Source organism: Pelophylax lessonae (assembly GCF_965119305.1).
Source record: "Pelophylax lessonae genome assembly, chromosome: 4".
NCBI classification, from domain to species: Eukaryota; Metazoa; Chordata; class Amphibia; order Anura; family Ranidae; genus Pelophylax; species Pelophylax lessonae.
Window position 1 is genome coordinate 590,702,844 of NC_138771.1, and position 72,089 is coordinate 590,774,932.

Below are 72,089 nucleotides of genomic sequence, written 5' to 3' on the forward strand. Positions count from 1 at the left end.
TCCCCCGGGGAGTGGCCTGAGCACCAATACACTCCCCCTCATGTCATCATTAGTAATAGTCCTCCAATGGGATGATATACAATGGCATATATCGATCATGCAGTTAGAGTATAGTACAAGAATGTGGAGGCATATGATTAAAACCATATACATAAAAAATATATATATACATATAAAAACCAATATAGGACCAATGAAGGACTAATAAAAATCAATACAATGCAATGTTCAAGGCTGATAAAACTGCTTCATCAATCCACACTAGGGCATAGTATGTTCTTCTCAGACTAGCAGTGGAGGGCAGCTGGTATATTACCTGGTCTATGGTCTCCCCTGGTCTTCTATATGCTGAGGTCTCAAGTGTGATCCGGGCCATATCCCTGTCCCTGTATGGTAGTTGTCATACCCATAGTAAGCATAGTAAACTCTTCCACTGGCTGATATTATGTTCCGGAGGGAGAGGGGGGGGCGGGATCTATAATCAAAGCGGGGGAGACACGGAGGAAGTAGGGAGACGATCGGTACTGTATACCGATCGCCGGCCCCGTGGAACGCACGCCGCTCGACAACTTCCGGGTTGTCGCGTCATGCGTTCCATCCGACGTCACTTCCGCTGACGTCACTGCCTCTCACGAGAGATATTATGTACAGGGAGACGGTCTATCCCCAAGGTAACTCAGCCTAGCCCTCCATTGGGTCCGACCAGAACCGACCACGCCCCTTCAGCACAACGTCATAGCTGGTACAGATGGGCGTAGCCATGTGATTAAACAGTTTATTAATTGTGGCACGAGCTACCTCGTCTACGCTCTTATTTGCCCATGCGGCCTACTATACATCGGATGCACCATACGACCCCTGAGAGTACGATTCGGGGAGCATAAGTGCAGCATACTCAGCAAAAAGACGAAAGAAGGACCGAGAGACCGCAATAACTACTCAGTACCCCGCCATTTCTGTCAGTTCCATGATGGAGACCCCACAGGGTTAAGGGTGTTTGGGATTGAAGCCATCAGCAAAGATCAGGATGACGGGGTGAGGTTCCAAAAACTTTGTAAGAGGGAATCATACTGGATATTTACTCTAGGGTCCCTATCACCAGGGGGCATCAATGAGGATCTTGAGATGCATGGGGTCATGTAGGGCCAAGGAGTACATATGATTTGGTTAGCTCCTAGGACCAGAGGCCCTCTGGTTCTCTACCTGTCAAATACCCTTTATTCGATCCGTTCATTTCTCTGCTTTCTGATGATAATAATAATAATAAAAAAATTCTTATGAGAACTTTAATAATAATTTTTAAAACTAATTTGGATAACAATATTTATAATTTTATCTGGCGTTTCTAGAACAATATGTATTGATGTTGCCTGGAATTCCAGAATTACACTTTAGACTATGGTCCCAATTAGTTGCAATTAGCCGTGCAGTCACGGGTCTGAATTAAACCTGTGACTGTCAGTGAACGAGGTTATCGGTTCACCCAGTCTGGAGGACGGGTTTTCCCCTGGAGGGACAGATTGGTCCACCCTCGGGTCAACCCCCAAAAGTAGATGTACATACAGTGGGTACGGAAAGTATTCAGACCCCCTTAGATTTTTCACTCTTTGTTATATTGCAGCCATTTGCTAAAATCATTTAAGTTCATTCTTCTTCCTCATGAATGTACACATAGCACCCCATACTGACAGAAAAACACAGAATTGTTGACATTGTTGCAGATTTATTAAAAAAGAAAAACTGAAATATCACATGGTCCTAAGTATTCAGACCCTTTGCTGTAACACTCATATATTTAACTCAGGTGCTTTCCATTTCTTCTGATCATCCTTGAGATGGTTCTACACCTTCATTTGAGTCCAGCTGTGTTTGATTATACTGATTGGACTTGATTAGGAAAGCCACACACCTGTCTATATAAGACCTTCCAGATCACAATGCATGTCAGAGCAAATGAGAATCATGAGGTCAAAGGAACTGCCTGAAGAGCTCAGAGACAGAATTGTGGCAAGGCACAGATCTGGCCAAGGTTACAAAAAGATTTCTGCTGCACTTAAGGTTCCTAAGAGCACAGTGGCCTCCATAATCCTCAAATGGAAGACGTTTGGGATGACCAGAACCCTTCCTAGAGCTGGCCGTCCGGCCAAACTGAGCTATCGGGGGAGAAGAGCCTTGGTGAGAGAGGTAAAGAAGAACCCAAAGATCACTGTGGCTGAGCTCCAGAGATGCAGTCAGGAGATGGGAGAAAGTTGTAGAAAGTCAACCATCACTGCAGCCCTCCACCAGTCGGGGCTTTATGGCAGAGTGGCCCGACGGAAGCCTCTCCTCAGTGTAAGACACATGAAAGCCTGCATGGAGTTTGCTAAAAAAACACCTGAAGGACTCCAAGATGGTGAGAAATAAGATTCTCTGGTCTGATGAGACCAAAATAGAACTTTTTGGCCTTAATTCTAAGCGGTATGTGTGGAGAAAACCAGGCACTGCTCATCACCTGTCCAATACAGTCCCAACAGTGAAGCATGGTGGTGGCAGCATCATGCTGTGGGGGTGTTTTTCAGCTGCAGGGACAGGACGACTGGTTGCAATCGAGGGAAAGATGAATGCGGCCAAGTACAGGGATATCCTGGACAAAAGCCTTCTCCAGAGTGCTCTGGACCTCAGACTGGGCCGAAGGTTTACCTTCCAACAAGACAATGACCCTAAGCACACAGCTAAAATAACGAAGGAGTGGCTTCACAACAACTCCGTGACTGTTCTTGAATGGCCCAGCCAGAGCCCTGACTTAAACCCAATTGAGCATCTCTGGAGAGATCTAAAAATGGCTGTCCACCAACGTTTACCATCCAACCTGACAGAACTGGAGAGGATCTGCAAGGAGGAATGGCAGAGGATCCCCAAATCCAGGTGTGAAAGACTTGTTGCATCTTTCCCAAAAAGGCTCCTGGCTGTATTAGATCAAAAGGGGGCTTCTACTAAATACTGAGCAAAGGGTCTGAATACTTAGGACCATGTGATATTTCAGTTTTTCTTTTTTAATAAATCTGCAACAATGTCAACAATTCTGTGTTTTTCTGTCAGTATGAGGTGCTATGTGTACATTCATGAGGAAGAAGAATGAATTTAAATGATTTTAGCAAATGGCTGCAATATAACAAAGAGTGAAAAATTTAAGGGGGTCTGAATACTTTCCGTACCCACTGTATATCCCCATGCATTCTCCTCGGTTATAACTTTTTATCTATATTGGTATATATCGATTTTTATTGTAATTTTAATTGTTTCCCTATTCTGTGACCATACTGAGTTTGTATTGTACAAATCTAGATATGTATATGTCTGTTTTTATTTACATATATACACATATTTTTGTGGATATTTGATTATGTTTAACGAGGGCTCCACCCACTCCATTTACATATTGGTTAAACATGGTTCTGCGTGCACGGGTGTGTGCATTTGTGTATATGCCTGCATGCCCCTTGGGGTTATTTGCAGGTGTATGCTAGCATGTGCGCCCATACGTGTATGCAGGGCAATGGCTATATACCCCTATGTATATGTATTGTTTTAGCTTATACGAGATATACATATGTATATATATTTGTCCGACGTCCCAAATAAGAGGGTGCCTAATTTTATTTAGGGAGGGTGAGAGCCATGCACCAAGGGGCAGAACTACGATAGAGGTGTACATGCAGGACTGCAAGAAGAAAAAAACCCCGAGGTGAAGTTAGGCTGTAATATGACGTCGTGCTGAAGGGGCGTGGTCGGTTCTAGTCGGACCCAATGGAGGGCTAGGATGAGTTACCTTGGGGATAGACCGTCCCCCTGTACATAATATCTCTCGTGAGAGGAAGTGACGTCAGCGGAAGTGACGTCGGATGGAACGCATGACGCGACAACCCGGAAGTTGTCGAGCGGCGTGCGTTCCACGGGGCCGGCAATCGGTATACAGTACAGATCGTCTTCCTACTTCCTCCGTGTCTCCCCCGCTTTGATTATAGATCCCGCCCCCCCCTCCCCTCCGGAACATAATATCAGCCAGTGGAAGAGTTTACTATGCTTACTATGGGTATGACAACTACCATACAGGGACAGGGATATGGCCCGGATCACACTGGAGACCTCAGCATATAGAAGATCAGGGGAGACCATAGACCAGGTAATATACCAGCTGCCCTCCACTGCTAGTCTGAGAAGAACATACTATGCCCTAGTGTGGATTGATGAAGCAGTTTTATCAGCCTTGAACATTGCATTGTATTGATTTTTATTAGTCCTTCATTGGTGCTATATTGTTTTTTATATGTATATATATATTTTTTTATGTATATGGTTTTAATCATATGCCTCCACATTCTTGTACTATACTCTAACTGCATGATCAATATATGCCATTGTATATCATCCCATTGGAGGACTATTACTAATGATGACATGAGGGGGAGTGTATTGGTGCTCAGGCCACTCCCCAGGGGAGGGGATACTCCCACCTGGGGGTGGGAACTGGACCACTGCCTTATTATTTAAACCAAGGAGATAGCCATGACACAGTGGCTCTGAGGAAGAGGCTGGGCCTCGAAACGCATCAGCCATCATCTCATCGGTCATGGACAATTATATGGACTGACCCAGACATTTGAGCAGTTTAGCTCGATATGCTTTACTTTCATCTACGTCTGTGAGTAGTCATTTTTAATGTTACACAATAAAGCCTGTTATTGAGGATAATGCGCTAGGTCGTGCGCCCTCTTTTTGTTTTCTTTGCTTCTAGTATCGGTGGACTACCCCAGTCCGTTTGGGGCAGCAAGACCATAGCCATCTGAGAAGCCAGGTGTGAGTCCCGTGAGGAGTGTGGTAGAGGGGCTGGGATACCAAGCGCAGGAGAAAGGTGGTCACACCTTATGGTCTTTTGGAGCAATCACTGCTGAGAGGGCTGACATCTTCCCCGGGCCTTTCTCCCGGGTCACAACCTCACTCCTACACATGCGTAGGAGCCCTCGGTTCCGGCACGAAGATCTGAATTCTGACAAGGTATGTCGGACCTTCAGAGCGCATGTGCCCGCGAGGTCTCCGGCTGCATCCAGGGTGAATATGTCCCAAACAGTGCACGTTTAGGAGAAATTCATTTTACCTACAGGTAAGGTCTATTATAGGCTTACCTGTAAGTAAAAATCACAAAGCGAGCTTTATTACCACTCACCTGAACTAGACAGAGACCCAGGATTGTGGGATATGTAGTTTCTTCACAGGAAATGTTAGATCTCAGACTACAGACAGAGACCATGCTGTGCAAAGCCATGCTACAAGCCTCATATTTCAAACAACCAAAAACTTCTGACAAAGGAATGTTTCGATTTACTCTACTATATAAGCTGTGTGTACAATGCAGCTGACAGTGAAACATGATTAACACACATCTTATGCAGGTGAAGAATACAAGGTGCTGGTAAGGAAGATTTATAAATGTAATAAGGGGTGTAGGGGATTTCTTTAAAAAAGTCAACTTGAGCTCCAAGGCTGTTTTACCACTTGTGTTTCCATTAAAATTAATGTATATGCATGTCAACACATGTAATAACACACATTTACATGTTTTTAGGCACATTGGTGCAAGTTTTAATGCATTTCCATTGCTTTTAATGAAAAACACATTGACTAAAAACTGACAATCCTAAATACAGCACAATCTTCTTTTTTTTTTTTTTCTTTTTTTCCCCTGACAGACTTGACATTTGGGGTGATCATTCTCTTTCAGCGGATAGAAGTTAAAAAAAATACATACAATGTTTACTTGTACACACATCACGCTTTTATTTTGATTCAGGTCATCGCAACAAAACCAATTAAAAAAGCAAAAAAAAAAAAGTTTTAACCCACAGATGAACAAGACCCAATCACCATGGTGGATTCAATAAATATGTTGTATAGGATATATATGGAAGAACTTTACAAATGTTTGCATTTACCCCGGCATGTACATCTACTAAGTGTAGCCATGGAAGCACAGCCAATTGAAGAGACCACCAAAGAGATGGAGGCAGAGACATGCAAGCAGCAGGTAAAAGGCCTAAAATAATCATCCTTGGCTCAAGAGTTCCATTTATTGAGCAATTTAGTTAATAAACTCCTAGCTAAGCTTTCTCATTCTCAATTACATTATAAAAGGAGAACTAAAAAAAACGGAGAACTTAGTTGTGTGGTAGGTAATATCTTTGAGCTTTCTCATTAAAGAATTCAAAACAAAAGGAAATGTGCAATAACCCATTACAACCAATTTCACTTTCCTTGGGTCAGATTCAAAAAAAAAGTTGGATCGGTTGCTTCTGGCAACAGCACAAGGCTCTTCTTTTTAATGAATTAACCTTTGGGACAGTATCCATATATCATAAGTTCCACCTCAGCTGAAGTCAGGATCACCAACTGCCATTTTCAGAAGGTCAGCAAGAATGGCCACCATTATTTCACTTAGAACAGATTTCCTTTCAAACAGAACTCCAGTCAAAGCTTTAGATTTAGATATAATGGGAGAGAAATTAAAAGCTCTGTCTGGTTTATGTTGCTGTCTAAATCCCTGTTATGAAGATTCACCCTCATTTCCAGAGGTCATTGGGAGAGAAAGTAAAGAGAACTAATTACAGCACATAAGTCTGAAGGTTCTCATTTATCCAGGTCATGGTATATCTAGTCGTAGTTGGGCCACATTCAGCTGGACTTGTTCTGTAATGGTGAAGACGTTTCGCAGCTTATTTAAGGCTCCATTCACACCTGGGCGTTGAGTGTTTTTCAGCTCCAAAAACGCTCAAAAAAAAAAAAAAAAGTTCCAAAACACCCAACAAGTAAAACCCCATTCATTTAAATGGCCCCTGTTCACATCTGAGTGTTTTGCAAAATGTCTGTAGCTGAAAAAAAGTACATGAGCTTTTTGGGCTGATTACCAGCGTTTTTGATAGATGTCAATGCCTGCCTCCAAAAACGCCTGAAAATAGCGGTAAAAAGCTACGCTCAAGTGTGAATGCAGCCTAACTCACTTCTTAATTTCCAATGACATCTGCCTTACACTCCTCTTAGCTGAAGAAGTGGCTATGAATATTCTTCCACATTACAGAACAAGTCTAGCTGATTGTGACTACTACTAGCTAAAGTACATTTTCATAAGCAGGAAGGAAAATTAATTTATTTTCTGTACCTCCGTTTAGGATTCCTTAAAACAGGAATGCAGGCAGTAATAAAAACATAACGGGGGTTTGAAGCCTTCCCTAGACTATCCAAAATGTGAAGAAAAAAAAAAATCTGTTTTGGCAGAGCAGAAGATCACTTTAAATAATGTCTCAATAGGAATACAAGCTTCATTAAACTTCTCCTTTGTCAAAAGAAATGCTAAAAAGGGAAGGAAAAAAAAAAAAAAAACAACAACTTTGCTATAATTGCCTTCAAACTCCTACCCTACATGAAGCTCAATTTGTGGGTGTTCCTATTGTGAAGCTCAATTGCTCCCCTTCTGCTGTCAATGCACCTGAGCTCACTATGGTTTAGGTTTTAGAGTCATGCTGACAGACACCCTTCCCCATGCCTGAGCTCAATAAGGTTTATGTTTTACAGAAAATTGTGGCCACATGCAGCTTCCCCCACAGCTTGATTATTGATGGGGTTGGTCTCAGGCAAGTGCCTGGAGCAGGAGGTGAGCACTGTCAATCACAAATAACTAAGTATTTGTCTCCTACTGAAAACTGTAGTCAAACAGTGGGGAAGGAGGGATACTACATACACCATCTCCTGGGGGACTGGAGGAATAGAATAGGTTTCTGGTGAGCCTTCTTTAAAGGATAAGTTCACCTTTAAGTTATACGTTACATCCGTATTTAGGATGCAACAGGTTACTAATGCAGCAGCTCCACTCACCGTTTCATTTACCACTGTGAAAGCTGGAGGGGGATCCTCTCCCCGCACCTGCTCTCAAATTAAAAAATCAGCTCTGCCCACATATTCATACAGATTGGTAAAAAATGGATTACAATTCTTTGCAGGCTCCTAAGAAAAAAAAAAAAAATAGATGCACATTTTTTAACTGCAAAAAAAATGCATTTTTAAAGTGAACTTAGATTTTAACTTTACAGCCAAAAAGAAGTTGCAACACAGCGAAGTTCCTCCATCAGTCTCTTCACCCTGCCAACTTTGGCATTTCTACAGTATGGAAAGTCTCTTCCCATGAAGTAATTTGGATGATAATGCGTTTATTGTAATGGAAAAGGCACAATCAAAGAAAGGAGGAAACAGATGGAGTCTTCATAGAAGAACTTTATAGATGAGGTGACAAATTTTAATTCCAGACGATGGCATAATACACAGTTGGTAACCATTTTACCAACCAGAGAAATTGTAATTCTGTTTAGCCACTTGTGATTCAAACGCACCTCTGCTACTCTGCATAGTCAATCTGCCAACACTACAGTTTTCCTATTGCAACTTCTTGTGTCACCTGTAAAGTGGGCCATGAATCCAAATTACCACACCACCGATTCACTGTCCAAACCAAAAAGGAGACAGGACAATGCAAAGCTGAATCAGGCAATGGTGGTGGCAGTCAAAATTAGCTCTGAGCAAGTTCTCAGTTAATTTCTAGAAAGAAAGAAAGAAAATGTATTATAAAGACCACACTAGTCTCTATTCTTTATGTGCACACAACCCTAAGCACTAGCAGTGATTTTAGCTGCACCAAACCTAGTATGGTGCTTGACAAATTCAATCCAGTCTAGTGCAGAAACATACTGAATAGCAAAAGCATTTTTTTTTCTATTTTTATTTAATTTAAAAGTGCATTTATTGAATGGCTCTGAACTCAAGTTAGTCCTGCTCTCAGTCTCCCACTGAAAACACTTGTGTGTTCCGTTCCCCCCCAAAGACTTTTATGGGACAAACATTTACTGCAGCAGCACTGGGAGTGTTCAGTGTTGGACTTCAGAACAGCAAAATGAAGATTCAAGGCCTTACCTTCCATACCTGCTGAACCTGATCCACCTTCAAAATGACCCTCTAAGTATTTGTTTATCATTAAAGCACAACTTCAGAACACTTTTTAAAATTTACAGTGGGGAAAGATCAGATTGGCCATTATTGGCCAAAGATAACTCACTTTCTGAGCTAGGACACCAGACAACATACGAGATCAATGAGTGTCCCTCTCCACACTTAGAACAATGATGTTGCTGTCTCTGTCCTCATTAAAGACATCACCCATTTCGTTCTGTCCATGTAACCAGAACAGGGAGCAAGGAGAACCGTCTCAGTGATGACCAGCATGCATTCCTCAAAGAATTAAACACTGTTCGCCTTACTTTTTCATGCATTTAAAGTGATTAAATAGGTTTTTCACAACAGATCTGTGCTGGGTGAGAGTCCTTTCTCATAGCTTTCTGATCAGATCCCAATGTCATGTGGACCTGATCAGTAACTCCATGTAGTTCTATGGCCAGGCAGATGTATATCTATTTATATCAACTTACCTCTGAGTCCATTCTTTTTGTTTTTCCAGGACCTAAAAGTGAAGGATTAGAGGTAGCCTGATGTAAACAGATGCAAGTCTATTTACGTCTGCCCCCCCATACACTGAACGCTCATGACTGTCACAAAAAGTGACATAAGTTTTGCCCAGTTTCGTGAACAGATTCCCTGCTGAACGGACCGGACGGCACTCGCCTGAAAGGACCATTAAACATTCAATTATGTAAGATCGTTACAGGAAACGAGCACAGTAGTAACAAAGCAAGGGCATTTGAACATTTGGAAGATATTTTTTCCTAAAAATCCCATTTATGATCCAAGCATCAGATTTTTGTGTATTGTTAAACACTTGCCTGTACGGTTTAAAGTAGACCTAATGGCAAAAAGTGTTTTTTTTTTTTTTTTTTTTTAGCATTTTGAATAGAAGAAGGGAGGGTTATAACCTATTACCCCTGTAAGGTTGATTTTTGTCATTTGTGTCCCACTGGGGAATATTTCCTTCACTTCCTGTCCCACATCCGAAACAGGAAGTGAGGAAATCTCTCCAAAGTTGACTCCAGGGTCTTGCGACCTACTGTCCTCATGAGAACATTTCCTTTCTATTCATGTTTTGGAGACAAACCAAAGTTTAGGATTTTCTTTCACTTTCCCTCAGTGATCACGTTAAACAGGACAAATAGCGAGGGTGAATCCCCCTATAACAAGGACACAGACTACAATAAAAACCTGACAGTGGTTCTAAACCCTCTCCACTCCATCTAAACCGTTTTGCCTTTAGCTATATTTTAATTTACATTTTTTGATGCAGATGTAGAAGATAATTGCCATAATTTAGGAATTATCAAGACAAACAATAGTCATTTTAGAAGTTCCCCAACAAGCTGATACCTTTGAAGGGAAATGATCTGGGACCTTATTGTTCTTAAAATGATCAAGCATTGCATTCATAAATATTTTACTCTATACTCCACGCAGTATCATACTTTCGTAGATTCCAGATGGGCTGCTTCAGAAGAGATGTGCTAGCTACGTCCTAATTTTTGTCAATGAATAAATCCCTTTTTTCCTCTCCCTTACCAATCTAGAAAACTACATTAAAGTCTCATTTTGGCCACCTCCCTGATCACTGTGCAAGACTAGGGTCTGACCAACACGCTGTAATAACACACCCCCACCCCACAATGTGGAATACAAGTTAGAAGGTCATGGTAGGGTTGTTTTAAAGGAGTGATCATGGTGTTCTCCGTTTACAGTTGTGATTCCAATTCTAAAAGGTAAGGTATACTCCAAAAGCAGTAACAGACATCAAATCAAAGGTTTTCATTTTCTGTGAACTTTACAATGACAACTTGAAAATATTCTACTTCTGCTGAGTATACATACAAACAACCAATATGAAATAAATCTAGCAAACCTTCAGCCATAATAAAAAAAAAATACACACTTACATTGTACAATAGTAACTTCCAGGTGCCTATGCGTTTCATCAATTTTCCTATATATAACCCTGGGCCCCTAAAATTCCAAGGAGTTCTAAACAGATTTCCCAGTCAAGAACATAGCTCCTCCTTTCCTCAGGTCTATCAGCCCATCACTAGCACATGCAGCCTCAGCAGCTTGCGAGGTATGGGAGGAGAAGCAATGTCAACAATCGCATAGAAGACAATGGGTGCGATTCCAGGAAGCCGAGGTACAATTGGCCTTACTACGTGTATGAATGTGAGTTAGGGACCTTAGATTTTACGCTCCTTGAGGGCAGGGACTGATGTAAATGTGCAATGTATATGTAAAGCGCTGCGTAAATTGACAGCGCTATATAAGTACCTGAAATAATAAATATTACACAGACCATCCTTTTTCAACCAGTGTGCCTTGTAGGTTATTTAGAGGCTCCTTGGCAAATTGCCCAAAAACTGCTGGCAGATGACTCAAGCCTGCATTTTCTGTTAGACAAAGCCACAGGTGTTATTTGTGCAGCGTTATAACCTTGGGCACAATGCGGGCCAGCTTCTGGCATCCTAACAACTCATGAGGTCATAGGTTAATAAGGACATCAGGCACCTGGGGATGTTCTTGTTTGCCACTCTTAATCAGCACTGGGATCACATTAGGTGAATGTGGCAGAGAAACAGTTTGGAGAAGATAAACAACTGAAATACTAGTCAGTACCAGCATGAAAAAGTATTTGCTTTGTAATAATAAATTGCCTTCATTGTTGGGAGTCCTACATATGTGTATGCCACTGCATTATGTAAAAAACAAAACTTTTTTTTTTACATTTTAGCATTGGGTTGTCTCAAGATTAAAAATGATGCACAAAGTGTGCCTTGCCCGAAAAACGTTTAAGAAACAAAAATCTGGCATGTAGGAGACTGGAAGTGGACAATATACAATGTACGTATGTGCTTACTATATTCATTTTGGCAAAAAGTTTTCTTTTAGAGTGCTTGGAAAATAAACATAACAAAATGTGCAAACCATTTAGCAAATCAAGTAAATCTGCACATTTTTGGATTCACCTAAATATACAGCAACAGATTTGTCCAGTCTTAAAAAGAATCCTATAATTGAGGAGTTCCTGAATTATGCGATTCTCTACAAAACAGACAGACCTACAAGCAATATTCAGGCAAGAAACAAAACATTGCAGAGTATATTCAGCCCAATTTGATCACCAACATACACTGCCCCAATGGTTTCTGTTTGGAATGAATGGCCTTTGCCCTTTAAAGCAATTGGTTCAACAAGAAGATGAGAGTTCTGCTGTTACCAGTGGAGTAGAGTACAGTTGTATGCAGTGGGACCTCTCTATGCCATTAAACTGAGGATCTAAAGTGGCAGCTGTCTAGATAGAAATGGAAAAACTTTATATAAAAGGTTGTCCAAAAGCTTACATACTGAGCCTGGTTTATGAACATCACAGCATGCATAAATAGAGATTCTGCCCACAGTAACCAAATTCACATTGTGTGCTTGACATTTCTAATGCAGATTTTTCCCCACTCGGAATGTTATTGGTGACTATGAGTAAGACGGTTAATATTTAGCACAAGTTCATTAATTAGGGCTTATAAAATACAACCACCATCCAACTAAGAATTAAGCCAACTGCCAATGTTTTTATACAGATCACTTTAGCCCACACTATGGCAGAACACATGCCGACAATCTGCACATTTTATTTTAAAATGAAGCCTATAAAAGACAGAAGGCCCATCTGTCATCAATGTGTAAAATGGAAAGTCTTATTTTGCAGGCTGAAGCAACGAGTGCGAAAGCAATTGATCGATTCATTCCAATGCGGTATCTCATAAATATTAGAAGAGGTGCCAGCTACTCCTTAATGGAATCTGAAAAAAAGCTCAGTGGGGAAATTCAAAACTGTATAGCGATGACTAAATAGGATCATTCCTAGGAGTGCACACAGGCCGATGGAATGACTGATACGGAACCCATTAACATGCACTGTTAAAAGATGCAGCTCGATGCCAAAACCTTGCAACTAGCCACTAATAGCCCAAATCAAGTAGATCCTGGAACTGACGCATAATACATTATGGTAGAAGCAGAAACCACAACTGGCATTCAGGATAATAAGCTAAGCCATTTCTATTGGAAGAGGTATAAACAACAGGATAAATGGTAACAACATATTCCTACTATTTTAGGGTCTATACTCAAAGGTTCCTCACTGTTCGTGGCCCCATCAAAAAGCTATGACTTCTACTGGGGGTACTGGGCACCTCTTGTGGTCCCTACTAAAGTAGAACCAGTTTATAGTTCCTGGCATGTCTAGTTTGAGTGCTTGTTATAAAGTGAGAAATATTTTTTGAATGCCAAATGTCTCACATGCATGCAAGGACATAGCAATTATTGACCAATTATAAGCTGCAGCTATCGCATACAGTAAGCACCTGATCAACTTGATCAACTCTGCCCTAGATTCACTAAAAACAAAAAAGACTGTTAATCCATGTTAATCAGGAAGACCTGGAAGAATCCAGCTGATAAGCCAATACCTGCTGGAAAGCATGCTCACTTTAGAGAGCAAAAGTCTTAGATGGATGCTTTCCTGCATTGCACCAAGGCTTACTAAATGCAGAAGCCCTCAAATGGGGGGGGTTGGGGGGGGGGGGGCAGGTCACAATGAGGAACGTTTGTGAGTACCAGCCCTTAGTCAGCTTTCACATATGGGGGAATGTACATGTACCCCTTAGATTACGGAATAACCCCATCCATTCAAGCGGATGCCTTGCTGTAAATGTTCAACATTAATACACAGCTGATGTAACCTGCTACACATTACATCAGTATATAGACTCTCTCATACCTGCAATGCTGAACAAGAAACCCCAGGTATTTTAAAGCCTAATCTATCCCTTCCCAGCTGCCCTAATGCTCCTTCCGCACATATTGTTCTTTATCTCCAAAAAGGGCAAGGAACCCTGTGAGAGAGGATTCACTCTGTGCGGAGGATAATGTGGATGCCAGAATCTGTGAACACTGGACCGCTCATTTCTCCTGGTCGCAGAGCAAAGGAAGCGTCTTCAAATGGTTTCTGCATGGCCCCTGTAGGACACAAATACAGTTACAGGCATTTTAGAGAAAACAGCATAAAGAAACAAAACAATCATTTTACAATGCCTTGAAAAGTCACACAAGTTGAAAGCAAAGTTGTATGACCGTGATAGCATTAAAGTGGTTGTAAACCCTTACATATACCGAGAAGAGACTGGCCTTAGGTGATACAGGGAATAAATCCTCCTACATAAGTTGTACTTGTCCATCTGCAGTCTTCTCTTTGCAGCCTTTCAAAGTGCAGAATTTATACAGCTTGTGTGAGATTTCAGAAAGCAGGGAGTTGAAGTTACACTCCCTCTGCTGAGCTAAGTGAGGGGAGCCAATTGTAGGGAATGTAACACACCCCCTTCACACAGCACATAGGAACAGAGCTGAGGCCGTCAATCACAGGCTGCGTGCTGGAAATCGCTCCCCGTCACCTATTTTTCTCTTGACGTTAGGAAAACTTGTCAGAAATGACTCAAATAGCACAGGAACAAGCCAGCAGAAAGAAATGACACAAGTACACACTATAGAGGGATATGCTTTACTTATATTTCATGTCTGAGGTTTAAAACCAATTTAAATAGGAAAAGTCCACTTTTATTAAAAATGGAATATGTTGTATAAAACTTCTAAGAAAACAATTTGAAGTAAAGTAACAGCCACACTATTGATCAGAGACGTGGCACATCGTAGCGACAGAGCAGCCATTTAAATAAAGTAAAGGGGGGGGGGGTGGCATCATGTTTCATTCTAGAATTTAAGTTGGTATCTGTTAAAATTTTACCTTTGGTGTTCTATAAGCCATCTGGAAGTACATGACAGCACCTTTAGGTGCCCACTTTTTACCAGTCATCTGACAATTTAGCAAGATGAAAATGAACACAACTGCACTTTAATCATTTCCCGATCACCCCATAGCAGATATACGGCCATTCTGTGCAGAATCATGTATATACGCATGAAGATAAAAACTTTGCCTGCTGCCACATCCCAGCCCTGCCTGACACTTACCTGATCCTGATATCGATCCAGGGCTGTGCACGGGAACAGCTCTCCCAGGTCTTGCTCTCCTCATTGGCTGAGACACAGCAGTGGGAGACCACTGCTGTCAATCACACCTATTGAGGAAAGAGCGGGGGTGACGCTGAATCGCATTCTGTGTATCTTATAGAAACAGAGATGGCTCAGGAGCAAGTGCGCCCAGTTCCCCCCATAGCAAGCAACTTGCTATGGAGGCACTCACAGGGGAGAGGGGCCAGAAGCGCCAGCGGAGGACCCGAGAAGAGGAGAATCGGGGCTGCTCTGAGCAAAACCATTGCATGGAGCAGGCAAGTATGACATGCATCTTACTTTAAGAGGGCAAAAAAAAAAAAAAAAAAAGGGAGCCTTTAATGCTACTTTATTCTGCCAGAGATCCAGTTCCTCCTAACTTCCTGTTTTGGCAAACACGATGCCTCTGCTACACTAAAATCCCAAACAGTGTAGCCAGCTCTGCCTACTGAACTAAAGAATTAAACCTATTCCCTGCTCTTCACATTCTTACATTGATTTCTTTCCCAGCAAAACAATACTGCTGGCCTTGACTCTAAAGACTGCCCACATGCAATGTGTAGGAAAGGGACCTTTTGGTAGATGAAATTATGTGATAATGCCTACATCAAAAGCACTGTTAGCTATAATTAAATTTACCAGAAAGGAGGCCAAAAAAAAAAAAAAAAAAAAAGGGAGGATAGGACAAGAAGTTGTCTAAAAAGTTAACAGATAAAGCAAAAACAAACTTACCTCTAGCAAATGCTCCCAAATCCCCTCCAGCTTTGGCAGAACTGCAATCACTGAACTGAGAGGCTAGAGCTTCAAAATCCTCATCACCAGATTTGATTTTCTGTATATAACCTACAAGAACACAAAGCAAACATAGCTCAACACCAGGAAATGACTGAGGAGTATTATTCCAATTCATTTTATGTAGCAATCAGTCCATCAGAGCTGAGCAGATTTTACCAAGCAAGGCCCTCTATGAATAGGATGGACTGATGGTAAAAACACAGCAAAAAAAAAAAAAACTATTTTAGGGCCATTCACACCACACCTCAAGTAAACGTGTGTTTCGTATGTTCAGGCAAGTTCCAAAATGAATGGACTGCGATGCACTTTAATGCATCAAAATTTAGTGCATTTTTTACAGTGCAATGAACACAACATTGGTAGCATTGTCCTGAAGATGAATGGCACCGCAATGCACCAATAGGTGTACTCTGTGTTACACTAAAGCACGTTTTACTGAGCATAGTGCCGATGCACGTGTGAAAGGGCTCTCTGGGTCAGAACAATCCAGTGATCGTAAGGTCACAAACCCCCAGCAGATGTTTCACACAATATTTGTGTACTTTTCCCAAGCATGTTCCTTTCTTGGACATAAGAGTGTGGGACTTAATTTCTTGCCTTGTGACATGGAGTTATTGATGATTGAGACACTAAACTATATCCTTTTTCTGCAAAAATAATCTATACATATTTAGTGTTCCTGTAATTTTTTTTTCATGAAATTGTTTACTGTGTTTTTCTGCCTCCTTGTAGAATCCTCCATGAGCTCCCCAACCGCTCTTTCTGCATCACTTTGAATTTATGGAAGGGGTAGTACAAGTTAGTTGCCATTTGCACTGCTCTATGCACATTACAAATCCAATAATCTCTAGTCCATCTCGGGAGCAAGCAAGAGGGGGGGGAGCCAACTTTCTACATACAGTGGTACCATAGAGAAAGAACTAGGGATCAACCAATATAGTTTTTTCAGGGCCAATACGGATTTTCTGGTCACCCTTCAAGGCCAATATTAGGTGCTGATTTTCTGTACATTTAAAGTTTTGACAAATCAACACAATTTTCGACACAAACCTGGTACTGAACATGTTAATGTTTATTAAAATTTTTATCAATAAGGGCTCGTTCTTTACACCTTACCTGCCTGAAAACTGATGGGAAAACCGCATAGATTTCACTTGCAGAGACATGAGTTTCACATCAGTTTTCATGCATGTTGACATGACATTTTCCAATGTGCTTAAGTTATGTGCCCTATATTTACATCAATGCTGATGTCAGATTTTTTTTTTTCCCCTGTGCAGAAAACTTTATACGACACGGTGACGACACGTTGCACATTCCTGCGCAGATAAAAAAAAAAAAAAAAAAAAAAAAATCAGCATTTTGTGGTGTGAACAGGGCACATCGAGAAGAAGAGTAAAGACTTCCAGAACGTGTGCAGCAAATCGACGTCTCTGTCTATATCATGGTGTGACTGAACGAAGGAAGCCTAGAAATAGACAACTGAAAAGTAAAGTGCTTGAAAAATAAACTAAAGACTTCCCAAAACATAAAAAAAAAATGGCATAAACTACTGCAGTAGTGCACTCACTACAATTAAAATCACTATTGCAGTGCAAAAGCTAAACAGTGGACACTACACTTACTTCAATACTCCCAGTTAAGTAGAATATTATAGTGCAGAAAGCATAACATTTCAGCATGTTCACCTGTTAAACGACTTCTGTTTTTTTTATATATTGCTGCCACTTCATCAAAATCACGCTCACTTGGTACAGAGAGGTATCTTCTAGCAGGAGAGGCAAGTCTTTTGTAGCGTGCCTCATTTTCTACCACTGAAGAGGATCACAACTACTTCTGTCAATTACTGGTTCCTTCAAATAGAGAGAAGTTCATCCAGGCTGATTATTGCAGATTCAGGAGGAATCCTCTGCACCAGGCCCCAATAAAACACTGAACATGCCATTAATTCAACCACCATGAAGAATATTCTCTTCTGTTCAGTGTCTTCTTTTTGGACATGTTTTCTGTTTTATCAGCATCCTGCTGCTCTTACAGATTATAAAAAGGCTGTTTTGAACTTGACTTTTTGGCAGGAACCTCCTGCACTTTCTGTTGAATATCTTCTGTCAGCTATTGCTTTGCTTTGGCCAATACATCATCAGAAGCGAAAGCATGGTTCTTGTATCGAGGATCTAAAAAGACTTGCCAGCACAACATTTCTATTCTCTTCATGCTTCTCAAAACGTTTGGTGTGGCTTTCCCTCATGACCTGCCTACATGTTTTAATGCCACATGTGTTGGGTCCTTCATTCTCTTGAAGAAGCATCTTCAGCACTCTCACACATGGGAAGACAGCTGACAGATGAGTCATAATGACTCATCTCTAGTGTCACTTCATCTATGGGGAGGCTAATGACATTGGCTACAATGTCCCAGCAGTAGGACAATAATATCCTTCATATTCACCAGAATATATGGAGAGAGCTCACTTCTGTTCCAGCATTCTTTGCAGCATGTGAAGTGTTGAGTTCCATCGTGTTGGAACATCCTGAATCAAGTTGTTTTTGGGTCTTCCTGAATACACCTCAGTCGCTGCTTGGCAAGGATTGAATGGTGAAAATGGCCTGCGCACTTCTTCAGCATGCCAATTATATCAATCAAAGCTCTTTGGCTTGACAGACCATCATTTACCACAAGTGGCAGAGTGTGTGCCATGCAACTAAGTTCTAAAACTTCAGCAAGCCTCATTCCTTTCACCACGTTTGCTCCGCTGTCTCGAAGCACAAGCATCACCCAGTCTTTAAGCATGCCTAGAAACATTTCTCTAATGTACTCCCCAGTGTGAGATCCTTGCATCACATTTGTATTCAACACCAAATGCCTTCTTGTCCATCCGCTGTCAAAAAAAGTGGCATGCAAGACTCATTAGTGACTCTTTATCTTGACCAGCAGTAAGTCGTGAATGATAGTGAGTTGCCAGCATTCTCTGTCTGCAGCATAGTCTTTACTTTTTCAACTACCTTTTGGTGAATCTTTCCCAGCATTTTGGTTCAATAATACTTTTCACTCTTCAGTGTGTATCTTGGCTCAGCTATGGACATCAATCGCTTAAATCCAGAGACAGACACCACTGTAAATGGCTGGTTATCAGTGACAATCATCTCTATGATTACTCTGTTCAGCATTTGGGATCTTCCATCCGAATTTAGCCACCTGTTTTTTTTTTTTTTCTGAAACATATCTGTCATTGTTGTCTGGGATAGTGGAGGTATTTCACTTTGCGATTCAGTTTGATTTTTCTGTGCTGCATTATATGGCTCAAAGCACTGTACGTACTGCATGTAGCTTCAGCCAGACACAGTGCTGGGTTCCAGAGACTACCCGTCTCACACCCAGAACAATGCAAACTCAGTCTGAGCAGCACCCAACCATTCATAGGCAGCTTTGTATTCTGTTAAAGAATACAAAAGCTTCCTCTGATGGGCTGAGTTGGAGAGCGTGACTTCATCAGCCCAACTCTCCGACTGAGCCAATTAAGAATTCCCTAGATTAAACAGGCAACAACAGGGGCTCAACCAAACAACCTGAGCCCACCTGAAAAAAAACAATACATCCTCAAAGGATCAGGTCCTCTTAAACAGCAGCCTGAAAAACCTTGCAGCCAAAAGGAAGCATTAAAAGATGCAAACACATTCACTTTATCAAACTTTGTTAAAGTGTGAACAGATGACCAGGTGGCCGCCTTGCAAATCTGCATCACGGACGCTGATGGGAGGCCCAAGCAGAGTGCACATTGACAGGGAAAGGAGGAACCTGACCCCTGATGCAATAGGCCTGAACCACTGATCCATCTGGAAATGGTTGCAGAGGAAGCGGACAGCCCTTTTCGAGGTCCATCCGTGAGCACAAATAAGGGTCTGACTTCCTGAAAGACTTCGTAGCTGCCAGGTACACCCTAATTGCCCGGACCACATCCAAGGCATGCAAGGCAATTTCCTTTGGATGTTTAGGCCTGGGTCACATGGAAGGCAACAAATTGTCTTCATTCAAATGAAAGTCAGAGACAACCTTAGGAAGGAACGACGGGCGGGGGCGAAGGACCACCTTATTCCAGTGAATCACCAGGTAAGGTGAACGACAGGATAACACTGCCAGTTTCGACACCCTATGAGCAGAAGTGATAGCCACTAAAAAGGCCACCTTCTGGGACAATGTAAGCAGGGGAATCTCCCAAATATTTTCAAAAGGAGGATTCTGCAGAGCTGAAAGCTCCAAATTAAGATCCCAGGGCGGCAATGAAGCCCGCACTGGAGGAACCAAACGTCAGACACCCTGAAGAAAGGTACGCACCGGGGAGTGTGTGGCCAAAGGTCATTGGAAGAAGACCGCCAAGGCCGACACCTAGCCCTCAAGGCCAATTTCTGTTCAACCCCCCCGTTGAAGGAAGGTTAAGATCCAAGCCACAGGGGAGCGAGGAGAAACCCCAAGAGACTCACACCACGCAATGTACATCTTCCGCGTATGGTGGTAGATCTTCCTAATAGTAGATTTCCTAGCTTTCAACAGGGTAGGAATCACTGACTCAGATAAACCCCTATCCCTCAGCACCTGGCGTTCAACAGCCAAGCCGTGTCAAAGCCAGCGACTGTAAAGCAGGATGCAAGAATGGCCCTTGGGACTGAAGAGCCTCCCTGAGAAGAAGCTTCCAGGGAATGTCGGCGTTCAGCCGTACCAGGTTGGCGTACAAGGCCTTGTGAGGCCAGTCAGGAGCCACTAAGATGACTGGAATCCCCTCTGCCTCGATCCTGCGTAGAAGTCTGGGCAGACGTAAATCAGCCGATTGTGACCCCACGGGGCCAACAGCATGTCTGTGGCTTCCGCCAGAGGATCCCTTGACCAAGCTACAAACCTCTGCACCTTTTTTTTGAGCAGAGATGCCAACAGATCCACCTGCGTCTCCGGTGGGGATGCCCCACTGGAGACGCAGCTGATTAAACACCTCCAGATGAAGGGCCCACTCCCCGTGGTCCAACGCCTGCCAATCCCCCCCCCCGAGTTTGAACAGCAGAGAGGGCTGGAACGAACCGTTCTGCCCACCTTAGAATGTCGGCTCCCTTCAGGGCCGCCAGGACACTTCTTGTGTCACCTTGATGATTGACATAAGCCACAGCCATGGCATTGTCCAAATGAATGCGCACAGGACAACCCTGATTCGGCGCAGGAGAGCTGCTCTGCCGCCTTATAACGGTCTTTAAAACAAAGACGGACCCACCCATTCAGCAAGAAGCAAGGAAGCAAGATTTTTTTTTTTTTTTCATAACACAAATCTTTAAAAAAAATTTGATCAACAGAATCCTTGCAATGAATGTAGTTTATTGGGGATTTTATTTTTTAATTTTTGCAGGAAATTGGCATTACATGTCTTGGTACAAAACATGTTATTACCCCTCTGGATCTCCATATTATTAGAGATATCCTGTGCTATATTGGGTTCACTTGAAACAGCAAGATCTGGAAGACCAAGAATAACACACTTGTCGCCTCAGTATAAGAGTCAAATTTCTCAGGCATGCAGCAACCTGATGTCATTTTTAATAATTTAGTGAGCTGAGCTGGCGGGATGTAGAAGGGCTGAGCAGATACACTTCACCTGAATTTCTGAGATAAAGGCTGGGTTACAGCGTGTCACAGTGCAGTAGGGAGTAGTTTGCCATCAAAAATTTTCTTTTGACCAGCATTAAAGAAGAATTTTACAGCCGACTCTAAAATCAAATGCACACGTTCTCTCCACTGCATAAGCTGGTTGGACAAGCCACTGAATTTCACATTACCAGAAAATTGTGCTTTAGTCTATCACCTAAAGCAGCTATAGGCAAGACTCTGTAGTGTCATGCTCTACATCAGAAGTGTCTGACCTTTGTAATGCCAGGCCAGCGCACATTTATCATCCTCTGCTGCTGTAACAGTGGATTGGCAAAGCACTGAGAGGGGGGGGGGTAAGTCTTTAAGATTTTAAGATAATAGGAGGGGGGGTGTTGACAAGCATCCTGTATTACAGAAGCAGCAGGATTGGAGACAATAAAAAAGCTGGAAGCACACAGGTTAGTCTTTGTAGTGAAACTTTGAATACAGTGGTCATCTGTAGTTTGTGTAGCTGCATAAAGGCTTGACAGATGGCAAAGGACTAGTCAGCAGTATTGCGTGTGATGTGTCTGCAGTTGATCTTTCCTCATTGCTACTTACCATGCCTTCTTCTGCACTGTGTGAAGGCAGCCATCTTGGTAGAGGCAGGGTTTGCTTTCTCATGTCAGAGCCTCCAGAGAACAGAGAGTAGTGACCACACAAAAAATGGATTTTTGTAAAATCTTACCGTAAAATCCTTTTCTCTTAGCTCATTGACAGACGTAGTCCTCGGTGATACACCACCTTCGGGTTATGTTGCCTCCACAGGAGCAGGACTAGACAGGAAATTAAAAAGCTCTGGCCACACCCTAGGGGCAGTCCCAGAGGGTATATCCTCTCTCTCTCTGCCTCAGCAAATCAGTTATGTGAAAAAGCAGTCTTTAGAGATTTTAACCCAACTCAAAAAACAGAGGGGCGGGGACTACGTCTGTCAATGAGCTAAGAGAAAAGGATTTTACGGTAAGATTTTACAAAAATCCATTTTTCTCTAGCGCTCATTGACAGACGTAGTCCTCGGTGATACACCACCTTCGGGACGTCCCAGAGCAGTATCACAACTGAGGGGTGGGAAAATGAAATCAAATCCCAATCTAGAAGGCCCAACCGGTGCCAACTAGAAGTTTACAATGCTCACCCTTAATGATGAGACTCAACAAAAAAGAGAAAAAAACTTTTTTTTTTTTTTTTTCAAACAGAAAAAAACCCTCGAGGTAGACCACCGGTCTCCTCAAATTGCGGCCTGCAAAACCTTGCGGCCAAATGAGGCATCCGCCGATGCCGTCACATCAATTTTATAGAATTTTGTAAAGGTATGTACCGACGACCAGGTGGCCGCCTTACATACCTGGACCACTGACGCCTGATGGCGAAAGGCCCAGGAAGTACTGAGCGCTCGAGTGGAGTGCGCCCTAACAGGGAACGGAGGACTCTGACCCTTAATAGAATAAGCCTGTACCACCGTTTGTCTAATCCATTTGGCAATGGTCGCGGCAGATGCAGGCAAACCCTTTCTGGGGCCATCCGTGATCACAAAAAGTGAATCCGTCTTACGGAAAGATTCCGTAGCTTTCAGGTATACCCTGATTGCCCGAACCACATCTAAGGAATGCAACGCATGTTCCCGATGATGCTTGGGCTGAGCACACAAGGAAGGTAGTACAATATCTTCATTCAGATGAAAATCTGAAACCACCTTAGGAAGAAAAGATGGCTTAGGATGAAGTACTACCTTATCCCTATGAATCACTAGGTAAGGGGACTGGCATGATAATGCAGCCAGTTCTGACACCCTGCGAGCAGAAGTAATAGCCACCAAGAAGGCCACCTTCTGGGATAAAGTAAGCAAGGGAATCTCCCTGATGTTTTCAAAGGGAGGTTTCTGTAGAACCGACAAAACCAAATTAAGATCCCAGGGCGGTAAGGGCGCGCGGACTGGAGGAGCCAGGTGCCGCACCCCCTGGATGAAATTCCGCACCAAGGATTTGGTAGCTAAAGGCTTCTGAAAGAAGATTGCTAATGCTGAAACTTGACCCTTGATGGTGCTCAAGGCTAGCTTCTGCTCAACCCCTTGTTGCAAAAAGGCCAATATTCGAGTCACCGAATAGGTACGTGGAGGAAATCCTAAAGATTCGCACCACGCAATATAAGTCTTCCATGTGTGATAATAGACTTTGCTGGAAGTCGCTTTCCTTGCTTTAATAAGGGTAGGAATGACTGAAGTAGACAAACCTCTGTCCTTCAGTACTTGGGTCTCAATGGCCAGGCCATTAAACCCAGCGACTGTAAAGCATGATGGTAAATTGGTCCTTGAGACCACAGACACTCCCTGAGACGAAGTTCCCACGGAACGTCTACGACTAACATGTCCAAGTCGGCCAGGCCGGCTTGAGGAGGCCAGTCTAGAATTTCTAGGACCACTGGCGCTGATAGAATCTGAACCAGGCGTCCCTAGAGGTATCTGGCCCCGACCATCCGAGAAAGTCTGGTCGTTTTCTGTTCCCACACATTTATCAGATACCTGATAGTTATCAGGAAAGGTGATCTTTTCTGGTTGAACCTCAGGGACCGAAGTCACCCGACTAGAGGCTACTTGGCCTATCTGGTCAACCAGATCCGATTCCTGTGAGGTATCGGGACTAATCTTAGGAAAAGGTAAAGGAAAAGATCTATTCAGGGAACGGTAACTACCGCTTCCTGTAGTACTTAAATGTTGGAAGGGAAGAATCGCACCGGTAGTAGTGGTTGATGCTCGATCTAATGTCCTGAATACCGGTGAAAACGTCCCCCCACCCTGAAACCGGGTGGGGGCGCACCTTCAGGCTGTGTACTCCTTTGCTTCGGGTTTGGCTGGGTTGGTCCTTTGCTTGTCCGACCAGCCCTTCTTGAACCCTCCTGGAGGAGTCTTGCCTTTCCCGCTAGTACCAGCCGGGCGCCCTTTATGGGCGGTAAAGAAAGGTCCTCGCTTGTTGCGAGGTCCCTTAGCTTTAGCAGCCTGTGGCAAAAAAGTGCTCTTGCCCCCAGTGGCATCCTTAATGATTTCATCTAGGTTGGCCCCAAATAGACGATTCCCCTGAAAGGGGAGATTTGTCAAGGTCTTTTTGGAACCTAGGTCAGCTGACCAGCATTTTAACCACAGCACACGTCTGAGGATCACCGCTGTCTTAGATGCATGCCCTAATAAGGGAGTAGTGTCCAAGGCTGCGTCACAGATAAACTGTAGCCCTTGTATAATCTGTTCCATCAAATCAGATGTCTCCTGGGGAATATCTTTTCCCCTAAGATCTTGGCGTACCATTTTCGCCCATTCCGTAAGTGTCTGGGAAACTAGACCAATAACAATTACTGGTCTAAATGCTGACCCTATCAGAGAGAAGATGGTGCGGGACTCTGCTTCCATCTTTCGATCCACCGGATCCTTAAAGGACGAAGTGTCCTCCACTGGAATAACCGTGGCTTTATTCAGCCTGGAAATAGGTGGATCCACCACTGGTGGTACCGTCCATTTCTTAATGATGGATTCCTCAAACGGATAGCGTCTCGCAATACGCTTGGAAATAGTAAAGGTACGTTTAGAATGCTCCCATTCTCCTTTAATCTGATTACCGAAACATTTAGGTACAGGAAAAACCTTCACCGTTTTGATGGGCTTATTAGTACCAAAAGGAATCTCTGTTTCAGTTGCCTCTGCCGGTAAAGCCTCAAGTTTTAAGGTTTCCTGCACTGCCACAACTAGTGCGTCCACCAATGCTTCTTCCTGAATTATAGCAGGAGAAGAAGCGTCCTCCTCACTGTCTGAGGGGGCTTTACCTGGGATAACAGCCCTTGCAGAGGAACCTGCAACTGCAGTGACCATCTCTGAATCAGAGTCAGAGGTGTCAGATAGTATAGGGGTAGGCGGGGGTCGCTTCCTTGACCCCCGTCCCTGACAGGCCGCCTCCACCCGAGCCACCATAGACTCCAAAATTGCTGTAAATGACTCTATACTCTGTGCACCGGCGGGTCCCGTGGCCCCTTCGAGGGAAACAGGTGGGGGAATATGTGTGGCAGGGTCCATGATAATTCCAGTCACTTCCTGGATAATATGATTCAAAAATAAAAAACTTTTTTTTTTTTTTTTTTTCTCAGACCCCCAGCGCCACAAAAGCCCCTTAGTGTTACCTGCTAGGGATCCCTATCGATCGAGAGAGAGAGAGAGAGATAGACCCCCAGGCTCACCACTTGATGCTCAGAGTTTAACTGCAACAGGTTACAGCGCTGTCTTGACAAACAGGAAGTCTTTTGGCTGGCTGCCCAGGAAGAAAGGAGGCGGCTCCGCCCCTCTGCACGCCTTCCGGCGCCTCCCCCAAGCTCCACGAGGTGTTTGGATCACCTCAAACATGGCCGCCCCCATGCTGGAGACACGAGGCTACGCCAAAATGGCGGCTCGTGCGATCCAGCAAAAAAAATGGCGGCGGCCTGTACTGAATAGCGGTGTGCTGCAGGGCACACAACACTCTCTCTGCATGGGGATATGGCGTGGTTGGCGGTACCGGCCCTGGCGGACCGCATGGCCATTCGGGAGGCCTGCTAATAGCTGGAGATCTGATTAGGAAGGCAGTCTACATGTCCGTGGCTTCTGACTGGTAGGTAGCTTATTCTTAACACCGTAAGATTCCCAGAATGCCACAGATTACATCTTTTTAACATGTATACAATCAATTAGCTTAGCTCCCAAACCAAGCCTCCTGGCTTTTTGCACATAAAATCACACTCAAAGTAGGAGGATCTGTGTCATGTTATAGGATAGAGAGGGACTCTATCTTACCATACAGAGAGGGGCCCGCGTTCACCACAAGACCCGTCAGGGGAAAAGGGGGAACATACTACTCACCATACCGGAACCAGGCGGGCACCAACTCCTGACAGTACCCCTCTCCACCGGGGCGGGAGGGCTGTCGACCGATACGGACGCCGTGACTCATGGTCTTTGGCGTTTCAGCGAGACGTTTAACTCGCGTGGACAGTCCTTTAATGGGACTTTGTCGCGGCCGACCCAGCGCGGAGCTATGGCCTGCACGCGCTCGTAGGCTGAACTGGGGTGACCACCGGATCTCAACATCCAGCCCGTCGCCCAGTTCAGCTTTCTTGCTTGAAGATCTCACAGGAACACTGGAGAAAAAAAGCTGTCTAAAAAATCCTTTAAGAAAAAATTCTTGCCAGGACCTAAGATCCCAGCAAGGTATCTAGGTCCTTACTCCTAACTAGACAGAAAATAACTGATTTGCTGAGGCAGAGAGAGAGAGGATATACCCTCTGGGACTGCCCCTAGGGTGTGGCCAGAGCTTTTTAATTTCCTGTCTAGTCCTGCTCCTGTGGAGGCAACATAACCCGAAGGTGGTGTATCACCGAGGACTACGTCTGTCAATGAGCGCTAGAGAAATAATCCAAATTTCAGGAGACTAGCAGTTAAAGTAGAGCTGCACGATTAATCTTTAAAAAAAGAAAAAAAAATCCTGCGCTCGATTAAACCCCCCTTTTGTCACGATTCAGTGCAGAGCTGTTCTCTGCTCACAGCTGTCAAAAAAAAAAAAAAAAAAAAAAAAGGCAGCCGGTGTTCTGTCGAATAGTGCAAACCCTCTGATAATGCCTCCGATGATCTGCGCATGCACAGTACGTAACATCAATCCAGCTGATCTGCCGATCAGCTGGCGTGACGTCAACATGCGCAGATCGTCGGAGGCATTATCTGACGAATAGCAAAGACAGAACACTGGCTCCGCAACCGGGACACGCCGCACCGTCCTACCACCTCTCAGCCGCCAGGCACATCTCCAACACGAGCTCACCCCCCCTTTCACACAGCCCGGCCATTTCACACCTTTTATCTGCCGCTCTCCATACTTCAGACGGCCTCTCGTGAATGCGCGTAATGAGCCTAGGCAGGGAGATCCCCAATGACAAAAACACCCCAATGTGGGGGCGCTCCCTGCGCAGGGCCAAATCCACCCCCCCGGGTTCTCTCCTCATCACTTCTGTGGATCTGTGATCTGAGGAGCTCTTGGACTTTCTTTGGTAGAGCACAGCTTGCCCTTGTATTCAATATGTGCTGCTTTCCTACCGGTATGGACGGGCCTTGGATGCCTATTGAAAAACAATCTAAATTTGAGAACAGGCAGTGCTGCACCGAAAGCAAAGCAACTCTAAGTGATAGCATCCGCATAGCTATCATACAATATAATCTGGAGTCTAAAAAGGAGAGCCCCCAGAGCTCATCCCTCTTCTCTGTGAAAGTGGAAGGGGTTTAGTTCTAATAAAGAGCTGTAATGAATATCCTTCAAGTGCTTACCTACCATTAATAAGTTCTAAGGCTTCATCTTTGGTGCGTGTGATTCTGTCTTGCCGCCATGATGAAGGACGCCTAGACTGGTTATGCTTTACCAACAAGTGAGAACATCGCACTTTGCCTGGTTCACCTTGCCCATTCTTCCCACCTGCAGAAGGTCGCTCCCACTGGCTGGCATTAGTCATGTGGTTAAAATAGTAAACACGTCCTGTAAGAGAAGAGAGTTTATGAAAATTATATATTATACATACAATATCTTTTCCAAAGAACTCCTCAGTCTCTATTGTAAAATACAGATTACTGCTTTGAGGTCTGTTATGTAAAGTATCAAGTGAAACAAGCAAGCAGAGTCAATCTAGATGCCAGAAAACATTCATCTCCCCGATTCTTGTACAATGCAGATGATACACATACACTGTATTGTATAAAGTATTAGAACACCTGCTTTTACACGCACATGAACTTTAAAGGAATACTACAGGCAAGCACAGTAAGAAAAATCATTGACATGTAATGAGCATTTAAAATCGATCTGCATTGTGCAAATAAATTAAAAAGCTCTATTTGTACATTATATTGGTTCAAAAGTACTTCGGTCACGTGATTTTATTTCCTCAGCTCCCTCTGGCTTTTACAGCAGCTGGGTGTGACATTACTCCCCAGCTGCTGGGCTTATTCCAACATTTTAGGAAGTGACATTGTCGTTTGTAAGAAGTGTGTGCCATGTGCTGCTTTAGCCACATGCAGTGAGCATAACATACTTACCATGCCCGCTTGTCTGTTCTCTCTCTCCCCCCCCTCTCTTTCAGGAAGTGGTTAGCCAAAACGAGGCTTTGAAGATAGGAGGATATCGTTCTCTGTCTGACTAAAGCTGGATACACACTATACAACTTTAGTTGTTAGATTGCCTTTAGATTTACCTTTAACTACGTAGTGAAAGGGCCTGCCTGATTGCATACAAATTGAAAGTGTTTAGATTTGACCTCCTATTATATGGTTTTAGTAAATCTAAAAGGAAAAAAACTAAAGACAATTGTATAGTGTGTATGGCCAATAAGGAGAAGAGGGATAAGGGTGGGGCTGGGCAGGACAGGGGCAGTTGTAATGAATAGCAGGCATGCCTGGGCAAGAGACAAGGACAACGTTTTCAGGAAGTAAAACGCACCATGGAAACTTCAGATAACCGGAAATAGAGTTGTCAGTGAAGAACAAGGAAGAAGCTGTTTCTCCAGCTTAGATAAGACTTTCTAAGCTCTACAAGCAGCTAGCCAAAAAATGAATAATATCAAAAGATATTTAACATACTATTAATAGGAAAAATTTCATTTTTGACTGGAATTCTACTTTAATGGCATCCCAGTCTTAGTCCATAGGGTTCATTATTGAGTTGGCCCACCCTTTGCACCTATACCAGCTTCAACTCTTCTGGGAAGGCTGTACCACAAGGTTTAGGAGTGTGTCTATGGGAATGTTTGACCATTCGTCTAGAAGCACGTTTGTGAGGTCAGGCACTGATGTTGGATGAGAAGGCCCGGCTCACAGTTTCCACTCTAATTTATCCCAAAGGTGTTCTATCAGGTTGAGGTCAGGACTCTGTGCAGGCCAGTCAAGTTCCTCCACCCCAAACCGGCTAATCCAGGTCTTTATAGACCTTGCTTTGTGCACTGGTCCAAATCATTTGGTTGAGGGGGGATTATGGTGTGGGGTTGTCTTTCAGGGTTTGGGCTTGGTCCCTTCGTTCCAGTGAAGGGAACTCTTAGGGCGTCAGCATACCAAGACATTTTGGACAATTCATGCTCCCAACTTTGTGGGAACAGTTTGGGGATGGCCTCTTCCTGTTCCAACATGACTGCGCACCAGTGCACAAAGCAAGGTCCATAAAGACATGGATGAGCAAGTTTGAAGTGGAGGAACTTGACTGGCCTGCACAGTCCTGACCTCAACCCGATAGAAGATCTTTAGGATGAATTAGAGTGGAGACTGCGAGCCAGGCCTTCTCGTCCAACATCAGCACCTGACCTCACAAATGCGCTTCTGGAAGAACGATCAAATATTCCCATAGACACACTCCTAAACCTTGTGGTACAGCAGTACATCAAAACCCCAAAAGAGGGGCGGGGGCGGCGACTGTCGGAGGAATTTTACAGGTAAGATTTTACAAAAATTCCGTTTTCTCTTACGTCCTCCGACAGTCGCCGCCCACTTCATATTCATCACCAATGGGGATGTCCCAAAGCAGTGTAAACATGAGGGGTGGGAAGAACTCAGCCGCGTCCACCACGCGACCACCACTCCCTGAGCCCTCAGGTCCTGCACCGCTAGATGCAGGTCCCGCAAACGCTCCGGGGATAACAGAAGACTTGAGGGAAAAAATCTGCTCTCCGGCCGAGAGAGAAACTCGATCTAGTAGCCAGATCGAACGATTTCCTGTGAAGTGGGTGAGGGCGCCCCTTCAGGCCGCACTGTTGTGGGCCGCAGAGCCGGATTGGCCGGACTTTTGCTTACCTGCCCACGGCTTCTTTTACGGGAGCCTTGACCCTTGGACGGCTTGTCCCAAAATGTGGCCGAAAGGCACGAAAGGACCCCTGAGGGGGCCGAAAGAAAGCATTCTTTTTTCCAGGAGCCGTCTTAGTCTAGTGGGATTGAGGTAAGAGCGTGCTCTTACCCCCCGTGACCCCTTTAATTAGGGCATCCAGGGATTCGCCAAAAAGGCGAGAACCATCAAAAGGCAGATTGGCCAAGGTCTTACGTGAAGATTGATGCACAGACCAACACTTCAACCAAACCAGGCGGCGAGATAACACCGCCACACTGTGTACACGTGCAGCCAACGGAACCATATCCAGGTCCGCAGCACACAAATACATGACACCCTGGTGGATTTGATCCACCATATCCAAAGTCGCCTGGGGGGCAGAATCAGCCACGAGGACACGCCTAAGCACCTGCGTCCAGTTCGCGACCGCCTGGGCCGCCATAAGTGAAGCAATAAAGCTTTCAACATAGAACCCATAATAGAACAGGTATGACGGGCAAAGGACTCCATCCTCTTGTCCGTGGCATCCCGGACCACCGGGGTGTCTGCAGCAGGAATCGCAGTGGACTTGTTCAAAACTGCTAACGCCTGGTCCACCGGAGGTGGGACACACCAACGCCCATCAGTAGCAGGCGTAAAATGATAGCGCAGCTTAAACCTACTTGGTACAGCAAAAGGTTTGCGTATATTACGCCATCGTTCTTTCACAGCGCGCTGAAAATCATCAGTGCATGGAAACATCTGCGATGATATGCGCCTTTTCTGCGTCCCATAATCCGCCAAGGCAGCTGGAGGACCTGTTTCCTCCTCCAAACGCAGAGTTTGCTTGATAGAAGTAACCAATTCATCCATGAGCGCAAGCTCTTCAGACGAGCCAGGGGGAGAATTATCAACCCCCTCTACCTCAGCCTCCATTTCTGACCCTATAAGGTCCCGGGAGGAACGAGACCCCGATAAGGAGATCTCTGCCCCAGCAGCCCCAGTACCATCACCCTCTGAAACAGAGGAATTGAAAACTCTGGGCCTTTTAGAGGATTGAGCAACCACCAGCATTTGCACCTGAGTCGCAAGGCTAGCCACAATCGCAGCCAAATCCCCCCCCGGGGGGGGGGGGGAAACCGCAGTCCCCTGGCTTCCCACTAAATTGGCAGGAAACTAGTATTCCTGAGAATCCATGCCCTTGTAGCAGCAAAAATAAATGGGTGACCGCCCCTTTAAGAGAGCGCTGCGATCGTAGCCCACTCACACTAAGCATCCCACACAAGGGACCCCCACAGGGACAAGTATACCAAGGCAGGATACAGGGAATAAAAAGAAATGAACCTGGAGAGATCGGTGCTGCTGCTGCTGCCTGCGGTGCTCCTGAAGGAAAGGAAATGCTGGCATACAGGGCGCTCTATGAAAGCCTATGGAGGCTACAAGAAAATGGCCGCCATGCATGTAAAACATGCGGCCGGAGCGATCGCAGCCAAAATGGCGCCGTTTGGCGCCGAAACCGCCGCTCCCACACCCCATGAGGGAGAAGTAAAACACACCATCTGCCCAAAAAAGGAACATGGTAAACCGCCGCAGCGGCGCTGTAATGTGCCCCAAGCATGAGAAACTCAAGCCCCACAGCACACAGCCGTTCACACAGACAGAAAACTGACACAGAGTGCAGCCAGCCCCCCCTCCTGCAGCCCACAGCTTGCAATGTGAGAGATAGGGAAAACGTAATAGTGTGAACACAGGGCAAGGTACACAGTCCCAGACTGACACCCCCCAGACAGACAGGTCCCCACATAAATGCACTTACCTCTCACATGGCGTGGGGGACCCGCACAGGCGAACAAACCGCTGCACATGAGGCAGGGAGAGTCGCAGCCAGGACGCATCAGAAGGTGGGTTGAGAAACCGCACAGCGTCCAGTGAGGTAGCCACCTCACCTAGCATCCCTGCACGGAACAGGGATGGGTCGTTCAGATAACTCAGGAGCGATACCTGACTGAACGCTCGATGGCGGGCTGAGAAGCCACTGACCCACAGCCTGCTACCAGGGGGGTCAGCCCGAGACGCAGCCCGCATGATCCTCTTCATCAGAAGAACTAACTAACGCTGGTAAAATAACAGCTAACAAGAAAGAGAGAAAAAACTCAAATAAAATCCAAAGAAAGGAAAGAGAGCTGAGACAAGGTGCCCCAGCACAGAAACTTCCAGCTACTCCTGACAGCTAGACAAATGAAACTGAGTTGGATACAGGAAGTGGAGGGTTATGTACTGAGGGGACCACCCCCTGGGGGTGGGATATGTTAAAAGTCTTTGTACTAACATATTCTATTGCCTAGCTACTCCTACGGAATAAAGGACATAACCCCATTGGTGATGAATATGAAGTGGGCGGCGACTGTCGGAGGACGTAAGAGAAAGGTTTTTTTTTCTTAATGAATAGAATGCATTAAGATAAAAAACCCTTCTAACTTTACAACAACTTTAATCGCTTCCTGCCCGCGCACTGTATATATACACAAGCGTAGTTCTGGGAGGACGTGCCAGTTCATCTTCCCAGGACTGTGTTTTGTGCGTGCCTTTGGGGGCGCGCAGCAATGACATCCTGTGACTGCTATGTTCATCAGGCACAGCAGGTCACCGATCCGTGTACCATGTGATCGCTGTGACCAATTACAGTGATCCCATGTCTAGTAGTACACAATGGCTGTCATTCATACAGCCATTGAGAACTACTGTGAGCTGTGATTTGCCAGTGATCAAATAGTACAGAGTCAAGCACTGCCTCTCTGTACCATGTGACAGGAATGCATGTGACAAGAACTGTCGGAAATGATTGCTTATACAGCCAATCAGTGCAGTGCAAAAAAAAATTCTAGGAGTAGTGCAGCGTAACTATTGTAACATTGCACTGCTCTGGCGAGGGGTAAAAAAAATATATATTTTTTTTACATACTGTAATCAGAAGTGCTGTATCACTATGGTGGCATTGTAAAGCTGCGGGGGTGATCATGTACAATGGCTAGCTGCTCTAATATCACTGTATGTCAGTGCCGCCAGCTATTATCTCTGATCACCACAACAGTACGATGTCAGACCAGACCAGTTCTGCCAGTCAGTGTCCCTAATCACCCACTCACAATTCCTGATCACCGCCACACCAGTTACAGTGTCCCCGATCACCAACACACACCTGTTTAAGCCAGCAACAGTGTCCCTGATTGCTGCCCACTAGTGCCCAGTGTCACCAGACCAGCGCAGCCAGCAACTATGTCCCAGATCACTGCTACACCAGTACAGTGTTCCCTTTGCCTGCCGCCTGTACTGACCCTGGCCTGTTTATTAACCACATTTCTGCCTGTTTGCGGACCATGCTTCTACATGCGGCCTGAAATTACCCATTTGCACGTCCAACTGACTTTATTCCTGTGAGTCACCAGTCCCACCCAATCCCAGGAGAAAAATGCACCCCTGGAACAACAAGGACTTTTGTTATTCCTGGTCAATGAACATGACATTCCTGGGGATAGCCATGTACTAGTAGGCTACGGTTGCTAGGATTATAGCAACTGGGACTGCTATAGGTGATACACTAAGCTATATTCCCTGATCACTCGTATAGAGGAGACCATTGCAGTACATTGGTTTTGAAGCAATTGGTTGATTTGTGTAATACGCAAGATACAATTTCCAGTATATACAGTGGGGAAAATAATTGGATCCCCTGCAGATATTGTAAGTTTGCCCACTAAGAAAGAAATTAAGGTTTTAGTCCCCATTCACACTAACGCGACTTGCCATTGATTAGCACAGGACCCGTTCTAATAGGAGCGACACAAGTCGCTCCGACTTAGAAAAAGGGTCCTGTACTACTTTGGGGCGACCTGGAGGCGACCTGCATTGACTTCAATGATATGAAGTCCGTGCATGTCGCGCACCGCGACTTTACAGGTCGCCCCAGCAAGTAACGTCGCCCCTGTGTGAACGGGGTCTTAGAAGTGTTATCGCAGGTGTATTTTAAATAACAGACAGAATATCAACCAAAAAAAAAAAAAAAACACGATACAAATGTTATAAATTGTAGCAGTTCAGTGAGTAAAATAGGTATTTTATCCCCTACCAAACAACAATAATGCTGGCTCCCACAGACTGGCTACAGTGTGTGCTCAGACTAGTCTTTCAACATAAGGTGCTCCTAAGACAACTCGTTATGTGTATAAAAGGCACATGTCCACAGTCTTTTTTCCATGCAAATCTCGCCATCATGGGCAAGACCAAAAAACTGTCAAAAGGACATCAGGGACAAGATTAAAGACCTGCACAAGGCTGGAATGGGCTACAAGACTATCAGCGAGGAGACAACTGCTGGATCGATTATTCGCAAATAGAAGAAATAAAAAATAACCATCGATCGCCCTTTGTCTGGAGCTCCATGCAAGATTTTTCCTCATACGGTAATTATCATCATGAAAAAAAGTGAGGGATCAGCCCAGAACTACACGGGAGGGGCTTGTGAACAATCTCAAGGCAGTTGGGACCACAGTCACCAAACAAACCATTGATAACACAATACTCGGCCTTGGATTTAAATCCTGCAGCACCCACAAGGTCATCCTCCTCCTCAAGAAGGCACATGTACAGGCCTAAAATTTGCTATTGGACATCTAAATGATTCAGAGAAGGATTAGGAGTAAGTACAGTGGTCAGATGAGATGAGTTTGTGCCACATGGACGAAATTTCTCCTGCGCTCAGAGACCGGGCCCCCTGTCCAACTTATTCCACAGAACTCACACCGGGCTTCCCAAATTGCTACGGCCTTGGTGCCCTATAAAACTGGGCTTGTCTGAAGGCGCAAAAATAAAAAACAAAGGGCGCACCGGCCTAGTGCATTATCCTCAATAATAGGCTTTATTAATTAAAATTAATTAAAAGTGTATATACTCACAAACAATGTTTAAAACAACATATCCAACCCGAACATCTGGAACAATCTGTGTCTGTAACCAGTGTCCTCAATAGATGATGGTTAACATGTTTCGAGGCTTAGCTGGCTCTGAAGAAGGGGCTAAGCCTCGAAACGCGTTAGCCATCTATTGAGGACACTGGTTAGACACAGATTGTTCCAGATGTTCAGATTGGATATGCTGTTTTAAACGTTTGTGAGTATATACACTTTTAATTAATAAAGCCTATTATTGAGGATAATGCGCTAGGCCGGTGCACCCTTTTGTTTGTTTTTCATTAACTTTACTCGTTTGGAAGAAGAAAAATGCTGACTATGACCCCCAAGAACAACATCCCTACAGATGGAAACATGATGCTTTGGGGCTGTTTCTCTGCTAAGGTCTCTTTCACACTTGTGCGATTTGTCCTTGGGGACATGATTTCCAATGGGTACTGTTCATCTGTGCGACTCCAAAGTAGTCCCTGCACTACTTTGGTCTAACTGACGCAACTTGAGGTCCATAGACCTCAAGATTACACAGGCATTGCCTCAAGTCGCACGACTTTCAGGTTGCACAAGTGTGAAAGGGGCCTAAAAGGAACAGGCCGACTTTGCCGCATTGTGGGGCAATGTATTGTAAAATCTTAGATGAGAACCTCCTTCCCTCAGCTAGAACACTGAAGATGGGTCTTCCAGTAGGACAATGATCCAAAACCGGCAATGCAACAAAGAAGTGGCAAATTAAGGTCATGGAGTGGCCTAGCCAGTCTACAGACCCTAATTCTATAGAAAATTTATGGAGGGAGCTGAAACTTCAGTTGCCAAACAGCCAAAAAACCTTAAAGATTTAGAAAAGATCTGTAACCTTCCTGAGATATGTGCAAACCTGGTCACTAACTACAAGAAACATCTTACCTCTGGGTACAGTGTTACATTTGTTGTAATTGTCATTTAAAGTGTGAGCGCACGGAAAGAGCAGGAAGAAGGTGAAAGTGTCCAATACTGAAGTAGTTAAAATACATTGCTCATTGCATTTATATTTGATTATTCTGAGGGCTCGAATGACCATTCTTAGTGAAAAGACCACAAGTTGTGCGTATGGGTTACTTGTACTCATGCAAATGCTCCAATACTAAAACTGATACCTTTAGACTCGGTTCACTGATGTGCGGGCTGGTTTGTAGTGCCATTTCAAAGCCAGGTTTGGTGCGATTTTGTTCAGTGGTTCAGGTGCAATTCCAATGCTAATTGTAGTGTATGAGATTAGAAATCGCACCTAAACCGGACTGAAATTGCACAGGATTCTTTTAAATCGCAGTGTGGCCAGCCGTAAACATGTGAACAGGCTGTGAAAACTCAACGCACAAGAAAACTGATGTGAAACTGATGTCTCTGCAAGTGAAATCTGTGCAGTTTTCATGCATGTGTGGTGTGAACGAGCCCTAAAAGAACAGTCACATGACCGTAAAAAATAGGTATCAGTGAGTACTTAAGAAAAAGAAAAAATAACGATACACATACTCGGTCCTAAAAAACTGGCATTGGTGTATCCCCATCTACAAATTATGATGTGTGTGAAAATTGATTAATCCTGATGTACAGACTTGTCTATCATTTCTTGAGACCCTAAAATACCAGGACAGTACAAATATCCCCCAAATTACCCTTTTGAAAAATAGACTGAGGTTATTAAGGAGGTATAGTGTTTTTTTGAGGTTTTAATTTTTTTTTAAAAAAATAAAGAAATTGATCTTTTATTTTTTACACCAGTGCAGTACATCATCAGACTGATGTGGTGGAGGATCAGGGATACTGACTGGTGACATGAATCCTTTCTTAACAGCTTTGTTGACATTGTGATCGCATAGCAATGACATGATCACCTGGCACCTGAGTACTGACATCTGCAATACAGACACATATCGAGGTTGGTCCCAGATGATCAGTGACATACAATTGCCATCATCCCAAACAGTCAGTACATAAAAATAACACTGAAAAGTGTTAATCTCCTCTAGAAAAAAGGGGGGGGGGAATTTTTAAATCAATAATTACTGAAAAAACAATAAATAAAATGTAAGTTATTTATTATTGTAATAAAAAATGACAAACCATGTCAATGATTGACAGATAAAGAGGTTCCATGACCGAGCCTATGAGCCACTCCGGTTCCTCCTTGGGTCAACAATCACAGTATATTACCCTTTCGTTGAGGCTTGGATCTTCACAGCAACTGCAATTACTTGTGGTTACAAAGAGGATTTGGTGGGTATCATTCTATGCATATGTGCCTGCTTTTTTCAATTGTTCAATATTCATGTCCATAGGTGGGAGTGTGGGGCAAGGGTGGTGACGCATTCATGTACCTAATATGTTTTTACAACAACCTTCTCTATGTGTTTGTTTGTTAGTATTTGTTTTTAGGTAGGAAAATAAAGGGACAACCAGTTCACATATCCCTGACGAAGATTGGAACTTACAAGTTCAGTAAACTACTCGAAACGCGTTGGATTGAACACTCTCCCTCGCCTGGGGTTCACATCCCGGCGCGGGAGGGGTATATATCCCTTGCTTCCTTACAAGTCATGTTTCAATGTATCACATTGGTCGTTTGTATGCTTTGTGACTCTTGTGATCCATGACCTATTGTGGTTTTCCACGCTCGGTCATGGAACCTCTTTATCTGTCAATGACATGGTTTGTCATTTTTTTATTACAATAATAAATAACTTACATTTTATTGTTTTTTCAGTAATTATTGCCTTAAAAATCCCCCCCCCCCCTTTTTTCTAGAGGAGATTAACAGTTTTCAGTGTTATTTTTATGTACAGACACATATCAGTCGCGGGGGCGTTACACTGCGTGTTTCTAAACCTGGAGCAGACACATGTAAGTTACTGTGCCTGCACATGCCACTCTGCCACAGTATATGCACTGTGGCTGGTCGGCAAGTAGTAAAGCCCCTCCTTTTGCAATACTGCTGTGAAGGCAAAGGGTGGTCACTCCAAATATTGATTTGCATTTCTCTTCCATTTGTTTTTTTTTTTTTTTTTTATATAATAAAGTAAAGGTAATGGTAAAGGGATTAAAGTGTAAATTGGGGGCAAGGTGCTTTGAGGTGGGGGAGCTCCTTAACACCCCCTTGCTGGCCTGGCAGGCTGTGTGCTCGGATGAGGGTCTGGTATGGATTTTTGGGAGAGACCCCATGTCGTTTTTTTTTAAATTTTGACATGAGCTCCCGGAGGCGCTCTGAAAAAAAAAAAAGGTAGATATCGGCTTTTATTTTACTTAGGGACATACAGTGGGGCACATATTGTTACCGAACAGAGCAAATTGTAGGACTGGGGAGGGACCCCAGGCCGTTTTTTTTTTAAAAAAAAAAGATTTTTCTTTTTTTTGTCGCCAATTTAAATGTCATTTCATTCCTTTTTTTTTTTTTTTTTACTTCTTTAGAAATGTAATTTTTTGCTGCAGCAGGTTCTTTACATGGTACAGATGAACCACTTTACAGGCAGACTAAGTGGACTCCCAGGCACTATAATTAAAGGAATTTTTCATTTTTATTGTTGCACTTTAAGCATTATTAAAGGGGTTGTTAAGTCACTAAGTTATTTTTACACTAAGTTATTTTTACACCATCCCCTCCGTTAGATTACAAACTGTATCCTAGTGCCTGTGCTTTATTAAAAAAAAATAGCCGATTTCTACCTGTTTTCACAGCACCTATCGGCACTCACATAACTCCTGGCTCTCCTCTCTCTCCTTCTGACATCTCCAACGGCCGAAGCCAAAACTTCCTCCTGATGTCAGCTGGGGAGGAAAGGAGGAGAGAGCTGGGAGTCATGTCACGGCGAGCGGCGTTGAGAAAACAGGGGATTACGTAAACATAACAGTTTTTTAACAGCTGGGAGGGAAGCAGAGTGGCACCAATGAGAGCTGACAGGCAGGGAGGAGAGGGGGGAAGAGGACGACAGTGCAGGGCTGCGGATGACGGAGACACGTACACTGACCAGTGTCAGGGCTCAGCAGCTATGATACACCGTGGTCAGTGTACACCGTGGTCAGTGTACACCGTGGTCAGTGTACACCGTGGTCAGTGTACACCGTGGTCAGTGTACACCGTGGTCAGTGTACAAGGGAAGGTGGAAAATGGCAGGAGCAGCCAGGTTTTTTTTTTTTTTTTTTTTTTCCAGGTGGCACAGGCACACAGACAAGCACTGTGCTGTATAACATGCTTTAAGGGAACAGGATCCATTTTTTTTTTTTTTTTTTTTTTTTTAAGGGTAACAAACGCTTTAAAATCAGTGCTGCAAAAAACACTATTTAAAAAAAATTGCATTGATACATGTCCCGCAGGGCAGTACCTGGACCCCCATACCCTTTTTACAGCCAATTACTTGCATATAAGCCTTCAAAATAGGGACCTTTGACTTTTAAAGTTTGGGTGCCATAGACTTTAATAGGGTTCACCGTTCAGGTCAGAACTTTTTCTCTGTTCAGAGGTTCTAGTGTAAACCAAACAGGGGGGTGTTCAGGCCCAACTGTAAAGAGAAGCTCCCCTTTAGTAACATATTACATGTGTATATAGGGTGTAACATAACTAATTTAGCAGCCCCTCACACCCCCAATCCATCGTGACAGAGTTGGGGGATACTCCCCCTGTACCCGCTAAAACAATTTAACAACAGCGCAGCTTTACAGGGGGTACGGCCCACACAGCCATATCATTAATTCACAGTGATCTGTGAACTAACTACAGGACCCATCTGCCACCATGACAGAGGCCTTGCAGTTCAACAAACTACCAGGGTTCTCATCAGCACCTTTGCAGATCATTGGTACTTCCTGAAGCTGGGTAACTGTCTGCCCGTATGGAAGGTAAAGGCAGACAGCTAGCATGAGTGTCTCCAATCAGCACCCTTCACTAAGCTCTGCAGAGTCTAACTTCAGCCCTCCACCACTTGCTTTCTGGCAGCTCAGGCAATTTTAATGAATTCTGGACTTTGAATGGCTGGAGAAAAGAAAATACAGCAGATAAACATGTACAACTTATATAATAATAAAAAAACTTTATTTTTTATTAGGCATAGTATATAGTCTCCCATTGAGTATAGGTGAGTAGAGGGGACACACAGAAGACTAGAATTATTACGAAAGGGGGAGTTCATAAAAAGTTCAGAGAGATAATGGGGTGCCAAGCCATGAAGAGCTTTATAGGTGAACAAGAGGATCTTAGAGTATTTGCGAAACCTGACAGGTAGCCAGTGCAAGGACTCCAGGATAGGGGTAATATGATTACTTGTACCAGACCTAGTCAGGATTGTAGTTGCAGAATTTTGAACATATTGAAGTTGATTAATGGATTTAGGTACACCAGCAAGTAGAGCATTGTAGTAAAGTAGGGAAAACAAAATGTATGGGTCGGACTGGACAAACTTCAGACTGGAATCCGCCAAGAGAAACAAAGTGACAAGAGATCAGTGAGATATCACAAACCATTTCAGAGCCATTTCTGAGACTCCAAGTATGGTTTCAAGACGAGAAAGTAAAAAAGATTGTTGTCTACAGTATCAAACGCAGAACTAAGATCCAGTAGAATAAGGTTAGTGAGCCGGAATTAGAAGCCAACAGAAGGTTGTTAGTGACTTTGACCAAGGCGGTTTAAGGATTGGAGGGACTTCAAATAGGTTATTTAAAGTCAGGTGATTATGTACGGTAACTGAGGTATCAAAGCCCACTCAAGGATCTTGACAAGGAAGGGCAAGTTAGATATTGGGCGAAAGTTGTTTAAATTGTCCAAAGCCATGTTACGCTTTTTTGGTACCAGGGTTATGGCGGCAGTTGAGGATTTTTGGTACAAAACAGATGCTAAGGGAGTCATTTATGATATTGAGAATAATGGGGGATAGGGATATAAAACAGGATTTAAATAACTGGGTGGGAATAGGATACAGTATGCAGGTGGAAGATTTCATATTAGAGACCAATTTAATCAGGGATGCAGAGTCAAGTAGACAGAAGTGAGAGAGAAAAACCAGTAAAACTAGGTGGGTCAGGAAGTGAGGTGGATGAAACGTGGTGTGGTAAGATGTGATGATGCCTAAAGGCCCATACACAAGTAGCGATTGCCGGCCGTAAATATTCGGCCAACGTCCGATTGGCCGATTGTCGGCTTGTTAGTATGATGCTTACAACAACCGACTGCAACTTTTCGGCCGAACAGAATCGGGTGTACATGCTTTAAAATTTTTGTTGGCCAACACCAGAACGGCCGATTGTTCCTCAGTCAGTACAGAATTCGGCCGACAAACAGCAGATGAGCAAGACTGGGCATGCTCAGAGAAGAAAAAACACATGGAAAGTTAACCATCACATGACATCACTTCTGCAGTCGGCTGTTGTTGGCAGACAAAAAAATTCGTGTGCAGTCTTTAGCACTTTCAATCGACAGGACAGCACCGGACAAAAGACGGCCGATCGTTCGCCAACAATCGCTACGTGTTTACGGGGCTTAATTTTGTCAATTTTTGAGGCAAAAAAAAAATCTAGAGTTGTGTTGAAGCTGATAATGTGGAAGGACTGCCAAGTTTTAATAATCTGTCAATGGTGCAGAAGAGTTTTCTAGGGTTGCTAAGATTGTTTTCAATCGCATGGGAGTAATAGTTTGATCTAGCAGTCTCAAATGTACCCTATAGACACACAAATGGTCTTTCCAAACCTGATAATGGACAGTCAGGCCAGACTGGCACCATTTGCATTCCAGTCTCCGCAAGATTGCTTTCATTGAACGTAGTAAGGAATTATACCATGGAGCCCGACGGGAGAATGAGAGACTATTTGAGTTTGTAATGGGACAAAGGTGTCAAGGGAGGAAGAAAGCGCCTGATTAAAAGGCATCTATTATGTCAACAAGGGTGTCAGAAGAGGAGGTGCAGAATAAGGAGGAAGTAACATAATTTGCAAATTAGGTCTGATCAATAGAAGCTCAGTTATGATAATTTACAGATCCAAACATGGAGGAGGATTTGTTTCATCTGTTTATCACCTGAGCCAAGTCACTGGGTATGTATAAGGGTTTACAACCACTTTATCCACTTGCCTACCGGGCACTTTCACCCCCTTCCTGCCCAGTCCAAATTTTCAGCTTTCAGCACTGTTGCCCTTTGAATGAAAATTGAGCGGTCATGCAACAATGTACCCATGTGACATTTATCATCTTTTTTTTCCCCACAGAAATAGAGCTTTCTTTTGATGGTATTTAATCATCACTGGGGTTTCCATTTTTTTTTTTTTTTTGCTAAATGAAAAAAAGTTCTTAATTTCTGTTAGGGCTCTCTCACACGGTCCGCCTCCGTAGGCGGATTAGTGCTGCTTAGCGGGGATCGATCCGCCGATCCCCGCTGAGCCGGTGGATGACAGCTCTGACTCCGCTTGCAGTGCGGAGAGGGTGGTGTCACAGCTCCCGCTGCTCTCTATGGGGGATCGGACGAGAGCGGACCGCCTGTCCGCTCTCATTAGATCCCTGAACGGATGGAAAAATAGGGTTTCCATCCGTCCGGATTTCACGGACAGGATCGGATGCGGATGGCAGCGGGTGTCAGCGGAGGTGTCTCCACTGACATCCGCTGCCCCATAGAGCTGCATCGAGGATCCGATCAGATCCACCTAAAAAACTGACAGGCGGATCTGATCAGATCGCCCGTGTGAAAGAGCCCTTATAAAAATTTTCAAACAGGTCATTTTTCCCCTTTACTGCTGAGCTCTGAGGAGGAGGCACTGACCCTCAGTGCAGGTGTCCCCTTTCACACTAGCACCACCGGATTAGAGTGGATTAATTCAGCCTGGAACTTGAGAATCCACCACAGGTGGAACTTTCCACTTTAACAGGGACTCTTCAAAGGGATACTGTCAAGCGAAACGCTTAGGCACCGACCTATTGCGATTAGGTCACTGACTCGCAACAATTTTGTCAAAATATGCAGGAAAAGGGAATACCTTTGCTGCTTTTAGGGCGCTGCGAGTACCAAAGGGGACCTACACCTCCGACACAGCAGCATCCTCCATTTTTAAAGTTGCCCGCACCGATGCAATTAGTGCATCCACCAGCACCGTTTAATGCGCATCCATAGTAGAAGAGGAATCATCCTCACTAACAGAGCACTTGAAGTGTGTGGATGCAGACCCAGTAGGGTCACTACATACTAAGCTCACCCCAAAACATATCAGGGGAGACCGCCAACTGCAGTCTCCACAAGGGGATGCCGGTCAAGGGTCCACAAATGGACCACCTATGAGTCCCTGCAAAAGACAAGGGGGGGGGGGGGGTCTCCTTAAGAGTCCACCATAAAGAACATAGCCCTCCCTAATGGTGGGCCGCCCACCGTGCCGTGGACGCACAGGCAAGGTACCCCTGCTCACACAATAATGGCCGCAGTACTGTCTCTAAAAATGAAGCACCTCCACGGCGCCACCCATTTCAAGGGAGGTGCCAGGCTAAACACATTGCCCAGCAGGCTGCAAGTCGCCACCTTAATTTCTGTGGAGGCCCAGCTGCAAATAGCACAGATCCTTTGCATCAGCAGCAATTACAGCCAACCCTCCATAGGAGAATGCGGCAAAGCCAGCTCCCAACCACACCTGAGGGGGCTGAAAGACCCACAGTGACTGTTTGGAGGGGCTGGGAGTGAAGGGAGGGGAACCTGGGGATCAGACCGTCCCAGGTCCACCCCAAAAGACCACCAGCGGAGAGTGGGGGACACTACTTACCACACCATGGAACCAGGTGGGCACCGCTCCAGGCAGAACAAAGGAATGTGGATGCTGTCAGCCAGGAGGAACGCTGCGACTCAGGCCGAGGCCAGGTCATATGCATTCTCAGGAGACCTTTAACTCGCAAGCTAGCCCCCGCCCAGTAGGGCTATGTTGCGGCCAACCTAGCACGGAGCTGGGGTCTGCACGGGCACGCTGGCCAGACTGGGGAGACCTTAAGGGTCTAGAACAGTGATGGCGAACCTCGGCACCCACCGATGTTTTAGAACTACATTTCCCATGATGCTCATGCACTCTGCAGTGTAGTTAAGCAACATGGGAAACGTAGTTCCAAAACATCGAGGGTGCCAAGGTTCGCCATCACTGGTCTAGAATATTCAGTTTGTCGCCCAGTCCAGCAGTTGATCGTAGTTCTCACAGGAACAGAAAATAATAAAAGAGGAAAAAATTCAATTTAAAAAGGGAAAAAAATGCCAGAGATCCCAGCAAGGAACTAGGTCCTTAATCCTGACTATGCAGAAAAATAAAACGGAATGCCTATAGCAGGAAGTGGAAGTACGCCCATAGGCGTGGTAAAGCTTTTTCCTGCATAGTGTCCTACTCCTGTAGGGGGCAGCATAACCCAATGGTTAAGAAGATCTGTAAGCTGTGTCAGTCAATGAACAAAAGAGAAGTTAGATTTCTACTTTTTTTTATTGGATGTTTTATAGCAGAAAGTGAAAAAATTGTTTTTTTTTCTCAAAATTGTTTTTTGTTTTTAGCACAAAAGATAAAAACTGCAGAGATCAAATATCTCTATTTGTGGGGGGGGGGGGGGAATTTGGGTACAGCGTCTCGCAACAGTGCAATTGTCAAAGTAACACAAAAAGTAGCCTCACCTGGTCATTAAAGGGGGGGGGGGGTAAATCTTGCTGAGGTAAATTGGTTAATTTCCAACCCCCACCCTCTCAAAGCCCAGGAATGCTCCCAGTGCAGCCATGGCGACCTCACAGGTCTGTATTCCTGTATTTATTATACAAATAAACATTCCTTATTTACCACACTGATCGTTACCCTCCCTTGCACCAAGTAGAACCATTCCGTACCCTCCCCCCTCCTCCAGAGTTCAGCTGCACACCACATCCCAGCAGCGGTAACGTCCACAGCTCTGAACACACAGGAGTAGGCCTCTCCCACAACCCTATCCCCCTCTCCTTGTTTACCGGAGCTACGGCTCATGCGCTTCTCCCACCCGGGTGGCAGCTTCTCCTGATCCGCCATCTTCAGTCCTGCGTCAGTCTAAGCTCCTCCCCTTGTGACGTCGCCGTAAGTTTGTCCACCGCTACTGGCCGAACGTTGCGACGACACGGAGGATGACGCAATCACGCACACGAGGGACCCGCCTCCAACGTCACGGCGGAGAACACAGAAGAATCCGCGCGGGAGAGGGAGACGTCCAATCAGACGTCAGAAGGAGAGACAGGGTCGTGGTTTAGTGAAGAACGCCTTAAGTACCCTTATACGCATGCGTGTGACGTCCCAGCTGATATATACTGTTGAATATACACTGTATACGATACAACAAGTTCCCTGGTGGTCTAGTGGTTAGGATTCGGCGCTCTCACCGCCGCGGCCCGGGTTCGATTCCCGGTCAGGGAAACAAGGTTTTTTTATATTTTATTAGAGTTGAGTTATATCTGTTATTATATATGCTTTTTTTTTATAAATGCGTTAGCACTTCTTTTAGAACGGGGAGGTGACACTCTCACACTCATAGTGGCCTATAGTAACCCTCTAGTTTTCTCTGAGGAAACTCTTCCTGCCAAATCTCAGTGATCCAGCTGATCCTTCCAGGCTTATCTATACAAGACAACATATATATTATTTTATTAGATCTTTTCATGTGACAACACTGAAGAAATGACACTTTGCTACAATGTAAAGTAGTGAGTGTACAGCTTATATAACAGTGTAAATTTGCTGTCCCCTCAAAGTAACTCCACATACAGCCATTAATGTCTAAACTGCTGGCAATAAAAGTGAGTACACCCCTAAGTGAAAATGTCCAAATTGGGCCCAATTAGCCATTTTTCCTCCCTGGTGTCATGTGACTCATTACCAGGTCTCAGGTGTAAATGAGAAGCAGGCGTGTTAAATTTGGTGTTATCGCTCTCACTCTCTCATACTGGTCACTGGAAGTTCAACATGGCATCTCATGGCAAAGAACTCTCTGAGGATCTGAAAAAAAGAATTGTTGCTCTACATAAAGATGGCCTAGGCTATAAGAAGGTTGCCAAGACCCTGAAACTGAGCGGCAGCACGGTGGCCAAGACCATACAGCGGTTTAATAGGACAGGTTTCACTCAGAACAGGCTTCCTCATGGTCGACCAAAGAAGTTGAGTGTGTGTGCTCAGCATCATATCCAGAGGTTGTCTTTGGGAAATAGACGTGTGAGTGCTGCCAGCATTGCTGCAGAGGTTGAAGGGGTGGGGGGTCAGCCTGTCAGTGCTCAGACCATACGCCGCACACTGCATCAAATTGGTCTGCATGGCTGTCGTCCCAGAAGGAAGCCTCTTCTAAAGACGATGCACAAGAAAGCCCGCAAACAGTTTGCTGAAGACAAGCAGACTAAGGACATGGATTACTGGAACCTCGTCCTGTGGTCTGATGAGACCAAGATAAACCTATTTGGTTCAGATGGTTTCAAGCGTATGTGGTGGAAACTAGGTGAGGAGTAAAAAGACAAGTGTGTCTTGCCTACAGTCAAGCATGGTGGTGGGAGTGTCATGGTCTGGGGCTGTATAAGTGCTGCCGGCACTGGGGAGCTACAGTTCATTGAGGGAACCGTGAATGCCAACATGTACTGTGACATACTGAAGCAGAGCATGATCCCCCTCCCTTCAGGGACTGGGCCGCAGAGCAGTATTCCAACATAACGCCCCCAAACACACCTCCAAGATAACCACTGCCTTGCTAAAGAAGCGGAGGGTAATGGTGATGGACTGACTAAGCATGTCTCCAGACCTAAACCCTGTTGAGCATCTGTGGGACATCCTCAAACAGAAGGTGAAGGAGTGCAAGGTCGCTAACATCCAGCAGCTCCATGATATCATCATGAAGGGGTGAAAGAGGACTCCAGTGGCAACCTGTGAAGCTCTGGTGAACTCCATGCCCAAGAGGGTTAAGGCAGTAATGGTGGCCACACAAAATATTGACACTTTGGGCCCAATTTGGACATTTTCACTTAGGGGTGTACTCACTTTTGTTGCCAGCGGTTTAGACATTAATGGCTGTGTGTTGAGTTATTTTGAGGGGACAGAAAATGTACACTGTTATACAAGCTGTACACTCACTACTTTACATTGTAGCAAAATGTCATTTCTTCAGTGTTGTCACATGAAAAGATATAATAAAATAGTTACTGCATATATAGATATACGCACTGTATATACACTCACCGGCCACTTTATTAGGTACACCTTGCTAGTACCGGATGGGACCCCCTTTTGCCTTCAGGGCTGCCTTAATTCTTCATGGCATAGATTCAACAAGTTGTTGGAAACATTCCTCAGAGATTTTGGTTCATAGTGACATGATAGCATCACGCAGGTGCTGCAGATTTGTCGGTTGCCCATCCGTGATGCGAATCTCCCGTTCCACCACATCCTAAGGGAAATATGTTTGTGACACTTCTTTTTTTTGTACACAGAGTATTATTTTAATTAGAGGTGGGGCTTTCATTAGTGGGAGTGAAAAAAATGCAGCGTGATATGCCGAAAAGTGTTTTTAATTATGCTATATATTGGGTGTGGCTTAAAGGGGGTGTGGTTAAATAGAGTCTGAGATGACTTACATAGTGGAGAATGTGGTAATTTATAGGGGAAGAAAAAAAGAGAAAGAGGGATGGACGGAGGGAGAGAGAAAGAGGGGTGGAGGGAGAGAGAAAGAAAGAAATGTGCGGAGAATGAGAGAAAGAAAGGGATGGAGGGAGAGAGAAAGAAGGTGGTGGAGGGAGAGAGAAAGAAAGAAATGTGTGGAGGATGAGAGAAAGAAAGGGATGGAGGGAGAGAGAAAGAAGGTGATGGAGGGAGAGAGAAAGAAATAGGGTTAAAGGGAGAGAGAAAGAAAGAGGGATGGAGGGGGAAAGAAAGATGGATGGAGAGAGAGAGAGAGAGAGAGAGAGAGAGAGAGAGAGAGAGAGAAAGAAAGAAAAGGATGAAGGATGAGAGAAAGAAAGTGATGGAGGGAGGGAGAGAGAAAGAAAGGGATGGAGGTAAAGAGAAAGAAGGGGATGGAGGAAGAGAGAAAGAAAGAGAAATGGAGAGAGGGAGAGAGAAAGAAAGAGGGATGGAGGGAGAGAGAAAGAAAAAGGAATGGAGTTAGAGGCAAAGAAAGGGATGGAGTGAGAGAGAAAGAAAGGGATGGAGGGAGAGAGAAAGAAAGAAAGAGTGATGGAGGGAGAGAGAGGATTGGAGGGAGAGAGAAAGAAAGGGATGAAGGTAGAGAGAAAGAAAGAGGGATGGAGGGAGAGAGAAAGAAAGAGGGATGGAGGGAGAGAGAAAGAAAGAGTGATGGAGGAAGAGAGAAAGAGGGATGAAGGGAGAGAGAAAGAAAGGGATGGAGGGAGAAAGAGTGATGGAGGGAGAGAGAAAGAGGGATGAAGGGAGAGAGAGAAAGAGGTATGGAGGGAGAGAGAAAGAAAGGGATGGAGGGAGAGAGAAAGAAAGAAGGATGGAGGGAGCGAAAAAGAAAGGGATGGAGGGAGGAAGAAAGAAAGAGGGATGGAGGGAGAGAGAGAGAAAGAGGAATGGAGGGGGAGAGAAAGAAAGAGGGATACAGGGAGAGAGAAAAAAGGGATAGAGGGAAGAAGAGAACGAGGTACAGAGTGAGAGAAAAATAAAAAAGAGCGATGGAGGAGACAGTAAGAAAGAGAAATGGAGGGAGAGAGAAAGAAAGAGGGATGGATGGAGAGAGAAAGAGGTATGGAGGGAGAGAGAAAGAGGGATGGAGGGAGAGAGTAAGAGGGATGGAGGGAGAGGGAAAGAAAAATGGATGGAGGGAGAGAGAAAGAGGTATAGAGAGAGAAAAAAAAAAGGGGGTGGAGGGAGAGAGAAAGAAAGAGGGATGGAGGGAGAGAGAAAGAAAGAGGGTTGGAGGGAGAGCAAAAGAAAGGGATGAAGGAGAGATAAAGAAGTATGGAGGGAAAAAGAAAGAAGGATGAAGGGAGAGAGAAAGAAAAATGGATGGAGGGAGAGAGAAAGAGGGAGGGAGGGAGGGAGAGAGAAAGAAAGAGGGATGAGGGAGAGAGAAAGAAAGAGGGTTGGAGGGAGAGAGAAAGAAAGGGATGAAGGAGAGATAAAGAGGTATGGAGGGAGAAAGAAAAAAGAAAGAAGGATGAAGGGAGAAAGAAAAATGGATGGAGGGAGAGAGAAAGAGGTATAGAGAGAGAAAGAAAAAAAGGGGGTGGAGGGAGAGAGAAAGAAAGAGGGATGGAGGGAGAGAAAAAGAAAGAGGTATGGAGGGAGAGAGATAAATAGGGATTGAGGGAAGTATAGAAAGAGGTATGGAGGGAGAGAGAAAGAGAAAAAGGGATGGGGGGGGAGAGAGAGAGAGAAAGAGAAATAAAGAGGTATGGAAAGAGAAGAGAGAAAGAAAGAAAGAAAGAAAGAAAGAAAGAAAGAAAGAGGTAAGAGGGAGATAGAAAGAAAGAAAGAGGGATGGAGGGAGAGAGAAAGAAAGGGATGGAGGGAGTGAGAAAGAAAGAGGGATGGAGGGAGAGAGAAAGAGGTATGGAGGGAGAGAGAAAGAAAGAGGGATGGATGGAGAGAGAAAGAGGTATGGAGGGAGAGAGAAAGAAAATATGAATATAGGGAGAGAGAAAGATGTATGGATGGAGAGAGAAAGAAAGAGGGAATGGAGGGAGAGAGAAAGAAAAAAAGGGGGATGGAGAGAGAGAGAGAGAAAGAGAAAGAAAGAGGGGTGAAGGGAGAGAGAACGAAAGGGATGGAGGGAGAGAGAAAGAAAGAGGGATAGAGGGAGACAGAAAGAGGTATGGAGGGAGAGAAAAAGAAAGAGGGAGAGAGAAAGATGTATGTTGGGAGTGAGAAAGAAATAAGGATATAGGGAGACAGAAAGAAAGAGGAAATGGAGAGAGAGAGAAAGAGACGTAGAGGGAGAGAGAGAGAAAGAGGGACAGAGAGGGAGAGAAAGAAAGAGGGATAGAGGGAGAGAGAAAGAAAGGAATGGAGGGAAGGAGAGAACGAGGTACAGAGTGAGAGAAAAAGAAAAAAGAACGATGGAGGAGACAGTAAGAACTGTTTACTGACCGATCCAAGAATCTAAAGTACTAGGAATTTACAAGCCATTGCTTGTAAGAAAGGGATGAAGGGAGAGATAAAGAGGTATGGAGGGAGAAAGAAAAAAGAAAGAAGGATGAAGGGAGAGAGAAAGAAAAAGGGATGGAGGGAGAGAGAAAGAGGTATAGAGAGAGAGAAAGAAAAAAAGGGGGTGGAGGGAGAGAGAAAGAAAGAGGGATGGAGGGAGAGAAAAAGAAAGAGCTATGGAGGGAGAGAGAAAAAATGGGGATTGAGGGAAGGATATAAAGAGGTATTGAGGGAGAGAGAAAGAGGGATGGAGGGGGAGAGAGAGAAAGAAAGAAAGAAAGAAAGAAAGAAAGAAAGAAAGAAAGAAAGGGATGGAGGGAAAGAGAAAGAGGTATGGAGGGAGTGAGAAAGAAAGAGGGATGGAGGGAGAGAGAAAGAAAAAGGAAAGAAAAAGGGATGGAGGGAGAGAGAAAGAAAAGAGGGATAGAGGGAGAGAGAAAGGGGAGAGAGTAAGAACTGTTTACTGACCGAGCCAAGAATCTAAAGTACTAGGAATTTACAAGCCGTTGCTATGGGTAACCCAGGGGAATCCGCTTTAAGCAGCTCCCATGGGAGTAGTGCTACATTTCTTTGTCAGTTCTACTCCAAGAAGTTGTCTCCAGCTAAATGCAATTACAAGATAGGAGACAGAGAGCTCTTGGCTATTATCCATGCTCTCAAGGAGTGGAGACACTTGCTTGAAGGTTCTGTGGTTCCAGTTCTCATTCTCACCGATCATAAGAATCTGACATATCTCTCGGAGGCCAAGAGCCTCACACCCCGTCAGGCCAGATGGGCCTTATTCTTGTCTTGTTTTTACTATGTGGTCTCCTATTTGCCCGGCTCCAAGAATGTTAAAACTGATGCCTTGTACCGCTAATGTTCTGAGTTGTCCACTCTGTGGCGACACCGGTCATACCTTCAGACCATATCCTGGCTGCCATCCGCACCAACTTAACCTCTCCTCTTGGGGAACAGATCTTGGCTGCCCAACCTGATGCTCCCACTGAGAGACCTGCTGGCAAATGTTTTGTACGTGAGGGGTTGCGCATCAGACTGTTGCGCACGTACCACAATTCCAAGACTGCCGATCATCCTGGGAAGAACCAGTTGTCTTGGGCTTTTTCCCGTCAGTTCTGGTGGCCATCTCTCCGCACTGATGTTGCTGCGTATATGGCGGCTTGTTCGGTCTGTGCCCAGAACAAATCTCTACGACACCTTCCCTTGGGCCTACTGAATCCCATTCCCAATGGGGGTTGTCCCTGATCTCACCTGGCCATTTATTTTATTGTGGAACTTCCTGCATCTCGAGGTTACACGGTTATCCTCGTGGTTGTCGACCAGCTCTCCAAAATGTGCCACTGTGTTTCATTTAAGCGGCTGCCTACCGCTCGGGACTGAGCTTGCCTCTGTGTTTGCCAATGAGGTTTTCCGCTTACACGGGCTGCCTAAGGGGATTGTCTCAGACCGAGGGAATTTGTCTCCAGGTTCTGGAGTGCCTTTTGCTCCCAGTTGGGAGTGGACCACTGGCATGTGAAAAGCCCAGATACCTGAGGAGCAAAGAGCCCACTTCCCCCGGAGCGCCTGGCAGAACCTCGCCACCACCTATGCTTTGTTTCCAGAAAATTGTGGCAATATTAAGATCACATTGGGGGTCATTTTGGGGGTGTTTGTACTGTCCTACCACCTTCATTTGACATGTTTTATAACAGAAATTAAGGGAATCCCATTGGTTAATAAATACAGCCAAAAGAAAACTCTATTTTTCCAAAAACAATGATATAAAATGTGTTTAGGTACAGCACTACATGACAGAGTAATGGTTAGTCAATCTATCACAGTACTGAAAAATGGCCTGGTAATGAAGGGGTATTACAGACTGCTACTCAAGTAGTTAAAGACTGCATGATAAGCTTGGTTCCACTTTACAATTAATCTAAGGGCTTGTTTGCTCTTTCGTTTGGGGGGGGGGGGGGGAGACACAAGGTTGATCTGCATTTTACCACCCCCCCAGCTGCCGCCCCTTAAGAAGCAGATGGGAATGTACATATGCCACTAATGCAATACTTTTTGGTTAAACCTACCCCCCCCCTTAATTTTTGGTGGACACTACCACCTGCTGAACATGACCTATTCAAGTGAATGGGGCCCTGCTGCATCTGCTCCTAACTGCATGCAATGCACACTATTTGGGCACAGTGGTGCACCATTTGAGCCTCGTACACACGCACTGATTGTTGGCCGACCGATCGGCCGTCTTTTGTCCAGTGTTGTTGTGTTGGTTGAAATGTGCTCTAGACTGCATACAAATTTTTTCGGCCAACAACAACCAACTTCAGAAGTCATGTCATGTGCTGGTTTACTTTCCGTGTGTTTTTTCTTCTCTGAGCATGCCCAGTCTTGCTCATCAGATTTTTGTCTGCCGAAATCTGTACTGACTGACGAACAATCGGCCGTTCTGTTGACGGCCAACAAAAATTTTATAGCATGCACACCAGATTTTGTTCGGCTGAAAAGTCGCAGTCGGTTGTCGGAAGCATCATACAAGCCGACAATCGGCTGATCGGACGTTGGCCAACAATTTACGGCCAACAATCGGTGCGTGTGTACGGGGCTTTATAGCGTTAAAACAGGTGATGCATAGGCAACACATCACATGTGTAAGCATAGCCTAAGATCTATAGGTAAGACAAAACAAGATATTACTTTTTACCTGATTGGTACACTTTTTGAATTACACCATGTACATACAGAAACTTAGAAACAGAAAAGTGACGGCAGAATAGTCCATCGAGTCTGCCCTTTTTTTTTTTTTTTTGAGAAGAGTATTTTGTAAAACTTAAAATTTCAATGTGTTTTAGAGAATTTTGTAATTAGCCCTTCTGCCACTAGATGGTGCTGCATTTCAATCTCAGTCAGATCAGATTTAGAGCTAGGTTGGATGTGATAATGGCATCAGTATGACATCAGTTTGAGACACTTCTCACTCTCAGAGCATTCTGAATTCATTAACAGATGTATTTAACTTGTAGTTGACCTCCTTCTTACCTGCATCATTTGACCTACCTCAAGGGGGTTTTGCATTCACTTTGACTTTATAGAAATTTAAAACCTGCTTGAAGCAAACAAAATTGTATAAAGTCCAGGCGCTTGCAATCCAAAACACCTCTTATGGAAAAATAATAAATTGAGCCAGTTGTCACTTTGATAAATGAACCACTAACAATGTCGCCAGTCCCTGGCATGGGATGTAGATGCAAAACATTGTAGACAAAACACGGGCAGTGCACAGTAGTGGTATATACATGAGGGATGACCCATAACCCACACACAGTCAGTGAGAGATAAAATGGAAACAGTTTATTCACAATTGAAGATAGAGAGATAAAATGCCAAAGTGCAAGTGGTTACCAGGTGGTCCTGGTGGCCAGGAACAGACTGGCAACTTTCAACCCAGGGGGCAAATAGAAACCAGAGGTCCATGGTTCAGCGACTCGGCCCCACTCTCTTCCCGTCCTCCTCCTGACCCCCATTCCAAGCTTAAGCTCCGCTCCAGGTACTCTCTACTCACCGTTTGAATCCGGGTTCCCAACCTTCCCAGCAGGGGATGGTTGGGGGGAGCTGGGACAGCTCGGTTGGAGCTGGCCAGGGGAGGAGAGTCTCAAGTGGGGCATGGAACCCAGGGCCGGTGCTTCCACTAGGCAAACTAGGCAGTCGCCTAGGGCGCATTGCAACCTAGGGGCGCAGCCATGAGTCGGCACTCTCAGTACATCATGAATGATCCTTGTGAGCTGAGGGGAGGGGGCGGCAGTGGGGGAGGAAGAATGGACAGAGGAAGATGCCTGGCTTTCCACCACTGTTGGGGGGGGGGGCCCAGAAGGAAGGAAGGGAGCCCACAGGAATGCTGCCTGCATGATGATCCTGTTTGGCTGGAGCTGAGTGGTGTAAACCCCAGGCAGGAAGTGACTCTCTGCACTAAGCTGGTGGGCAGCCGTTCATTTCCCTGGGTCGGTATTAAGCAGGGAGCGGAGGAGAGCTGAACCTGACCCCAAGCTTGGCACTGGAGGGCGGCACCTGGAGCAGAAACAACGAGGCACCGGAATGATCTGAGGAGGTTGGGGATTAGGGACGTGCGGAGTTCTCTGATTGCTGCTTTTCCCTTCACCAGGAGACGGTTGGAGCTGTGGTGAGCACTGTGGTCCAGAAGAGGAGCATCCTAGAAAAAGGAATCAGCAGGATCACGGGGAAGGAGGGCAAAGTGTGGGCCACTCTCTTCATACCGGCCAGTGAGTGTCCCCAGAACAGGGGGTCAGGGTCCCTGGGTGTGACATGGAGGTTCCCTGGTGTGAAAGGGAATCAGGGTCACCAGGTGTGCCATGGGGGATAGGGGTCACCGGGTGTAACAGGGTTTCGGGGTCACCAGGTGTGCCATGAGGAATTGGGGTCCCTGGGTGTGCCATGGGGGATTGAGGTCCCCAGGTGTGACATGGAGGAACATCAGGGTCCCCAGGTGTGACATGGAAAAACATCAGGGTCTCTGGGTATGACGTGGAGGAACATCAGGTGCCCCTGGTGTGACATGGAGGATCATCAGGGTCCCTTGGTTTGGCATAGAGGGACATTAGGTTCCCCAGGTGTGACATGGAGGAATATGGGGGTCACTGGGTATGACAGCATAACATAGAGGAGCCATCAGATCAGGGTCACTGGGTATGACATAAAGGAGTTTTTAACCTCTTCCCTTTTTATTTTATTTTTTTGGGGGTGGGGCGCAAGTAGCTGGTCTTGCCTAGGGCGTAAAATAGTCTAGCACCGGCCCTGATGGAACCGGCCTCTGCTCAGACACAGTTTACACCATCCATGCTGGGGGGGAGGCCTGTGCTCTGTCCTTGTCTTTATCCTGCACTCAATAGGTCAGTGGCAGAAACGTTTTATTTCTTTTCACCAGGAATCCTTTAGGCATGTCTGTGGCAGAAGCGGTGCAGCCTTTTTACAGGACATCAGAGTGGCCCAGGGCGCAATTGCCCCCCTGCCCCCTGGCCCAGTCCTCCCCTGCTGGTGGCCAGCGAAGATGTTAACAAGGTCCCGTGTGTGTGCACCAAATAGACTGATTGTCACTCTCACTCTTGAAGCAAACAGACAGGCAGGGTCAGATTGCAGGATTCAGCATAGCTGAACCTGCGATCTGTCCTTGTGTCACACAGTCCCCTCCCCCCACACACGGTAGTAAGCACCAGGCATACATTAACCCCTTGATCACCAATAAAAATTAACCCCTTCCCTGCCAGTGTCATTTTTACAGTAACAGTGCATACTTATAGCACTGATTACTGTAGTAATGTCACTGGTACCCCCAAAAGTGTCAAAAAGGTCAGTCAAGGGTCCGATCTGTCCGCCGCAATGTTGCAGTCCCGCAAAAAAAATCGCAGATCGCCGCCATTACTCGTTAAAAAAAAAACACCAAAAACGACAGAAATCTTTCCCTTAGTTAGTAAACGCAATAACTTTTGCGCAAACCAATCAAACTATGCTTATTGCGATTTTTTTACCAAAAATATGTAGCAGAAAACAAATTGGCCTAAAATGATAAAAAATTTTGATTTTTAAATTTTTTTGGGGGGGAATTTCATATAAAAAAATTTGAAAAATATTGTTATTTTTTCAAAATTGTCGCTCTTTTTTTGATTATAGCGCAAAAAGTAAAAATCGCACAGGTGATCAAATACCACCAAAAGAAATCTCTGTTTGTGGGAAAAAAAGGACGTAAATTTCGTTTGGGTACAGCGTCGCATAACCGCACAATTGTCAGTTAAATTCGCACAGTGCCGAATCGCAAAAAGTGGCCCAGACGTAAGACAGCAAAATCCTCCGGTGGTAAAGTGGTTAAACTTTTTGATAAATAATGCATAACTATCACTGGACATACGTATTCAACAATGTTACTCAATATATGTTCTCTGCTTTAAAAAATAATTGATTTGAATTATTTTCACTTTATTGGTAAGCAAATATGTCATATACATGAAAAATATAAAGAACATCCGTTTAGAACCCTATATAATAAAATTAAGTTAAATCAAAGCATTATAATCTTCCAAAAATAAAAAGGACCTCCTAGTAGCTTTTGTGGTTCCTGTAGAGATTAGGTTGCACCCCCCATTTAGCCAATCTGCCCGGCTAGCTCAGTCGGTAGAGCATGAGACTCTTAATCTCAGGGTCGTGGGTTCGAGCCCCACGTTGGGCGGGAAACTTTTTGTTTAAATTTAGGAGAAACATGATGGTATATTTTTGAAACTTTTGAACAGTAGATTAAACATCAATAATAAAATGTAAAATCAGAAGAGTTGATTATTTGGCCTCATGCACACTGGACGTTTTAGAGCGGCTGTTTTTGGCGTCAGACATTTTTTTTTCTGCAGCCAGTAAACTCCCCAGCATGTTATCCTATGTGTCCATGCACACACAGGCTGTTATCAGCAGTTTTTGGCCAGGGGGTTTTCTAGCTGTAAAAAAACCCAGAACTAATGGGTTTTGAGTGGCGTTTTTCAGCTGTAAAAACGCTCTAATGTCAATAGTCGATAAATGCTGATAAACGCAAAAATACGCTGCTAACTGGCGGTTTTTGATGTTTTTATTCCATTGCTTTTTTTTAAGCCTGGGTTCTGTTTGGTGGTGTCGTTTATGGAACATAGCCTGCGTTCACACTGGTACATGCTGAACACCGCATGTGATTTGCACCAAAAACGCACCGCATTCCTGTGCACGTCACATGTGATGTCTTTGCGATGTGATTTGAGCCATATATTTTGCATGGCTCAAATTGCATCACATTTGCACCAAAATGTTATAGGATCCTTTTTTCTCCACACCTAATCGCATTGCATGGGTGTGAACACTGCATTTTGCAATCTGTTTCAGGAAGTGGTGGCCTGTGCATAGGGGGTGCCAGGGCGCCGCCCCCCCTAAAAAAAAAGGAAAGAAAAAAAAGATTACAAAAAGAAAAATAAAGTTAAAAATAAATAAATCCCGGTCGCCGGTCTATGTGGTGGCTATGGGGGGGGGGGGGGTTACGACCCAGCAGAGGCGCCGATTGGCTGCCTTCTGGGGTGTAACCTAGGCGCAGGTCATATCGCTAGGACACCCCCACTTTCGTGATATCCTGGCTGTGATTGGTCCAGTCTCCAGCCTGGACCAATCGTCATCCAGGACATACGATTGCTGACCCCGCTGACGTCGCAAAGGGGGCGGTGCCGGTGCCTGAGTCAGTAACGCACCGTCACCGCCCGATCTCCTTCCCGCCGGACGGATCTGAAGAGCCAGAAGAGGAAGACAGAAGAGGACGAGAGGAGCAGCGCCGTGGACGTCTCGCAGGCAGCCCAGGAGGAGAGCAGGTAAGTGATTGAAGCCGACCTGTGACCTCACCTGTGCCATGCCTATACCATCACCTGTGCCATGCCTATACCATCACCTGTGCCATGCCTGTACCATCACCTGTGCCATGCCTATACCATCACCTGTGCCATGCCTATACTATCACCTGTGCCATGCCTGTACCATGCCTATACCATCACCTGTGCCATGCCTGTACCATCACCTGTGCCATGCCTATACCATCACCTGTGCCATGCCTGTACCATCACCTGTGCCATGCCTGTACCATGCCTATACCATCACCTGTGCCATGCCTATACCATCACCTGTGCCATGCCTATACCATCACCTGTGCCATGCCTGTACCATCACCTGTGCCATGCCTGTACCATTACCTGTGCCATGCCTGTACCATCACCTGTGCCATCGCCTGTGCCATGCCATGTGCCATGCTTGTAACATCACCTCAAAGTCAGGCAATGTTTTTACCGCGTTTTTTGCTGCGAAGCAATACCTATTACATTTTTCTTTTTGCGCCCCCCCCCCCCCCAAAATTTTGAGCACCAGCCCCCACTGGTTTCAGGGTATCATTAATGGAACATGAAGCCTTGTTGACATTGTGCCAATTTGGCATGCTATTTGTCATGTCGAATCGCATGTCAAATCGGAGCCTATTGCCGGCAACGGCACCAGTTCACGCTTAGGGCGGGTCTGAAATCATTCAGCTGAACGAGCACGATTTCAAACTCGCATGTCAGTGCGACTTTGGGGGCGATTTGACAGACATCTGTACAGGTTCATGCACAGATGTCTATTGAAATCGCCATAAAGTTGCCAAAACGAGTGCAGAAACTACTTTTGGGAATCGGTGCGGCGCCGCAAAGTCAGGGCTGCACCAATTCGGACAGTGTCATTGCCGGCAATAGGCTCTGGTTTGGCATGTGATTTGACATGTCAAATCGCATGTCAAATCAGCCCGATTTGAACGGGGGCTTAATGTTCTATGAATGACACCCCGAAACAGATACAAAATGCATTGAGCTTGACAGAATCGCATCGCATGGATTTTGATACGGGGGAAAAAAGGGTCCACATTTGCACCAAAATGTTGTAGGACCCTTTTTTCCCTAAATCTGGATGTAATTCTGGATGCAATTCTGGCAAGCATTGCATTGTGGGAAAGTCTGAGTTACTAAAATAGCAGAGAGGTGATTTTTAGCTAAAAACGCCAAAAAACACTAACGCTGAAAAACACCAATGCAAAAAAGCTAAAAAAAAAAAACGCTGAAAAACTCACTACAAAGCTACTGGCATTTTTATAATGTCCAGTATGCATGAGGCCTTAACCACTTAAGCCCCGGAGGATTTGGCTGCTCATAGACCAGGGCCTATTTTGCGATTCGGCACTGCATGACTTTAACGGACAATTGCGCAGTCATGCAACGCTGTACAAAAAAATGAAATTGACATCCTTTTTTCCCCACAAACAGAGCTTTCTTTTGGTGGTATTTGATCACCTGTGTGATTTTTATTTTTTGCGTTATAAACAAAAAAAAGAGTAAATTTTGAAAAAATAACAATATTTTTCACATTTTTTTATATGAAATTCCCCAAAAAAAATTTAAAATCAAAATTTTTTATCCTTTTAGGCCAATTTGTTTTCTGCTACATATTTTTGGTAAAAAAAATCGCAATAAGCGTATTTTGATTGGGGGGCGCAAAAGTTATTGCGTTTAGTAACTAAGGGAAAGATTTATGTCACTTTTATTGTTTTTTTCTTTAAACTAGTAATGGCGGCGATCTGCAATTTTTTTTTTTTTTTTTTGCGGGACTGCAACATTGCGGCGGACAGATCGGACCCCTGACTGACCTTTTGACGCTTTTGGGGGTACCAGTGACATTACTACAGTAATCAGTGCTATGCATATGCACTGTTACTGTAAAAAATGACACTGGCAGGGAAGGGGTTAACTTTATTAGAGATCCAGGGGTTAAGTGTGTCCCTAGGGGCGTGCTTCTAACTGTTTTGATGTAACCACATAGCAGGATCGTATAGTCTCTGCAGTTACACCAGGGAGAATGACAGGCGGCTTTGTTTACATCAGTCGCCTGCCTTTCGCCCTCTCCAGCGGGAGATTGCGAGTGGCCGTCGGACATCGGAGCTGCCAGTCACTCGCGAGGGGATGGCCGTGAACAAGCGGGGGCGGGAGTGCGCCTCCGGTGGCGCGCGCTCACCCCCTACAGGCTCCTGGGCGAGCGACGTAGTACTACGTCGCTTTGCCCAGGAGGGGCTGACCACCGCAGTAAATGTACTGTGGGCGGTCGGCAAGCGGTTAAGCACTGAAAAAAGTGCTAGATCGGTACATTGTTTTTGAAGCAGCGATAGCAAAGTACCTGCAATGGGAACGGACTCATGTTAATAGTGTAAAAATAGAACAGGCTTACATATTAGGACAGGTTTGTGAGCTGCAATTTACTTTTCATCGTCCTCCCATTAGAATAGATATGTTGGCTCTGTGTCAGGCCTTAAGAAGGCTGACCTGTTTCCTGCCTGATCTCGGGAATGATAATTGACCCATTGTGTAGGCTGCTGGAGAAGGGTAAAACTTTTAATCTCAGGCCTTTATAGACTGACATTTCGGAGGTCTTATGAAGACAAAGATTTAAAATCCTAACCTTTGCTGGCGACAGACACTACTCCTTGGTCTTGATGTGCTACACCCAAACCTGCTGAAGTGAGCCAGTTGGCTCCTACCAGGAATGTGTCCCTTCAGAACTTCTCTGGAGCATTTGACCACTTCCCGACCACCCGCCGCAGTTATACTGCGGCAGGGCGGCCCTCCTGCGCGAACCAACGTTGGTATATGTCCGTCGCGCACCTGCAGCTAGGGGGCGGGAGTCCCCGCTCGTCAGCGGGGACTCCGATGCACGGGGCATTTTTAGCACTGATTACTGTAATAATGTCACTTGTCCACCCAAAAGTGTCAGCGATCTGCTGAAAGCCGAAAACAGCCCATTCCACTCCCTCCACAGTCCAATGCTCCAGTGAGTGCTGGAGGGGCAAAGCAGAGAGCTGATGGCTGACAGTCACAGCTCTCTGCGCAGAGTGGTGGGGAGAACTTGAGCAATCAGTGGTGTTTTATCACTCATTTCTAACTGCAGAGCCGGCAGGGGACAGATGCAGCATTGGATCGATGCTGCATCCAACTAGGTGAGTATAATTGTTTGTTTTTTACAATTCCGAACGTCTCTTTTAAAGACCTCTCTACGAGATTTTTAAGTACTGTCTTCCATCCTCCATGAGTCAGAAACTCTGTGGGGGCATAAAAAGAACTGCTGCTTACACTGCTGCTGAATTTGATTTCCACAAAGGAATAATATCCCTTCTATCAACATCCCATGTAAGAGCTATTTCAACACTTGCAGTTGGCACTTGCAAGACACGATCAATAAAGGTACGAGAAGTTACTGTACATATTGCACTAGTGGCACGAAAAACTCTTCAATGGTCTGAGTCATCTCTTTGATCCACTGGGTCCTTGAAGTGATAGTCATTAAAAGTTTTCTGCTTTTGTTGAAAAATAAGAGAAACTTCCCGATAGACAGAGTTTAATTTAGAAAATGTACTCTTAAAGGGTAACTCCACTTTCGTGGGGTAAAAAGTCAGCAAATAAAGAAAAAATAATATAGTGTATACAATTGCGACACAAATCATATTGTAATTGAATGTTATTAAAAATTGTTGTTCTGAAAATGCAATGCAATATGGCTACCTGGAGCTGTTCTATACACAGAACGTGTACTGACCACACCCCAGAAACATAATTTCCTGCTTGTGTGATTGGCTCACCAATTTTCCCAGAAGTCTGCCTAATATACACGTCAGATTTCTGGCATCCTCTGCAACACAAATGTAATTTTTTGGTGAGATACTCCCAATAGGATCACCTCTAAAGGGATGCAGGCCCAGCAGATTTCCTCATTAGTGCCCTGCAGCTGCCACAGCTGATAGATAATTATGAAACCACTCCCATTAGACCCACTCAGCCCCGGGGCACAGAGGAACAAACTAGGATTTCTTCAGAATGACAAAAGGTTGGAATCTGCCATAAAGTTTGTTAAAATCCTTGTAATGTACAGAGATCACTCAGAGGGGAATGTTTTTTCTCAACAAAAGTGGAGTTACGCTTTAAAGTAATACTAAAGGCAACATTAAAAAAAATAAAAAAAGAAACTGATGTAGCACCCTCCTAGGTAGGTGCAAGGAAAAACATCTATTGCTTCTTCTGCTTATCAGGGGAGCCTGATCTATTAAGAGGCCTGTTGCATGTTTCCAGGTTTGATTCACTGGGTCGGAGGGAGTGTCCCCACTGTATCCAATGAGGAGCTTGTTGGACAGTGGAGGAAACCCAGCCAGCGACACATTGGCTTTTGTGGGAGTCCTAGTGGGAGGGCATTCTTGCAATGCATCCTGGGATTGCTCGTAAAAGCCAGGGGGACATGTGACCGGGGGTCTTTGGCGGGAAGCAGAGTCCCAGGAGGAGGCGGACGGCTGTCTCTCCTCCTGCTGTGTGTGAGGAAGGTGGTCTTAGGGGGTCGGCCTAGTGAACCAGGTGTGGAGCTGAGCTGCTGAAGATCCACTGGAGCTGACAGTGGAGCTGCTGATAGAGTCTCTGGGGAAAAACAGTGATTCAAATAGCACTGCTTGGTGCCTTTTAGAAACTTACAGCACGGCCCAGGGAGACTCAAGACAGGAGTGGGAGCTCTGCCCTACTAGAAGAGATCTGAGTGGATGATCATCATGCCTAGAAATCTGGGATCGATCTGTTGAGTAAAGTTGAAGACTCTGCCCCCCCCCCCTCTCCTCTCTCCACCTGGCTCTGTGCCCTCCTCCTCCCACCTCTGTCCCCCCCCCCTCTCATGTCCGCAGTCTCTAACCATCTCACAATGTCCTGTATCCTCTTTGCAGCCTCTAACCATCTCCTATATCATGTACACAGCCTCTAACAATTTCTTGTATCATGTGCAGAATCTCCAACCATCTCCCGTATCATTGTCCACAATCTCTAACCATATCTTGCGTCATGTCTGCAATCTCTAGGTATCACTTGTATCATGTCCGCTGCCCCCCAACCATCTCTTGTATCATGTCCGCTGCCCCCCAACCATCTCTTGTATCATGTCCGCAGCGCCTAATCATCTTTTGTATCATGTCCGCAGCCCCTAACCTTCTCTTGTATCATGCCCGCAGTGTCTAACCATCTCTTGTATCATATCCACAATCTCCAGTTATTTCCCATATCATCGTCCACAATCTCTAGCCATCTCTTGTATCATGTCCACAATCTCTGACCATCTCTTGTCTTGTATCATACCCACAGTCTCTAACTACCTCCGTGATCATTAGGGATGATTGAACGGTTCGGGTCGACCATTGGTTCGACCCGAACATTAAATGTTCGAAATTCGGCCGAATTTCGAACTTTTTGCTGAAAAAGTTCGGAATTCGGCAACCAGAACTGACCAAAATGCAATGGGACAAGAACTGGGCTTTAAAAGCCCGTGATTGGACCATAACCATCAGTAAAAGCCAATTGAGGGGGCAGGAGAATGCTAGGAATGTGATTGGAGTGACTAGGGGGTCCAGAGGCCAATCATTAGTGAATACGCCCCCCAGTATATAAGATAGCCCCGCCAAATCTCTAGCATTGTAATACAGGGATGTGGAAGAGAGTGGAAGCAGTTCTGTTACTTCTGCTTCAAAAGTCTCATTTAGCAATTATTAGTGTGAGGAAAGGGATATCTAGTGTAGTTAGGGTACTATTTTCCACTATAGTTAGATTTAATAATCTAGTTTCTGTAGGGAAAGTGTTAAGTGTCAGGGGACCGTAGTGTAGTGTAGGGTTAACTGACTCTGACTGCTATGGCAGGGTGACAAAACCCTTCCATGTCAGGGTGACCGCTATAAAGAAAAGATCGTTTCTCTTAGAACTGCTATAGAACATGATAGTGGCTTCGCCCCTGTCACACCCGGCTTTTTGTTTCAGGCGTTTTATTGGGCTTTTTTGTGGACGTGTTTGGAGGCAGGCATGACATCAGAACTTCTGTTTATGGGTATATATACACACACACATGTATGTATATATACACATACACATATATAGGTGTGAAAGTAGCAGAACCCTATGCTTGCGCTAATGAAATAATTAACATGCATATGGTTTCTCTCCTATCACACCTATATGTGTGTATGTGTATAAATACATATAAGTGTGTGTGTATATATACCCCTATACAGAAGTTCAGACGTTATGCCTGCCTCCAAAGACCGCCAAAAAATGCCCCAAAAAAAACGCCTGCAACAACACACCTGGGCGTTTTTGTAACAGGCGTTTTTTTGGGCATTTTTTGGGCGTCTTTGGAGGCAGGCATAACATCAGAACTTCTGTGTAGGGGTATATATATACACACACACACATGTATGTATATATACACATACACATATATAGGTGTGAAAATAGCAGAACCCTATGCTTGCGCTAATGAAATAATTAACATGCATATGGCTTCGCTCCTATCACACCTATATGTGTGTATGTGTATAAATACATATAAGTGTGTGTGTATATATATCCCTATACAGAAGTTCAGATGTTATGCCTGCCTCCAAAGACCCCAAAAAAATGCCAAAAAAAAACGCCTGCAACAACACACCTGGGCGTTTTTTTAGCAGGCGTTTTTTTGGGCGTCTTTGGAGGCAGGCATAACATCTGAACTTCTGTATAGGGGTATATATACACACACACTTATATGTATTTATACACATACACACATATAGGTGTGATAGGAGCGAAGCCATATGCATGTTAATTATTTCATTAGCGCAAACATAGAGTTCTGCTATTTTCACACCTATATATGTGTATGTGTATATATACTTGCATGTGTGTGTGTATATATACCCCTACACAGAAGTTCAGATGTCATGCCTGCCTCCAAACACGTCCACAAAAAAGCCCTATAAACGCCTGCAACAAAAAGCCGGGTGTAAAAGTAGCGAAGCCACTAACCTGCTCTATATTAATTCAAATACAAACAAACTTTTTTTTTCTGGTTCTGGACATGCTACGGAGCTGAAACTTCACAGGTACACTTTTTAGACACCCAGACACTAAATCCAAAGAAATCTAATTTTTTTTTTTCAATAATTTTTTCAATAATTGGCTCTCTATCAAAAATTACAATTTTTAAGAACTTTTTTTTGTGTGATTAATAGTCCCTGGGGCATGGCCCAGAACCCTATGCACTTTTTAGGGGCATTTATTGAGTTTTAGGGCTTCAAAATTGTGTTTTTTGATTACCGAAGTTCGGGTCCCATTGATTTCAATGGGGTTCTGAAATCCGGGCCAAACTTTCGGGAAGTTCGGGTGTTCTGGTCGAACCGAACTTTTGAAAAGTTCGATCATCCCTAATGATCATGTCTGCAATCATTGAACATCTCTTGTATCATGTCTGCAATCTGTGACCATCTCTTGTCTTGTATCATGTCTGCAGTCTCTGAGCAGGAGCCTGGAGAGGAGTCAAAACCAGAAGCCCCGCTGGGACAGGGGTCATGGGAGGAGTCAGACGTGTGTGGACTGCGGCGAGAAGAAAATAGTATGAAACTGGAGCCACCAAGCTGGTGATCGGAGAGGACTGTCTGAGTGAGCACTGCATGGTGCACCTGAGAGGATGTCAGTGACAACGCTGCAAGGTCAATCAACCAGTCTGAGAGTGGTCACTGATGTAAGGAGGGAGTGAATACAGTCAGGTAAGGGAGATAGTGATATAAAGGTTCCCCCTTAAATCAGTGTCCTCAGAGTTCCCCTTTACATCAGAGCCTGCAAGATTCCCCCTTACTGTGCAAGGGGGAACAATGTGGACCCTGCTGTAAAGGGGAACTCTGATGTAAAAGGCATTGCTGCAGACCCTGATGTAAGTGTAAAGAGAAATGCTATGGACTTGCTATGACTTGCTATGGCTATATCAGAGTTCCTTTGCAGGGAGTCCCCCTTACATCATGATCTGCAGTGTTCTGCTTTACACCAGAGTTCCTCTTGCACTGTAAGGGGGAATCCTGCAGACTCTGATGTAAGGGGGAACTCTGTGCTGGGTTATATTAACCTGACCTTCATGTAAATGGAGAAATATGGTTTCTGACTTTCGTTATAACTTAAACACATTGCTTACTGCACTACTTATATGTTTATAGCCTAAATGTTTATATTTGTAATGTTTTGCACAGGGGTCGAGTCCTGCAGGAACGCATGGGAACGTCGTTCCCGCACTATTTCCACAGCAGGAACGCCGTTCCCATTGCTCCAGTCCTCCTGCAGGACCAGGGCAACCAGAAGAGAGAACAGTGCAGGCAGCCGCAGCGTCTCCCCGCTCGCGCCACCTCTACAAACAGGCCGTTGTTGAAACTTTCGGCAGGACACCGGCAGAGGGGGCGTGCACAGCGGCATGATGTCACGCCAGCAGAGGGAGAGAGCGCAGCAAACACCACCAGCCCATCACAGGACCAGCCCAGGCCTAGAGCGCGCGTGGAATGGACAGGCGTGGGCGTGGCCTGACTGGAGTGGAGTGAGTTGATCGGTGAGGCGGCGAGGCAAGGTGAAGGCAGCTGCCAGCATATCCAGAAGAAAACTGAAGCACAGCAGTCAGAGGAGCAGGCCGGTTTTGGAAGTGGCACTGTGACAGCCTGCCTGGGGCTGGGAGGTGAGTCACTGAAACAGTGAGTCCACAGTCCACTCACTGCACATACTGTCCCTCGCACTGTAAAATTCTGTCAGCATGTCAGCCACATTGTCATTTTCAGGGGTGTGTGACTCACACACCCCTGAAAATGACAATGTGGCTGACATGCTGACGGAATTTTACAGTGTGAGGGTGGTATGAGAGGCAAATGTGCAGTGAGTGGATTGTGGACTCACTACCAGAAGAAAACTGCAGCAGTCAGAGGAGCAGGCCGGTTTTACAAGTGGCACTGTGGGAGCCTGCCTGGGAGGTGAGTCACTGGAGCAGTGCAGTGAGTCCACAATCCACTCACTGCATATTTGCCTCTCATACCACCCTCACACTGTAAAATTCTGTCAGCATATCAGCCACAATGTCATTTTCAGGGGTGTATGACTCACACACCCCTAAAAATGACAATGTGGCTGACATCATGCTGACAGAATTACTGCTCCACTTACCTTACCTGCCACTTATAAAATCGAGGCCCCCGGGCCCCTCCACTGATGCTGTCTGCACACACTCTGGGCCTTCAAATGCATAAACATGAAATATTTGTGAATCGTGACTGATGCCCTTTGTCAGGAATATTTCATGTTTATGTGTTTATTTGGCCAATTTGTCACGAATGTTTCATGTTTTTGCATTTGAAGGCCCAGAGCGTGTGGACGACATCAGTGGAGTCACCGGTAAGGCGAGGCAGCAGCACGCAGCAGAGGAGCCAGACACAGCCAGCACACAAGGAGCAGGCCCGGGGACATCGGTTTTAGAGGTGCCAGGTAAGTGGAGCAATGTGTCCACTGCACATTTGCATTCTCGTGCCACCCTCACACCCCTGGAAATGACAATGTGGACTGACACGCTGACAGAATGTTACAGTTGAACATGGCAAACATGTATAATACATCTCAGTAAGTTTGCTATGTCCAGCTGTAACATTCTGTCAGCGCGTCAGTCCACATTGTCATGTAACGTTTATGCTTTTAATATCCATTGTTTCTTGACAATGGGAATCAAATGCATAAACATGAAATATTCCAGACAATTGTCATCAGTCATGAATATTTTCATGAATATATCATAATAAATGTTGCATTGTATTTTCTGTGAAATATAGGAGCGTAATTTTTTTTTTTTTTTTGGGGGGGGGCGCTGGTGGATCTTGGGTGAGTTCCCACACTTTTTTCCCCAGGACTTGACCCCTGGTTTTGCACTTAAAACAGCCATTTTAGGTACTTTTTTGAAGTTTCAGTAAAAATGGTGGCTCTGTCTGTAAATTTCATGATTTTTGTCAGTAAAAAATTACTGCTGTTTGTAAATTTTAGTTGTCCTGTAAGTGAATTTTACTTCGGGGAGTCGGCAACACTGACCAAGGCAGGAGCCTATGGTGCTGCATCAGTTTCTCCTGTGAAAGCAGGAAGTAAGGGGAGCAATGCTGGATCCAGGGACAGAGCTGGAGTGGTGACATGGAGCCCGGTAAGTGTTTAGGGATAGAGGTAGGGGATGGAAGGACAGGTAGTGGGGCATTTTTTACCTTAATGCAGAGAATGCATTAAGGTAAAAAATAATTACGCTTTAATACCACTTTAGGCTGGTCATATAAATATATTCCTCATAAATTGATTGAAATGTGTTCTAAGGGAGTACCTTTCAACACACCTAGCTCAAAAAAGTACATTTTTCAGTCAATTTATGTCCAAGGAGCAAGGCAGAAAATTATTGGGCAAACAGTGCCTGCATCCTATCAGCTCGACCATGGCTAGTAAAGCCTAGAGCAGTTCCGTCACCTATAGGCTTCAATGGCCCTTCCATTGTAGGTGATCCTTCCTCTCCCCTGCAGCCACACTGGCTGACACAGGGGAGCCTGATTACATGACCAGATAGGAAGAGCGTGAAAACAGGTAAGTATATACTGTACATCTTTCTTACAGGTTAGTTATTATAGCTGTTGGGTGGAGATGCCAGTTTTAAGGATAATTAGGTGTACCCTGGAATTCTACTTTAATAACTCCCCTTTTCTTGATTATTAGAGGAAAAATAGAAAGACCTTTCTTCCAATGTGGATAATATTTCTTAGGAAGGAGTAGATTCCTGCCCTGATTCTTTAGCCTCTTAAATGGCTTGAAAATAGTTAGGCAAAATAAGAAAAAACAAAACAAAAAGACAACCCTTTTTTGTCCTGTTCCTGAGACTTTTGGTCCTGGCTGCTGTAGAAATATTGGTGCCTTCCTGTACCATAGAAGATCCTTGTTTATGAAGTGAAGCTTACATTTCAGCAGTATAGTACTGCATGACATTTCCTACAACCTTCAGATTTGGGGGAAACAATTTACCTTTTTTTTTTTTCCAAAAAGCTTTATTGAACAAAGTACACATTAGAAAAAGGGTACAACAGTTAGATCATTCCGATCAACATTCTCGGTGATCCAATAAATGTACCTTTTAAAAGGATGACTCACATAGCAAACCTGTCAGAACTCCACAAACCAGGGGCGTAACTACAGGGGTTGCAGGGGTTGCAATCGCTACCGGGCCCCATGCTCCAGGGGGCCCGGTAGCAAACCAGTGGGTGAACTTCTAGGATCTCAAAGGTCACACTTGCGACCGGGCCCTGGCATTTCACCACTGTGGGGAGGCCCCAAGATTGCAGGAAGGGGGCCCACTGCAGAACTTGTGAAAGGATCCTGATGCGGGACCATAATAAAAGGCCATGCAATGAGATTAAAGAGCCCCAGGATTAGTGGGAAGAGCCCCGGGCTTGAAGGGAAGGGCCCCGGCCAGGGGTCTGGGGGGCCCTTCATGGTTTCTTGCATCGGGGCCCTGAAGGTTCTAGTTACGCCTCTGCCACAAACCCAGCAAACTTTTATTGGTGGGCTCTGAGCTACAGGCTATCGGATTGAATGGGACTTCCGGTAGAGAGGAGCACATCGTCCATTAGGAGAAACAAATTTCTACAATGGGTTTGCTGATCATGCTTTACTGCCCAGAGGGGAGCCACACAATCCACTGTGGCTGTGAGTACTGACCATAGTGTGTGGTTGTGATTACTATAGTTCATCCCACTGTATCTATAATGATATTAATACTCCACTATTTGAATCCGGTTGAAGTGCTGATTATGGGACTCACTTGGTATTGCTCCTCCTACAAAATATTACATTCATCCTGTTCAATACTATCCCCTAATCACTACTCCCTTGTTCAGATTTCAGGGTGGCTCTATACTTTTGCAGTGTCCTATGGAGCCACGTTTGCGATCACACTTCTAGAAGGCTGGGTGCTTCTATGCTGTGTGCATCAGTGTAAATACAAAGCATTTTTCTTCTCCTTTTGCCTCCAAGCTAACTGAGGGATAGCTGCTGGTGCCTACATTGTACCTTTGTTACAGGAACAAGAAGTCCTGGAAGCTGCGCTGAGGGACCTGGAGGTGTGGCATGTACCAGTGGCGCCAACCAGAAAATGTTGGTGGTCCCCAGGGGTTCTCTGGCAAATCAACATTGTGGCAGATGTATACACCCAATGTTGTTTCCAGTGTTGTTCTCAATGCGTGCTGACAGTCAATACTGTCAGCGTGCATTGATACCCAATGCCTCCTCTGTAGTTCCGGCTCCTGTGAACTCAGAGGGAGGCACTGGGAATAGTGCAGAGAGCAGGAGGTGAAGAAGGAGAGGACTTCCAATGTCAGCGATGATCACAGACTGTGGGAAGGAACACGGAGCTCAAGCACGTGGCAAATAAACATTGTGGTGGATGTATACCACCCAATGTTGTTTCCAGTGTTGTTCTCAATGCGTGCTGACAGTCAGCATTGTCGGCGTGCATTGATTCCCATTGCCTCCTCTGTAGTTCTGGCTTCTGTGAACTAAGAGGAAGACGTTGGGAGTAGTGCAGAGAGCAGGAGGTGAAGAAGAGGGGACTTCCAATGGTAGTGCTAATCATAGACTGGTGGAGGGAGCACGGAGCTTGAGCACATGGCTGGATAAGGAGGTGAGATCCAATAATGAGTCTGTGGGCTTGATTTACTTTGCAAACTGCAGTTGCACTCTGCAAGTGCAGTTGCTCCAGAGCTTATTAAATGAGGTAAAACTTCACTTTGCAAACAATACCCAATCACGTGCAAGGAAAATTGAAAAAACAGCATTTTTGCTTGCACGTTATTGGATGATGGAAGTCAGCAGAACTTTTGCTCATTCACTAAGCTCTGGAGTCTATTTGCCTTTAGCAAATCAACCACTGGGTAAGGCAGGAGTGTGATGTAGAATGCGGGGGGGGGGGGGGTAAGAGGGTGGCAAAGAGCTGGAGCATTGTGTGTATAAGGCAGCAGTGTGATCCAGGGGGAGGGGGCAGAGAGCCAAGCATTGTGATTAACCAATTCTGGACCAGAAGATATTCCCCCTCAATGACCAGGCCATTTTTTGCGATTCGGCACTGCCTTACGTTAACTAAAAATTGTGTGGTTATGCGACGCTGTACCCAAATAAAATTGATGTCTTCTTTTTTCCCAAAAATAGAGCTTTCTTTTGGTGGTATTTGATCACCTCTGGGATTTTTATTTTTTGCACTATAAACAAAAAAAACAGCAACAATTCTGAAAAAAAAAAAAACAACAATATTTGTCACCTTCTGCTATATAACATTCCCAATAAAAAAAAAATTTAAAAATCATTTTATGCCAATTTGTATTCTGCTACATATTTTTGGTAAAAAAAAAATCACAATAAGCGTATTTTGATTGGTTTGCACAAATGTTATCGTGTCTACAAACTAGGGGAAAGATTTATGTCATTTTTTTTATTTTTATTTACTAGTAATGGTGGCGATCTGTGATTTTTAGCAGGACAGCAACATTGTGGTGGACAGATCAGATACCTAACTGACTTTTTTTACACTTTTAGGGGGGCTAGTGACATTACTACAGTAATCAGTGCTAAAAATATGCACTGTTACTGTACTAATGACACTGGCAGGGAAGGGGTTAACACCAGGGGCGATCAAAGGGTTAAATGTATGCCTAGGTAGTGTTTTCTAACTGTGGGGGTGGAAGGGCTTATGGAATCAACACAGGGACCTGTGTTCCTGAATAGGAGCCAGCCCCACTGATCAGCTTCCCCACTGGCGAATGGGAATACGCGTGCGCCCCCACGTTCGCTCCCGTGAAGCGGCATAGGGGTACGGCATTTCGCGGGAACCTGCAGCCGTATATCTCATACACGGCAGCTGGTCGGCAAGTGGTTAAGGCAGCAGTGTGATCCAGGGGTAGGGGGGCAAAAAGCCGGAGCATTGTGTGTATAAGGCAGCAGTGTGATCCAGGGGCAGAGGGGCAAGAGCCGGAGCATTGTGTGTATAAGGCAGCAGTGTGATGGGGAGGGGGGGGGGGGGGAGGGCAGAGAGTCGGAGCATTGTGTGTATAAGGCATTAAGTCAAATTCATGTTAGTGTTCCTCTGGATTCACAATTGTTAGTTTAGT

The 72,089-nt window shown here is 44.9% G+C and overlaps 1 protein-coding gene across 1 annotated transcript; it reads right to left on the reverse strand.

Moving 5' to 3' along the window:
* Window positions 1-13,475: 13,475 nt before the first annotated feature.
* PIN1 (peptidylprolyl cis/trans isomerase, NIMA-interacting 1) lies at window positions 13,476-45,444 on the reverse strand. The gene is made up of 4 exons (XM_082254902.1): window positions 45,337-45,444; window positions 27,906-28,106; window positions 15,850-15,960; window positions 13,476-14,070 (listed from the first exon to the last, which is right to left on the reverse strand). Exons 1-4 carry the CDS (start codon window positions 45,392-45,394, stop codon window positions 13,961-13,963), a joined length of 480 nt encoding a protein of 159 aa, XP_082111028.1. The 5' UTR covers window positions 45,395-45,444; the 3' UTR covers window positions 13,476-13,960.
* Window positions 45,445-72,089: the final 26,645 nt, after the last annotated feature.

Bases quoted from the DNA above. Each gene is read 5' to 3' on its own strand.
- PIN1 (XM_082254902.1), bottom strand. From the start codon at position 45,394: ATGGCGGATCAGGAGAAGCTGCCACCCGGGTGGGAGAAGCGCATGAGC. The intron at 28,107-45,336 runs GTAAACAAGGAG...CTTCTCTTACAG, and splicing joins GCGCATGAGCCGTAGCTCCG to GACGTGTTTACTATTTTAAC. The intron at 15,961-27,905 runs GTAGGTAAGCAC...GTGTTCTTGTAG, and splicing joins AGCCTTAGAACTTATTAATG to GTTATATACAGAAAATCAAA.